Genomic DNA, 72,089 nt, shown 5'->3' with positions numbered 1-72,089 from the left:
GTAAAACTCTTCAGGCGAAGGAGATATGCTTTAAGTGCTCTATATAAGTTAAACAAAAGAAAATTAAGCATCAAAATTTGTCTTTAGTGTAATTTTAGAGCGAAAAAGAAGAGTGAAGGGCTTTTAAGTCTGTATCAATAAAAAACCAAATAAAGTAATCACTTTTATCGTTCCATTTTTTTTATCCAAGAAATGATATAGGTTTGCATGATTGGTACTGAAATTGAGTTACTACGTTTAAATAGTACATTCAGGTATTTCATTGTGTTAGAGGAGTTTCTGCTATTTGTTCTGCATAATTCTTATTAAAAATCACAATCAACCTGCACACGGGTTGCCGCATTTGTTGTTGAACTCGGTTGCAAGAGAAAATAAAAGTTGAGGAAGTGTTCAACCAAGTACAGATCACACACATAATTTCTAGATCTTAAGATTGAAATAAAAAATCTCGCTATCTTTGATATTTCTTACTAACATCCACTTCTTACCAAAAGGAAGTTCTATTAATTATTCCACAAAACAACCTACAGAAGATCCAAACGTGTTAAATGTCTCATTAAATCATCTTTATGAAGAACATGTACCCACTCTCTCTCTCTCTCTCTCTCTCTCTCTCTCTCTCTCTCTCTATATATATATATATATATATATATATATATATATATATATATATATATATATATATATATATATAAAATAAGGACGCAAAAAGATAACTATACTCACCGTATTGCAGCAATTTTTCTGGAAACATTTAGAAAATTTCTTTTTGAAGATTATTCTAAGATAAATATTTTGACTGGTGCAAAACTTTGGAGTTTGCCTTCAAGCAACAAATCGTGTAATCAAATAGTCAGGAACTTCGTATTTGACTTTGTTTTTATTTCATTTCTTCAATTCTTTTTCATTTTTAAATGCTGCCCATTTTTCAGGAGGAAAAATCAGAAAGTTATCGCTGATGTTTGCGATTCAGTTTAGAGTTTTATTTTGTTGCAAAAGTTGTTGCTTTTTCAAATAAAACAATTTATTTTACTTCGTGGAAACTCCGTGTTGTTGAAGTGTATAATTATTGAAAAGGAAAATGTTTTCAAACTATTTTTACGATGAATATTGTATTAGTTAAATTGTTTTATAACTAGTTTTTTAGGAAATCATATAATACAATTCTACTGCTGTAAAACCATTAAATTATAACTGTTCTTTTTTATGTTTAAAATAAATAACTACTTAATTTTCATTGAGAAATGTTTAAAAGAAAAATCAAGGAATAATATTTAAAACATACTTAAAGTTACTGCTACGCTGTTTTAAAATATTTTAACGTCTCGAAATTTCACGTGACTGATGTCAGAATCGTTGAAAAATCTTTTGCCGTATAAGATCATTTTCAATTTCCGTGTTCCGCATTTATTTTTTAACTTTTTTTCCCCCCTTTTTTGACTCTGTTAACTCCAAAAATATTAAATCTAATCTTTTTATCTGGAAAAATGTCCCATTTTATACATAATAATTAAGAGGACGAAGTCTGTAGTCAACACCGGTTTCATAATGTCATATTTGTTTGTTTTTTTCGTCGGTTCATTGTCATTCAATGTTTGACATTATTGCTTCTTAAGTTATCGTCTTTCAGCAAAATTACTACTTTCTTTTAACCAGTCATTCTATTTTTCCCCATAAACATTTTTCACTTCCATTTATGCTTTGGCATTTGGTACTGTAGTGTGGATTTTTATTAACGGGTTCATAAGAACTGATTTTAAAATCAAAAAGTTCCTCATCACTCCCCGTCATTTCTTCCTCTCTTAAAGTTGGCACTTTTATTAATTAGAAAGACAGAATGTCTTCAGGTTCTTGATACTAGAAACACCTTTTAAGAGACTAGCAAAGATTTATTTCTGTTTGACAAATTTATTAAAATGGAGGTTAAAAAAATATTTTCCGAATCTCCCGTTCATCAGCTTCTGGACTGATGTTAGTGAACTTTTTAGTTTAATTTTCATTCGCACATGATTCGCCAGTCCAGGTCAAAAAATAAAAATCAATTAAAAACTGGTGTCAAGTTTGCTTCATATTCGGAACATACTTGTGGCACATAACATTTATATATCTTCTTTAAAACTCTTCAGAATCCCTGGAGATGATCCCTTGTTATAAAAAGTATCAGAACTTAGTTTTCGATTTGTGAGCATAACAACGGGCCACATGGATCACATTTTTTTAGGACGCATATGGCTCGCGAGCCGTAGATTGCAAGCACCACTGGTATCGCATAGTAGGACAATGCAAACAGTTGTTGAAATATCCCCAGGAAATCAAAAACATTTTAACTTTGATGCAATCAGTAATGGGCAATTTCAAAGACTGCAGTGGAAAGTCATGCTTGAGCCAGGATCGCAGCCATGACAAAGACGTCAAACAAGATGTATCTCAACATCAATGATTTTTTCTTCCCCTAAGTGAATGCTTTGTTTTTAATCCCTTTCTTGACAAGATGGTAGAGGGAGAAAGGTAGGGGAAAAAAAGAGCACTTGAACAAAGTTCTTAAGAGCGACGTAATCCTATTTAGCTGGAAGAATTTTCGATCACAAATGTCAAGGATAAAAGAATTGCCCAAAAGCTGTATAAAAACGGATGTTAATACCTTGTTGTTTAAAAGTCTTAAAACGCTTATTTGAAAAGACTATCATTTTTTTTCTTCATTGGAATAACTGGCTGAAGAGGTTGTGTTTAGGAATTTTGTTTGATACTCCCAACTGGGGGGGGGGGGGGTTGGCGTTACTTTTCATCTTTCTGAAGAAACTTGTGATGATAGTTGTTGGCGTCTGAAATTTCGAAGATTTCCTTTTATTGTTACTCATATCAAATTGCTTTTGAAGTAGTTTACCTTCAAGTATTACGATTTGTAAGCTTCTTTGACAGTTACTTTTACTAGTATTCTTTATTATTTTGAAAGAAAAACATTTGTAATTTTCACGATTTTTTTTTTATTTAAACCGTTAATTGAAAAAGCCAAAATTCTAGTGTTCGAAATCTGTTTAAACCTTTTAGTAGCGTTGTACTTTTTTTTTGATTTCAGAAATAATGATTTCTCTATGCCAAATGAGTTTCATATAGCCACTTCGAGCTATTTTCGTGTTCAAGCAATGAAATTTGCGAATGATTCTGATAGGGCTCGACCGATGGCATTTTTTGGCCGATGGGCCGATGCCGATTGTTGGCCGATTGTTCAAAGATGGCCGATGGCCGATTGTTTTTCCCAAATGGCCGATGGCCGATGGCCGATACCGAAGGCCGATGGCAAAAAAGAAAAAATCAAACGGAAAAAAATTGCCAAGATTGTCAAGGATTTGAAGAATCCTTCCCCCTTTCTTTCTCACTCTTGCCATCATTTTCCTGATGTTAAAAAAGGGAAGTTTTTGTTTTATTAGGAGGTTTTCAAGAAAGTCTCTTATAATCAAGTGCTAACTTTTTCTAAAAACGAAATTTAGGAAAACTTCATTGTTTTCTTCCTCCTCGAGTTAACCTCTATAGTAGAAAAAAAAAATCCATGAATTTCCTCTGCCATCCCCTGACAGAAAAACAAGGAATTGTACTGATATGCTATCAAGAAAAACTCTCTTGTTTGGTATCTAAGTAATTTCATTCTGGTAGTGATACGAAAGACTTACATTTCTAAGAGATTTTCTTTTTGTCTGCAAACATATATTAAAAATATACTATCCTTTTTGGGAAAATACGCTTGTTTTTCCAAAATATTGAGGGTAAATTTGACGCCACTAAAAAAAGTGCCGCCCGGGGCGAACCACCCCCTCCGACCCACCCTAGCTACGCCACGGGTCTCACGCAGGGTTCGCACGCTCCTTCAAAACTCCTCCAATACTCCTTCATTTAAGACAATTTTTTTTGTAGGGCCCTTCAAACTCCTTCATTTTGGTTTCAACTCCTTCAAAATTCCTTCTTTTTTAGTTCAAGACTACTTAATCTTCCTCTATGACAGTAACTTATAATATTTTGATCGACAACTAACTTTGTCACAAAGGTGATTTTAATGTAGTAATTTCGTGCATTTATTTATTTTCATAAAGATGTGATTTACAAATCGTTGTTAAGTAATAAAAGTTGAAGGTGAAAATTTTATTAGAAGACTAAAACACTTGATAAGTGATGTAAAACATGCTTAAATGGTGCTTGGCTATTTTTTCAAGTTTTATGATTATTGTTTTTTCCTCTACCACACTCTCAGCAGCAAAAGGCAGGTTGTCTAATTATTATTTAAATATCTAAAACTACATAAGGAAATGTACTACATTAAGTGATTGTGCTGAAAAAACACTTGTTTAGTAAATCGCAGTTATGATATAATAAAAAGGGTCATCCACAAGTGATGCCATGCCTTGAGGAGGAGACGGGTTCATGAAAGTGTGACAAGGGGAAGAGAGAGAGAGTGGCAAAAAATGACATCACACAGTTATTGTAACAATATGTTTATAAAAAATTTGACATGTGACAAGAGGAGGAGTTACGTAAATTGTGACACTTTGCAATAAAGGGGGAAGGGGGTCAAATATGTTGAAAAAAAGGGCGACATCATTTAATGGCAGCCCATTAGTGCCCCTTCAAAATCTCATTTTACTCCTTCAAAACTCTTCCAAAACTCCTTCATTTTATTTCTGAAATTGAGTCAAGTATCCCCCCCCCCCTATTACCTCAAATGCAATGTATGTATGTATGTCCGGGGTAATCTGCAAAACTACTGGACCGATTTTAACCATTTTTTCACCGTAGATAGCTACATTACCAGGGAGCAACATAGGCTGTAATTTGTTTCTAAAAAACTTAGTTTAAAAAGGTTATGGTGGAAAACAGTAAATTTCATGTAATTTCTCCATTAAATTATTAAATATAAAACCCATTGTTACAAAAATTCGTTGCCTTACAACAGCAATATTAATAGTAATCATAATGAAAATTTTGAATCAAGGCTTCTCAGGAGCAAACATGTATTTAAAGTCATTTAAATGTTCGGAAACTCTACTTTTTCAACACTTAGGGAAACATAGTAGAGAGTTATTTCTTCTTTTTTGTGTGTGTGTTTGTGTGTACTATTTTTTTTAATAAATAAAGCGAACGGTTTTTTAGTGATCTTTGTTTTTGTTAGTTCATATTTTGGAAATTCTTCAAATTTTTATATGCTTAAATGTCGTGCTTTCGTTTCTGAGTACTATTTCGTTCTTTATACTTATTGCTATTTTACTTTTATGGGTAAGGAAGAAGCTCAATTTTTAATCACGTCAAAACGGTGTGTTTTGAGTTCTTTCAGTTAAAACAGAACCGGGGAGAAAGTAGCGATTGTTTCTCACAATTATTACTGACCCAGACAACGCCGGGTATTTTGCTAGTAACTTCATATTTGATTGGCAAATGTGCCAAATCACAATTAGTTAAGCTTACCCGCCTTTGAGCTCCCTGGTAGGGCAAAGCGGGTTTTTCCAATGTTTGGAAAAATTGATAATAAATAAAATATTGGGTTTGAAATAATACAAAAATCACTTTTTATTTTGAAGTTCAAGAGCCCTGCTAGGAAATAAAACCGAAATTGTTGCAATAAAAATCCAAAAACTACAACTTTCGAGCATTCTTCGAAAACTACCCGCTTTGGACCACCCTTTCCTGTTTGTTTCCAAGTTGGTCTTCAATTCGGCAATATATCACCAAATGATCAGTCTAAGACGCTATATTAGTTTTGCATTGAAATAAGTAATTGATAGCCAGAAAAAATGAGTAAATAGGCCTTTTAGAACACCCAATTGAAAACAAAAAGGGAAGTGCACCACTGGAACGTACTCAGACCCCACATACGAAATTTTAACCTTCTACAGCTTACTATATTTGAGTTATGACTTATGAGAGATACATACGTGTTTCCAGCTGCAGAAAACAACGCAATAATTAACTTGTTTATACCTGAATGCAGTATTAAAAATTCTTTCAGAGGTGACTAAAATAGAAATTCATAATGAAATTCAAGTAAAATTTGTATGAAAACAATAATTCCCTTTACTTTGTATTAAAAAGTAAAACAGCAAAGGTCATTTTTTTTCGAAAACATCGGCCAATTCCATCGGCTTTCGATGTTTTTTAAGGCCGATGGGCCGATGTTTAATCCAAGTTAGCATCGGCCGCCGATGCCGATGCCGATGGCTAAATTGCTGAACCATCGGCGCCGATGCATCGACCAGGCCGATGCATCGGTCGAGTCCTAGATTCTGATAAAAAATACTTCTGAATTTATTTTTCTGTACTTTTCTGGTAATTTAAACTTGGTATCGTACAATGAGGAACTCTGATTGGGTAATTTTAATATCGTAATCACTAAGTCGGGAACTCTGATGAGTAAGTACACTCTTAAATATAATTTAATTCCAAAAAATAATTGGTAGCGTCGCTAAAAGAAGTAGAATTGGTGAGGGACAGTAAAAACGTTTTTATTGGTATATGCAATTAATTAAAAAACAGATGACTTATGTAATTCTGATTCAGGTTTTTTGGGGGGTGCTTAGAAAAATATTGGTGCATTAACCCAGTAAATTTTTAACCAAGTAAAAAAAAATATTTTCGTCAACAAAACTGGATTTTTACTATGCAGGCTTCTTTATATTCGGTATTTTTTTTTTTTTGTATTAATTTTTATTTTATACTCCCGTGATACACCTCTTAAAAGAATATATTTTGAAATTTTCAATAAATTTCATTATTAAAAAAGATTAAATTTTCTGATTGAAATTTCTAATAATGAAATTCAAATATGCGATACTATAAACAAGAATATTGCTTCTGGCGCAAAATAACCCAAATAATTGTAATAACGCAGGTTAGAGCATCCCAACTGAAGGAATTTAACAGAGAAGAGACGGTTTTAAAGTGTGTGCAATTTTGTAGCCAAATCATTTTTTTTTCTTCCAGGGAACTATTAGTTTAATGTTCATATTTCTCCGTGTATTTTCATACTGGTAACTCATAGCATTACAGATAACGTCTGAAATAAGGTTAATTTCATATTTTTATTAAAATGTTGCACAATCTAAATGGTATTCTATGCAGCTAAAGACAAGTCTAGAAAAATCAAGAACATTTTATGAATGTCTTTTTTTACGTAACTTATTGGAAATAGCTCTTACGTGCACGCAAACTCAAATTTACCAGACAAAAATTGAGTAAGATCTTAGAAATTGTTCAGATGTGCCTGCGCCCCAAACTTAGTAAATAAGTAAATTAGAAGCAAAATGCATTTCCTAAATTTATTTATTTTTCACTTATTATTTTAATATATAGGATTCCTCAATTTTTACTATTAAAGTTGTTATTAAATAAATAGCAAGGGTAAAGCAAAGTAATAAATATTAGTAAATTGCTTCGTATGGTTTAAGTACTTCAATTTCTGAGTAATATTTCTGAAAGACCTTATCTTGCTTCCTTCTCAAGTTGATATTTTTGGGCGATCGAAACATGTATAGATATATATCCTCAAGATATCACTCTAATATATCTATAAAACTCGGCTAACGATCTGAGCCAGAAATGGAGGAAAACCGCACAGATTCAACTCTAACTATCGCAAAAAGTTAAAGAATAAAATAAACCGTATTTCTTAATCATTAGAGTTGCAATATTTTTCTACTGATGCCATTCTGAGTTATCAAATATATAGCAAAGGAAAATGATTTACAGCTCTAGAAAGTAAAGTAGGCTTCGAAAAAAGAAGATTAATAAAAAGAAAAGGAGAAAAAAGTGTCAGGGTTAATGATGTCCTTTGGGGTGGCGAAAGTTTTCCCGCAAGTTTTTCTTCCTTACCTCTTCTGATGTCGTGTTTGATAACGAGTTCCTAGCTAGCTGTCTTGTTTTTCCTGCGCCTGACGTTTTTAATGAGCGAGGCTCGCTCTACACCGTTAAAAGAAGTTTATTTCCAAGAAAAAATGAGTTTTGGTGTTTGAAATTATTTTTGATACTTTTTTATTTGCTTAATCAAGGATTCGGTTTCTTTACGAGTTCTTCTCTTAATGTTTGAAAACAAACTCTGGTGAATTGTTTTAATAATCTCGCTCTGTTTAATGATGCCTTCTTTTTATACTTATGTTTTACTTTTTGTTTGATAGTTATAAGATCGTGAATTACATAAGTTTATTAACAAAATCGCTGCATTTATTACTAATATTGAAGTATTTTTATGATTCAGGAAATTTGGAACTTTAGAAAATTTATATTGAAAGATTTTACTCTATATGGGTGTAATCAAACAGGGCGCCTGAAAAGTCCTTAACAACATTTTAAAAATTCTTAGAAAAGCAACAAATTGTCGTAGGAATATGCGGTTTGTGCCCAAATACTTAACAGGTTTAAGAATTCTTTGTGACGTCGTAAGAGAAAAAGACATTTAAGTTACATTTTACTTTCATTATAGGTTTCAATAAAAAATATTGGTTAAAGCTTGGTACGATGTCTTTGTGAAAGTAACAGCCTAAGTGACCTACAGTGTGTTTATAAAATATATTTCAAATCAGTTACATAAGAGAAAGTCAGTCTTTAACGTAAACATAAATTAAATACACTTTATGAGCACTGAGATATGGAAATTTCTGATACGAATGCTGATTAACTGCATTCTTCTATACGAAAGTATTTTCCAAATTTTCTCCTGATCCTTTTTTTTTTTTTTTTGCAGTTGTTTAATTATGGTTAATACACAATTATGACTGTTCACTTGTTGAACATGAGAGTCAATGTATAGCAGTAGCGGATTTACCTTGTTGCAAATGTCGGAATTGCAGGGGGCTCTCATGACATAGGGACCTGAAAAACATATTATGTAGTTTTGCGCATTACTAAGTGGCCCCCAAAAACTGTATCGCATACATGGGAAAATATTATTCTAAACTTTTATGAATTTAATTTTTCACCTCTTGATAAAAATCGTAATTCAAAAAAAGAAGTCGAGTTCTACTCATGGTGCAAAGAGAACAATAAACAATCTTTGTTGATTAACAAGAAAACGCACAAACTCAATTCGTTAAACATTGAGTGGTTTATTTAGTAAATATTATTGGCTAGTATATATAGATAATTGAAGATTTATTTGAATTTTTTGTTTAGCCGTTCCCGTGAAAAATATTAAGAAACCACACAATCAAATATCAGTGAATTATATAAGTTAATGGTCAACTGCATAGCAAAATGTGCGTAGACATTACAATAGCATAGTTGTTACAATTCCTTCAGGTTGTGCGGATAATTGGTGCCTTTGAACGAGGATGGAGTGGGTGGACTAAAGAACTCCCAAGTGGTTTCGCGATATTGGTGTAATTTTAAAGCTGGATTATTTAATCCCAGCCCTTCCTATCTGCACAACTCCGGTGTTTTCAAGTTGGGAAAACATTAATAGGTGTCCTGTAACTCCTCCAAGATACATAGATGATAGTGTCATGGCCTTTAAGGAAGTTATTGATTAAGATGGATGGCCATTTTATCACCGTTGGGAAGATGGGGAGATAGAAGTATCGTACTTCTCCAAATTATTAAACAGCAATTTCATATTTGTGGTGGAGATAAGGCTATCGGGCACCCAGCTTGTTTTGTTCGGTATTTTCTTTTGTTTTTATGGTGACTTGTATGAGTTTTTTTTTTTTTTATCTCCCTAGAAGTTAGTTCTTGTAATGAATGATCGGATTGAGGTAAGCAAGTAATTAGTAAAAGGCTTTGGAGTAATACGTATTGTTAAGTGGCATCAGATTACTACTTTGTAATCATTGTTTTTTATATTTATTAAGTTACTAAATCTTAATTCATCTTCATCGTATATCGATTACAACTTCGATTACAGAATCACTCTCCCCAACATCTGCCTTAAAGGAAAGCATATCCAAAAGATCATGAAAAATTTGAATTTTTCCTCATAACGTTTCAAAGTTTTGTGTCGGCGATAATATCCCCCCCCCCTCCGGATTTGTTTTTTTGTTTACTGATTTATTTTTTATTTATCTCCTCTTTTTATGTACTTTATAGAAAAAAGGTAATATTTAGTTTTGGTATAGAAGTTTAAAATTCGAGAAGAATTTTGGTAGTCCGTTGTTCAAATTTAAACCCGTTGATTTCTTCGTCAAAATCATTTTAAAGTGGTCATTTTAAATCGATTTTACCATCTGTTGTTTTGTCTGTGGTCACTAGTGCAATTTTTGTACAAAATCATGAAGGAAGAAATAAAGCAAAATAAATTTACTTGTTGTCAAGCTTGCATTTAATGTTTGTGCTTCCAGATAAATGTTTAAAAAGTTCACGGTTAATGACTGCTTTAAATAATTTCATCCTCACCTCATTAGCACGGTTCCTGGACTTAGGTTGCCCATGAGGTCTCTCCTTTGCCGAATTAAATAAAGATATTCATGAGAATTTGTCCTACCGATCCAACGTGCTAGATTATCCGAGAGGCGAATATTGCTTTTGTATGCAAATCAGTTCCTGGTAAGTTTTATGTCTAATTCATTTGTTTACGTCTAGGCCTAGGCGACGAATAATACTCTTCGAGGGTTTTAATGGCGCCCTGAGATTATGATTCGCTGAATCTCTGCGGAAGGTTTTCTTTATTGTGATTCCAAGTGAATCTGACGACGCCGAGTGAGAAATGATTTACACCGAATATGAGATTACTTTTCGAATTCATATTTTAAAAAAAAGGGGCTTGGCTTTGCTGAGGTGATTTGATGTCCTGAAGATGAGTTATGGGTTGAATTTTCGGGTGAGTTATTGTTCATTCTGTGTCATGACTTATTCATGTTCAGTTCCAGGTCCGCATTTTGTTTCCTTTTCAACGACTTCATTTTCTACTCAAAATTACGAGAATTTGAATAATAAAACTTCAGAGATCTTTCAAGTTTCTTTTTTTCGATTGTTTTTGTGTAAATAATGGAGAAAAGCTTTTTATTTTAAAAATTTGAGCCAGGCTAAGAGTTTTGTAGCTTGAGACATATCCGTAATCTTTCTAAAAAGCAATAAAATTCGAATTGAATTAAGGGGTCACAGTACCTTTCAAGCAATTTTTTTAAATTTAAGTAAATTCTATTTTTTGTTGAAACCAAAACATGCTTACTTACTTTGTAATCCATAATTTATTTTAAAAATTATAAAATATTGCTTACTTTTTTTAAAAATTCAAATCGTTTAGAAAATTTTCAATTTTTTAAAATCCCTAAGGCTTTTTTGTTTTTAAACTAATATAAAAAAAGCTTTTTGCTAAACGATCACAATCATCATCTCTAAAAATCTGTGCATTCATTTGCTTTTGTGTTTACTAGAAAATTTTCTGTGATCAATTACGTAAAAAATCGTAATTTTTTTCAAAAAAAATTGATTTTTAAAGGTAGATCATGCTCTAAATATTTGAATATATTATGAAATGCTTATCCAATGCACAGTTTTGTTAAATATATTATCCTAATTGCAAAAAGTATTACTTTAAAGCTGTATCTTTAATAGAAAAAAATCCTTAGGGATTCTTATGTCACGAAAACACAAAAAAAACGATCATCGAGAAAAATCAAATGAAAGTTTTCTTTTTGCATAAGAACACGTAGCAAGCATGACCTAAAACCATTCATAACTTTTTAAATATTTGAACTTAAGCAATAAATCTTTTCCCCTGTGTTTGGACTGGTGTTTAGTTTTGAAATAAGCAATAAAATTCCTTTTGATCGTTTGGTCATTTTTGAGGTACTGTAACCCCTTAAAATCAATAAAAAGTGTTTTTAAAATGTTGAGGTTGATTTCAGAAATGCTTTTTTTCCTTGCTAAAACTTACAATTCCTTAAAAGGAATGTTGTGTCTCTTCGGGATTGAAATAATCAAAAAGGGCAATGTTAGACTAGGTAATAAGTGGGAAAACAACGAGAAGTAAAGTTTTAAGAATCAAGTTCACTTTAGTTGGCAAAAAAAATACGAAATTAAATTACGAAAGTGACTTTTGAGCCGAGTATATTTCTAAAACAAAAATAAGAGAACAGAGAGTAGAAGTTACTTTTAAGCGTTTTGTACATTTTGACCAAAACAACAAATTTTATAAAGAGTAATGGTTCCAAATTTTTGTGGCATAAAAGAAAGTTTCCGCAGCATAATTTTTAAATGCACATGAATCTAAGAAACAAAATAAAATTTCTCTCTGTCTTGGAAAATTGTTTCAAAGTAAAAATTTTTAGTACACGATGTAAAATTAAGAAAAAGCAAGAAACGTACCAAACAGTTACTAGTGTACAAAAAAAAAAAAAAAAAAAAAAAAAACACTACGGATGATCTGGTGATCTCTCTGGTAACGTTTTCCTGCATGGTTATTTTTTAATAAATAAAACGTTTCTTATACACAAAACAGAAAAATTTTGCTTCTCGTAATTTTGAGTCTTTTGTATACAATAAACAAAGTACCTAATAACACTGTCAGATGTATCGATGTCTTTGTCATTAGAGCATGGCAATTTATTGAACACTTGAATCACTACAGTTGATGATTAACATACACAATGAACGTTATAAATGATTAGCTTATAAAAATGCTTAATATCAGTAAAAGTAAAAATAATAACATGGCAAGGGAAACATTAAAAAAAGCACAACTTTTAAGGATACTGCCAACTTAATTGAAGAGTTCTTCATCACATTTGTACTTCAGAGCCAGGAAACGTAAGTCAAAAAATTGCGATTTTCAAGGTATTTTCTTATTCCGGATTGAAAAATCTTATTATTGTATAACCTCATGTATAGTCTTATTTCGTATCGAAATATAACAACGGTATACTATTTTTACTTTAAAATTCACTATAATTATTTACCAGTGGAATAGGAGCTCGGGTGATAACCTTTGTAACCACCAGACAAACGTTTTTGCGCTCTCCTGTAAATTAGTGGTAATGTGACGTAGGTTAGTTTGGCTTTGCGGTACAGATAAAATGGGATATAACAGCTTTTTGTGGATATTTTCCTGCTAGAGGGACTATGAGCAAGTTCGAATACTTAGAAACATGACTAATTTAAATAAACACTTGAATAACATACCTCATAACAATATGAACGTGAAAGCATTGTCTAAATGTCAGTGGAAATAAACAAGAAATTCCGAGAAAGAAAAACTTGAGAAAAGTTTTTATCTTCATCGGCATGGGCAATCGCTAACAGCTCTCCGGAATATTTTTTTCTCCGGTTCGAGAGACCAAAAGCTAATTCGAAAAAACATGACCACTTTAAATAAATACTTGAATAACATACCTTGAACAATATGAACATGAAAAACTTGTCTAAACATCAATGGAAATAAGCAAGACAACAAAGAAAAATTTGAGAAAAGTTTTAATCTTCATGGACCATCACTAACGTTATTGAAACATTTTTCACCGTTTTATCTAACAGCTCACCAGAGTATTTTTTTTTTTTTTTTCGGTTCAAGAGACTACAAGCAGTTTGAATCCTTAAAAGAACAATGCCCTTCCTTCCAAAAGATCAGATTGATTGCCCGTAGAATGAAACCTTGCTTATGTGCTCACAGCTACTACTAAAACGTATGAAATCTTGTTCACGCTCTGTTATCATTAGAGCTCAGTTTACACTTTCGCTGCTCTCGCTTGACCTGTAGCAAGTTCACGATTTTCACGGCTAACGTTTCGCCCAACGGCTATTACTTACTCAGCTATCACCATTAGGTGGCTGCCTGTTCATTCTCGGGTAGTTACAGCTGTTCTTTTTTTAGAATAGGTGCACTGAATTCAATTCACTTGATATTTGCTCACGTGCTTACGTATGCCTTCGTAAGGTTTCTTCTCGAGCCAGCCAGGAAATCTTACTGACGCTTCAATCTAATTGAATTCGTGCTGGAGTCAATTATACCACAGAAGAAATTGAGCTAGATTATTCAGAAGAATGTAGATTATTTAGTCGCCTGAGATAGTTCTAAGGACATCATACTGTTACTGCAAATACTTCAGTACGTACTTCTTTTTTATTTGCTGAGGAACGATATCGAATGAGATAAATGAATACCTTTCTGCTGAACAGTAAAGTAAGAAATAACAACGTCAAAAAAGCACATATTGCAGATTACAGCAGGCACGTGTTTCGGCGTTCCAGGGAACGCCTTTTTCAATGCAAAATGCATATGGATGAAAAGACATCCGACAAAAGCCAAGAGCTAGATAAGCATACTGTATACTTATCTAGCTCATTACGTTTTGCATTGAAAAAGGCGTTCCCTGCAACGCCGAAACACATGTTTGCACTAATCTACAATTTGTGCTTTTTTGACGTTGTTATTTCTTACTTTATATATCGAATGAGTTCCAATAGTAAGGTTACAATCAGTGAATTTCGAATCAATATACAAAAATATACTTCGATGTACTTTCACGTTTGGGAAAAATTAATTAGCCACTTTCCTTTCATATTAAAGTTTACTAGCTGGCCCGTACGAAGCATTTCCGCTTAACGGAAGAAATTCCAGAAACCCAGGTTTTTAAGTAATTTTTGTCATAACAGAAAATAGTAAAGTTTATTTTTCGCTAAAAGCGGTGGAAAAAAATCTTCAAAAGGATGACTTTCCTTCGAAGTTTGATTAAAGCATTATGGAAAGTTGTGACGTACTCACAAAAGCACCTTTGAGAAAAAATATATGTGATACTGCGATGTACTGTGTTAAGTGTTTTTTTTTTTTTTTTTCCTGATTTCAATTCAACACAGCTAGGGTTTAAAATCCTGCCCCCAGCGAGTAAGATTACATATTCATGGGAATTTGAATCAGGATTGACCTGAGAAAAATCAGTCCTTCAAAAACAGCATTTTCCGACATATGGGAAGATCAATCCCATGACCTTCGCGTTATGAACATGACTTCATGCTGTACATCTGATACTGACCACAATGCTCAGTGACCGTTCGAATACGAAAATATTGAATGCTTCTTAAGCGTTGTTTATCTATGTGAAAACAGAAATCAGCATTGTTGCCCTTGGAATCTCCTACACGAAGCGAGAAGGATGCTCCAAGCTTAAAATCGGCTTTTAACTTTTGCGCACCTTTTTTTTTTGTTATCCATCATTTTTTTGAGCAATCACGATTGTTTATTTTTCTCGCTTGACCGTCCTTGGCGTTTATTTCCTTTTTCAGCTTGGACCAGGGGCCTCTGCAGCACCACCGCCAAACGACCTCTGGTCCTGAGCACTGTCCCCCGGGAATCCGCTGCTACTGGTCGGTGGTGTCCATGTCCAACACATACGCACGCTCACACACATGCACACTCACGCACAAACAAACTCACACTCACGCCTACGTGCATGCACACAGGTCTACGCTCACACACAAGCATTCACATGCATGCACGCGCGCCTACACACGTAACCGCCTGGGAGGTGGGGCAAGTTTGGGGGGACACAGGAGCCGTTTCTTGTAACAACAACTCCAATGAGTAGGGTCGTGTCGCAACTCGTGATTGCGAAAAGCATAATTTGAATTCAAAATTTCAAAATTCATATTATTATTTTTTTTTTCTGTTTTGTTCCTCAGTTTCAAAATGTATTATTCTCATTTCATTTCGTTTTATTTGCTTATTATTTTTATTTTAGGTAGTTATTTTTTGCGTGTATTTATGTTCAGTTTGTGCATATAATATTAGCAAATACATTTGTGTGTTTCGAATACATCTAAATATTGTTTTACATTTTTATTTACTTACTCCTACTGAGTTGTTCAGCAATTTTCAATCTCGACACTCATTTGATCGCATTTATCAATGGATCAGGACTTCACTAGATTAAATTCTTCTTAGAGCGTCGTACAATGAAAATTTAAAGGAACTAACTTTACATCCGTTATAAGTAGCACTGAATCATTTAATGTGTTGGTATCACCTCAAGTTCTCAAATATGACAGCACGTTCCTATATACGTTTTTTCCAAATGAACTTTAAAATATCAATTTGAAAATAAAGTAGAGAATTTGAGAAATATTCAACATTGTACCCATTTCAGCACTTTTAAACTATTAGATAGACATTTGCTTCTGTTATTATTTTTTCTTAGGGTTTAATTTCCCTTCAGAAATTTTTGTTTTGTTTTCTCAAAAAATGAATACAATAGCCATAAAACTGCAATTACTGGCCTTCGAATTTTCACCCATGCAAATAATTTCTCATTCAATGGCAGCATGTGGCTACATTTCCTGAAAGAGTCCTAGTTTCTTGCATAAACCCCTCATTTTTTCCATAGACTATGTATCTCATATAAGGCATTACTTTAAGCACTTTTGATACCCGAAGAAAAAAATACTCAGACCACAAATTCCGTGTTCTTAGACCCTAACAGAGCGATAAAAAAGAATCCTTCGTCCATCTTATGGCAATGCATTTGTTTTCTCCCTGGATCTTTTTATCTTTATTCTCCTTCCCTACTACTCTTCAGGGCCATAAAAGTTACAAGGGCTAGCTCAATCCTTTGATCTTTCCCTTCCACCGCCGAAAGGACAGCGAGAGTAGAAAACTCGTTTTTGACGTCATCGGGTACACTCCGCGGGTCTAGGGGCCTTATGCGGGACAATCCTCCAGTGTGTGTGTGCCCAAAGAACTGCTGTATGCCTTAGCTAAAATACAATTTAAAAATTTGTTCTCTGTACAAGGGTTGTTAAAGAAGCAGTTGAAGGGGCCCAGGCCAATTCCAGACAAGGTTAAAAATCACTTATTATGAATAAGGATATGAATATTGTTTTCAAGGTTTTTTAATTTGGAAATGTCTCATAACATTTGACTAGGGTTTTTTCAGAAATATGCTCCTGCGCTAGATCAGTTGCAGGTCATTTTTCCTCCACGTTATGCTAAAGTAGACATTAAAGGTCACATTTTTTAGAATCGAAAATATTTGTGTGTAATTATATTTGAAAGTATTGAAAATGCCTTCACGTGCTGATGGCCTAGTACTGAAAAAGTTCTGGAAACTTAAGCTTTCCTTCAAAATTTTCAAAGAGCTCAAAACACATCAAAAAATTGAGAATACAACCTTCTTTTCTGTTTTTAAATGCTTTTTTTTATGGAATACTAAATTTGAAGCTGCTTCAATAAATAATTGGAGGAAGAATTTTAAAAAGTTAAGATAAAGAGCTAGGCAAATTTCATAAAATGTGGTGTACGAAGTTATTTTTTAATGCAGGATTTGGTTCAACCCTGTCACATTGCAAGTTAATGATATTTAATAAGTTTATTAACGGCACTGTGAGACCGTAATAAGTTTCCTTCAACCGTAAAATTACAATATCTAGATGTAATGCATGAAATTTCTTTGTAAATATTATTCAATAGATTTAACTAAACAATTTCTTGAACACTGTATCCCCATGCTTAAAATAATTAATCATTCGCATGTAAAATGAGCACCGTATCGTGATTATTTCAATCGTGTATCTATTTTTGTAGGAGCTTTTCTTTTCTTTTTTTTTTTTTTTTTTTTGTGATCATTTAAAGCTTTTAAATCAGATACATTAGTGTTTTTGTGATTGTACAAAAGCTTGGCCATTTACCGTATTACCCCACATTATCCGGCATGCCGCAAAATTTGGGGGTTACCAGATTTTCAATAACACTTGCCTGGTCCTTTCTGGCATGCCGGAAAAATCAAGGTTAGGAAAAAAAAAATAATAATATAAAAAATATATGATCAGCTTAAAAATGAATATGAATTCTTTTCATATCTTATTGATATTAACAAACAGTTTAATTTTGTGAAAATATTTACTAACAATGCCATTTGTTATTTTAACAAGAAAAATATTGTTTGATAACAAATAATTTTATAAAAATTAAATTGAAACTATGTAAGCAAACATTTAAGCAGTAAGAGTTCGCCCCTAAACCAGTGCTAAATAATTTACCATAGCTCTTCAATAAATAAAAATTAAACTTACCTCTCTGAAAGGAACCTAAAATATTTTTATGTAAAAAAAATATGAATAAATCGCAGTAACGATGATTGTTTCTGAACTGATTACTTTATTGGCATGTAATCAAATCCATTAGTTATGTCCTATCATAAATAGCACGCACATGTTATATGAAATGCACATTTATTTTGAAAAAAGGTTACTTTCGCGATTTATTTATTTTTTTACTTACAGTGGTTTGACTTTTGATTGGACCGGAACGGGAAAATTTACTTTTGTTTTAATGCGAAATAAACCCCGAATTATCCGGCATGCCGGACAATTCGAATTTCTCGGCGTGCTGGTCAACCTCGCTTTTTTCCGGCATGCCGAATAATGCGGGGTAGTACGGTAATTGTTCTTCTGTATTGGAAGACTAATTTCCTGACCTATATAAAAAAGCTGTTGAACTTTTTTCTCGCGTAAGAACATTTGGAAGAATCCGATATTTGAACGATAAACTTTCTGATTACAAAAGGTACGCCGACATTTTTTTTTAAATGGACTTTATCACAGAAGAAAACTTTGTAGAATATTCCGAAAGATTTCAATTAATTACTGTAACGTAATGTTTTGTAGAATTCAGACATGAAGAAATTTTTCAGTCTACAAATAAGTTAGCTTTATAAATTTGGCGATAATCATTGAAACTTTAAACTTGGTTTACGTTGCTAAATTTCAATACGTTATTTATAAATTGAAGTGAATAAAATGTTGATTAATAATTTCAGTAAACATCCATTAATCTGGGAAAACCATTTAAATGTACATACGGTATAAATGAAGAACGCGTTAGTACAATAATGTATTCTTGTAAGGCTGTATTTTTATTTTTTTAATTTTCTGTAATGCAGCTTTATATTTCATTCTCTTGAATTCAAAATACAACTTTTACTGTGTTCAAGTATTTTACTTATGTACATTGATTGAATTTAAAGGTTGTTTTGTTTAAGTCGTTTTAAACAATCTAGATGACCTGGATCCTATATTAGTCCAGGTTAATGAGGTTCTACTTCAGTTTTCAAAAACAACGTTTGTTAAGATTCTTGTTCAGAGTTATAGTTACTTCGTAAAAAATAATTTTCTCTAAAACATATCGGCAGTATTTAGATTCAAATGGTATCGCGAAATTCAAATATGTTTTAATTATTCCTTATATCAATCTTATCTCTTTCATTTTATTTGAGACAAGATTGAAATAACAATGTTATTAATATTATTTAAAGCCTAAACTGACAAAATTATGTACACAAGAGAGGAAACTTGACAAGCACAGTAAATTATTTTCATTTCTTTATAAGCTCAATTTTATTGTGCGAAATTTCCGCTTTCTACCCCTTTAAATCAGGAATATTGGCTAAAGAATATCCAAAACTACACAAGAGAAACTAAAAATTTGTATTGTAGATTTTAATCAGGTTTACTGTTTTTCGTATCTCTTATTAACTTGTCGATGGGACTCAAAGCATTTACCCTTGTATTTCATTCCTTTTTGAAGCTTAACCCTCAAGAAATAACATAAAAACGGGAAAAGAGTGAGGAATTACGCACGCACGCACAACACAAATGTCCCAGATCGAGTGTACCTAGTGACGTCACTGGCACTTTCCCCCTCCGTTCCTACTTTCGAGGCGCTAAGACCTAGCCCTTCCTCTTCTATGGCTCTGACTACTCTTACGGCTGACGATTACCTTACGGCCATGGCAGTCTTATGTGTCATTAGTTCGCAAATAACAGCCTTCCGTAAAACCATGTTTCCAGCTTTTCTTCTTTTGCTTGTTCCCCCCTCTTTTTTTAATCTATCCTTCGTTTCTTTCTTGTTCTGTCTCTTTGACTCCTACTTGGCCTTTAGGTTTTTTTTTTTTTTTTTTGATAAATTTGTTTTTTTCTCCGCTGTGTCTCCGCATTTCCTATCGTTTTATCACATGTTGTCATTCTGTAGCGTCCAGATTGGGGAAACAAGTTTAGTGCAGGTGAGAAATTGTTTCAGTTATCTCTTTTTTTTTTCCTTCCTCAGTCGTAATAATTAGAGGAACTCAGAAATTCCTGACCATAGCGGAATGCTGATAACCGAGAATAAAATGCTGAGTTCAAATATTTTGCAGCAGATGGTTAAGAAAATCTTCTTAATTTGTGCTGCATACTGTTTGATTGAATAGTTCGTTCTAAATATTTTGAGGGATTGGTGTGCTTGGAATTTAAGAACTTGTGACACCCCATCTCCTGTCGTTAGAAAATATTGAAAGTCGGATCGTCCAAAATCAATAACAACCGACTTGGACTGCCCAAAAATCTTAAGCTAATTTTTCATGGGACCAAATTGCAATGACAATTACCATCAATGGAACAAAATTTTACGAGTGTGATTTTTAGATATTTGAATTTAGATCTTTTTTTGTTCTATGACTGATCAATTTTACGTTTCAAATGTTAAATTTCATCTAATTAGCTAAATTATGCAGATCTTATGAAAAAAAAATAAACAAATGTGACCAAAATGCTTCTTTGTTTATGTAGAATACGTTGGATGTCAATTGAACCGATTCCACTATCTACGGATATGTGCAATTTTATACGTATTGGTTCGAAATGTTTGTAATTTTCTCTTATTGTTTAGTACCAACGCTGAATTTCTTTTCAGGTAGCAGTTGCTTACTTAATGCATAAAGTTTTTTTTTAATTTTTTTTAATTATTATTATTTAGCAAAATTATTGTTCGTAAAAAATGCACTCTAACATTAAACACATAAGGTGACCAAACATTCCGTTTTGAACGAGACGGTCTCGTTTTCTGTTATCTTGTCCCGTTGTCCCCGCAGATACTGAAATGTCCCGTTTTCTGAAATGTCAGAACGGTTTTCTGAATGCTTCAACCAAAAGTTACTGCGTGGAGCTGTTTAAGCTTTTCTCCATAAAAATAAATCAATATATACACAATTATTCATAATATTTTATGTTTGTTCGGACATAATACATTTATAGAATGGGTATTTTGACATGTGACTAATTCGTGGATTAGCGAAGAAGCACAGTTTCAAAATTCTTAAAGCAACGTTAATTTTAAAAATAATCTCTATGAAATTATTTCAAGAATTTCATTTTTATTTAAAATTAGTTCAAATGTACTCGAGCAAATATGTTACTTTACATTATACCAGTTCTTCTTTTTTAAGTCTTCATTTCCGGTTATGTATTTCATTAATTTCCCCTCCCTTTTCTTAATATACACATACAGATAACCAAAGAAAGTGCGTGTCAAATAAATAAATGGTTACCCCACGCATGCAAGAGGAAATATTAATTTGTCTCAATCATATTTTACTTTAGAACCAGGCACCTGCCGTTTAGAAAGTTAAGTGAGTTAAAATACTGTCACTTTAAGAGTAAAGTAAAGTGTATTTGAAAACGTCTTGTAATCAGTAAGTAAATCAACTAAATGCAGTTTGTGGATGTTCCCAAAGAACTACAGGTAAATGGCATTATAACTAATCCACATGCTACATGGGTACAGTGAGAGACTTTCTACATAAGTACTCACTTTACGAAAGCAAACTCTCCTCTTAGCAAAACAAGAAGAGAAAAGTTCCAGATTCTATTATTTCACTGATACCGCACAGATAAGAGTCATCTTATCCAGCTTGTGTATTCAATATTTCAGTGTCCGCATCTTTTCGTATTTGTTGTGATAAGAAAGCTAACATTAATCTTAATGGAATGCTGCATACCTTGTTTGTGTTGCGCGGTAGTACCATATTTGGCTAGTGTTTGCGTTACCTTGCCTTTATTTTTTTCTTTCTTTCTCTCTTCTTGTAGCGGCATGTGGTGGCAAAGTGAAATAGTTAAGATAACTAACCTTTTTCAAACTGAGCAAACTCTAAATTTGTTCTGTGAATTACGGTAGATGGTGCAAGAATTATGTATTTTGGAAAAAAATGCATTGAAATAATGTTTTTCATTTCTAGCAGTAAATGTGTACCTTAAAAAAATCTTTAACTTAAAAATTACATTGGACAAAGTGAAAAATGAAATATTTTATCCTTTTGAAATATTTTCTATTTGTCTGTAAAAAATATTTTTCTTTGAATGAATGAATAATGACACTATAAACGACTAAATAAAATAATTAATTAACCAATTACAAAAAAAAAAAAATGTGAACGAACGAGAAAATAACTGAATGAATAAATGAAAAAGTGAAAAATAAAGGACGGAATGAAAATGAATTAACTAATAAATGAATAATTAAGTAATTTAATAAACGAGTAAATAAACGAAATGAAACTGTGAAAATATTTTATTTAATTTTACCTCGCTATTCAATTTTACCCAACTTTCCGCGACTAAATGTTGTTTTATGGCAAAGTTTTCAAACCAGAGAAGTTAATATAAAACAAAACCAATTCTGGCTAGGTTTTAGATGTAAATCTGTTCTTTAATTTCGCATTGTGAGACGACCGCCATCTATTTTTTTTAAGTTTTGATGAATTGAAAAGGGCGTACGATTTTTGGAAGCAAAATTTTTTTGAATTTATAATGATTAAACATTTTTATGTATCAAAAGTAATTTAAGAGTTTAGTAGGATCTGGTTGGATAACAATTGATTTACAGCTAATGTAACATTCTGGTATAATAAAAGACAAGAGTTTATAACACAGTAAATCGATACCATGGTAAATTAAAGAGCGAAAAATTAAACGCAACAAATAGACATTACGCTAGCAATTAACCCTTTGTATAGCGAATTCTCTCGTTTTACAAATAATCCTTTCTACTCTAGAACGAGAACTTTAATGAAGGTATTTTTTTTTTTTTTTTTTTACTTTCATCTCTCTATACCCTGTCTTTTCTTGGGGGTGGTTTCTGAATCCTTCAGAGATTCCTGGTTAATTTTAAGCAGAAAACTTTCTTGTTTTTGTCACATGAGTTATTGGCAAAAATTAGGCACACTAGCTGCCCATTATTTTCGAGGAACGCTCCTGATTTTTGAAACAAGGAGTTTCAAGGAATTTTTCTAAAAAAGGTAGATATAAAAAGTGAAACAAGTTCATTGAAAACTGGTGATAAGTTTTAAAGTAGGGTCTTAATATCCTACCTAAATCTTAAAGGCTAAATTTTGTCCGAAATGGAGGGATATTGGAAAACCGTTTTATTAACATTAATAAGAATAATTATCTTGAGAAGAGCACAATGTTTGAATGATACTGTTTTGATCTTAACCATAACATATATCTTTGAATGAAAATTTCAGATTAATACTGTATATAAAAAAAACTAGCTACTTAGCTTTTTACTAAGCCTTTTTTATTTTTTAAGCACATAAACATGTACTTAACATGATGCATAATGTTTTACGGGTAAAACAGTATACGTGAGAATAACATAAAAGATTTTTGTAGTAATCTTTTATTTTGTTTTTAAGTTGTGCGCAAATACATGTAGATTATGAATATTCATCTTCGTTAGGAAGCAACGTGAGAATTTTAATTTAAAAAGAAATGTCTTTTTGTGGTTTTTATTGGTTATTTCTACCGAAGGTTTAATTTTGTCAATCAGTGAGTAATGCTCAGGACTTGACTCAGAGTATTATCTAGTTCAAACTCTGGGCATAAAGCTGAATAGAGCACTGAACAACATATTCCTTAAAAACACACATATGCACAATGCTCAGCTATTTATAAAGGGTGTCCCAAAATTAACGCAAGATTTGAATTTGCCACAATTTTTGCTGTGAATTGTTGGCAGCCACGGAAAAAGAATAATTTGACAACTGGGAGTTTTGGGTTAGTAAAAATGGAGTGTTATTAGGGTTAGTAAAAATGGAGTGAGTATACAGCCAGCGAAACAATTCAATCACTGCATAAGGAATTTCCTGTTCGTGTACTCTCTCGTTTCGGTGATATGAATTGTACCCTAGATCGTGTGATTTTACATCATTAGACTTCTCCCTATGGGGTTATTTGAAGTCAAACGTCTATATCAGCAATCCCACAACCACCTGCGCATTACCTAATTACGATATCGAGCGCCAATAACAGTAAACTGCTTGACCCGCCCAAATTTTCATTATTTTTCAAATAATTGTTCGATAATGAAAACGCATTATAGAATCGAAAACGCTCCATTTGTAACAACCCTAGACCCTCAGCTGTTAAATTGTTCTTTTTTCAAGATTGCCCACAATTTATTGCAAAAATGGCGGCAAATTCAAATCTTGCGTTAATTTTGGGACACCTTTTATTTATCTACAATTGTCAAACTTTCATTCAATTTGCAACAACTACATTTGTTTCAACTGATATTAATGAATGTATTACCTAAATTAAGCAAGTTCAATTGACATGCTCTCATATACTAAAAAAAAGTAACAAATATATTGGCTACATCTAACAGAGCAACTTCTAATTAAGTTGAAAGTTTGAAATTATAGTTAGCATACAATTCCTTCGAACGAATTATGTTTCGAATACGTCTCATTTAACTTGCATAATCAGCTTAAATATTTAATCCAACATGACATAAAATGAATATTCTGAAGTTGATAGTTATTAGTAATATTAGGTACGTCGTTTAATGTTTCAAAAATACGTAGCATAAGTCTGAAATAATTTTCCTTTCATCATGCTTATCTGATTTTTAATGAAGAAATGACAGAGTATAACATCTCACTGCTACATTCTTTTCCTTCAACTCAGTATTCATGCTTGAAAACTAGTTAGCATTAATAAGTAAAAGGAAAAAAAAAAAAAAAAAAAACACGAAACTTAGTGTTGCCTTGCTTGGGAATTATTAAAATTAGGAACCTGGGTGAAAAAAAGGAGCATAATATAGTTTGTCATACAGCTCCATTTCTATGTTCCGACGAATGGGTTCCTTGTGACTGCAAAACCCTTTTGTGCAATTGTTAATGATTTTTGGACTTTCAATACATGTTCTCCCCAGTATTTGATATTTATTGCATATTTTATAACACTTGACACTTGTTTTTTTTTTTTTTTTTTTTTTTTTTTAAGAACTTTAAGATAGAATACTAGTTGCATTCTTTGTACTTCAGTACTTTTGATCATTCATTATTTTAAAAATAATTTTCAGGACACATTAAAAATGTGCCTATAAATAAAATAAATTTATGATTTGTTCCATAATTTTATCAACGATGTTAATGGAAGATCTGAATTGTATTAAATTAAAATTGTTTTATTTATATGATCTTACATTTGTATGTGGTAAATAATATTTAATTTGAATATATCCGTAATAGTTAGCGCTACAGAGTTGATTTGACTATTCATATCTCACTGGTATTTCAATTAATATCCTTAGAATTTGAATTGTCAAAAAAAAAAAAAAAAACGTATTTTGTCCATCGAAGAATTACAAACTGTGTATGGCTTAAAATGTTTGGCACAGAATGAAAACGATAACAGAAAGATGATAACATAGTAAACTTGCATGACATTTATAACCACACTTTCCAAGAAGTTTTTTTTTTTTTTTTTTTTTTTTTTTGTGGAATCCCAAAATAAATTTAAAAAAAAATAAAAAAAATAAAGTGGATTAATAATTTTAGAATTTAATGTTACCTATTTTGAGTGTGATTTACTTTTCGCTGTGATTGTAAATTAGATTTTGCTTTGAAAATAGTTTCAAAAATTATTTAAGGTTTTAAGGTTTTAATAAAATTTGTTATTGCTTCGTTGTTTCTCATCCCCGAGATTCACAGAATCCATTCAACCTGAGGAAGTCCAAGACCAGTAAAGGATCACCAAACAAGTCCCGTCTGGTGAGCCCCAAACGGGACAAAACGTGGGCAGGAGAAGCCGGTGCACATGAACATTTAGCATCAAGTTCGAAATGTTCAATACCCATTGAACAAAAGTCATTGTTTAGTCCCGCCTACAGTAGTCCCGTGTAAGAAAGTCACCAGGCTGCTTGCTTTGATACCTATCATGCACCGGCGCGGCTTTCCGAATGGCCATGTTCGCCACCTTTTGTTTAGAGAAAGACTCCATGAAAGTGAGAGAGGCAACAGGAACAATGGCTTCACCAGCACTAGCTCTTGCTAAAGCGTCAGCAATTTCGTAACCAGCGAAATCGACATAGGACGTCCATGAAAGTGAATCTGGTGAAAATGGGAAAGACGTTTTAGGATCTTGAGAATCTTTCCACTAGTGTCATCCCTTACATTATGCCAGTCGGCTAAGTACTGGATAGCACTTCTGCTGTCCGTAAAGATCCAGATGTCATCCCAGATCCAGATCAACTGTGGGAGCAACAAGAGGGTGTTCAGACCTTTCAAAATTGCTATAAGCTTGCTTTGGAAATCATAGCAAAAGTTTGGATTGATTCTCTGGATCTTAATTTCAAAATCTCGAAGACAAATGTATATGCCACTGCCAGTACCAGTCATAATCAAGTTTACTTATGTTTGTATACATGTGAACAGCCTCCCTGGGGGCGCTAGATATTCTCTCTAAGGTTAAATGTCTTAGGTAACATTCAGGCCTGCATTTACGTACAAGTTAAGCAAGCTATAGCTTAGGTCCCCCGCTTTGTTAGGTGCCCCAGCTCCTGGAAATTAGCATGATTCGTCCCCCCTCCCCCCAAAAAAAGTACTTGAAAAAATAAATTTCATTTTCTAATGCTTGAAAACCTTGAAAATTTGGAAAAGTGTGACTACAAATCACAAATGGGCAGGGGAAGAAATGCCAATATGGGTCAAATCAGCTCCTTGCTACATCCTGCACCAAAAATGTAAAATCCATGGTTCTTATATTTTTGAAACATATTACAAATTTTTGTGACTTACAAGTTTCATATCTTGTTATTTATATAATTCCAAATGCAGCATTTTAGATTTTTTTTTTTTTTTTGTTACTAGAAATATTGCCCTTAAAGGTATGACGGGTGAAAATTGCTTCTACATTTGAACGAAGCAATTGCCTGTTGGCTGATATTTTAATATTTGAAATTTTAATCCTAACTTCAGTGGATTAACACTGAGCGTTCATTGTTGACCACTTTTTGGTTTCTTCATTCTCCTAAAATGACAGTTTTACCAGTAAAACAGCTAAGGTATCGGATCCAGTTCAGTCACGTCAAAATAAAGCATTTCCCTGACCATGTCAAACATTACCGAAATTTTTTATCAAATTATCATGCCGTGGAGCGAGTTTCATTGCCGATGACGTCAGGAGCGTTACTCGATCATTCGCTATTACATTAAAAAAATTGCTTGGTTTTATCGTACTTCTACATATTGTCAATCTGTTTAGCACGGGTAAAAAAAAAAAAAAAAAAAAAAAAAAAAAAAACACTAGCTCAATTCCATTTCGATTTATGCCCCACTTGCAACTGTAGAAAAGTTGTTGCAATGAGAAATCCGTAGTTTCTTTTTTCTTTTAAACTTAAAATAGCTGTTTTTTTACAACGTTAGAACTGAAGTAAAAATTTACAATTAAGTACTATAATATCAGGACTGGAAAGTACAAATGAAGTGCGTTAAACAATTTTATTTATTCTAGAGTCCTTGAAAATAATTAGATAAGTCTTTGAAAATCCCAAGCAAAGTATATTCTCCAATTTTATTTCTTATCAAGTGGATAAATTATGAATTGTTTAAATGGGCAGTATGTTACTCTCTTGTTAGGGGAGACTGAGGATAATTGATCTCTACGTTAGTTTTCAATTTTATTCTCTGTTGCAAATTATCAGGGTTTTTTTTTTTTTTAAGTACGAAAACAAAGGTGATTTTTTCCTCTATCTGATAGTATTTTTTTAGTTGACATGAAACAGATAGTTTTGGTAAAATATTTTTTTTTTAAAATTTCATAAAGGGATCATGTATCAGATACATGATCCCTTCATGGGGGATACTTGATTCCACTGAGAAAATACATAGACTTTTCATTAGATCGGCAATTTATTTATGTACTTTAGTTTTCTACATAATTTTTCTAAAAAAATATTACTATTTCTAATTTCCTTTATTAGATTATAATAATGTGAACACAAAATAACATAGCTTCAATTTTCACTAGACATTTGTATAAAAATGTACCCAACTTTCATGAACTTATGATGCTTTTAAGAAGTCCATACCTGAAATAGCTTAGGGCCCCATTTAGTCTTGATCCGGCCCTGGTAATATGGTACATCCGTTTGCTTATTGACATGAAGAGAGAAGTTAGCACGAAAGAAGACCCCTCAAGACCCACTGAGGGGTCGATAAATTGACACAAACTATGATGCTCAATAGAGCTGTCGAAGAGATAACTAGACTCGGTCAGACTAAAGGGGCTATCACGCTTAAGTCTCTGGTTACTGCGCCAGGAACCTAGAAACTTTGAGGTGCGATTTTGTGTGGCAATACCAGAAAACTTATTATAGTACTTCACCAAACTTGCTTTTTTTTTCTAAGACTCAGAGGCTGCAAATTCGCCTCAAAGAGTACAATGTCATTTGGACAAGAATTGTACGTAGACCCGTAATGATCCTTGCAGCGTTCAGTTGAACACATTCTAATATCTGAAGGTTTGAATCGGAAGCACTATGATAGATGGGAAAAATATATTCTAAAATGGGTCGAAAAGGGGAGACATACATAGGTGTTTCTAAGGGTACTAGCGTCGGCACCGCAATCACGGCCTGAAATGTATTTAAGCTCTTCCTAGCTCTCAAAATATGGTGTTCCAAGTGACCATTACTCATCATCTCAGGATCCAATATATAGCCAAGTGCTCTGGGTGTTTCTCCACCACCAGGGGATGTTCGATCATAAAGATGCTTGGTTGAAAGTTACATAATTTTTTGTTGGTTGTGAAGATTCCCACGGTTGATTTAGAAGTGTTAATGTCTAGTTTGTGGTCCAGAGAAAAGTTCCATATCTCGGATAGAGCCAGATTCACTGTCTCTTCAACCTTTTGAACATCAGAGCCTGAACTCCATAGAACAATAACGTCTGCAAACAGACCTACTTTACAGTTCCCAATAGCCTTTTCAATTCCAGCAATGAAAAGTGTAAATAAAAAGGGACTCAAAACTGAACCCTGGGGAACGCCTTGACTTATTTTGAAATTATTTGAGGTCGCATTATTGAACTTTACTCTTATGTGCCTATTTCTTAAAAAATCATAAATCCAAGGCAGAGCCCTGCCACGAATGCCCTATCATGCAGTTTGGTAATCAGTTTCTGAGTCCAGACTCTGCCGAAGGCTTTAGAAAGGTCGAGAAAGGCAGCAATGGTGTGATTTGTGTGTCTGTTGTTTTGTGTGTCTCTAACGTTTTGACTAAAATGAAGCACTTGATCGATTGTGCTATATCCTTCTAAAAATCGAACAACAACAGACACACAATATACATTGAAAACCTATTCTAAATAGGTTTCCCTAAAAAGCTGAAAAATTAATCTCGCATTTTCAAAAGCAATTGAATGAAATGTCTGTTCTATCAGCTACTGAGTCGTAACCAAGAAATGTGTTTCTTATAAATATAATTTACATCGTAAATATTTCATACTTTTAAACAATTTAATAGCTCAGAATATATTATTTTTATTTACCTTAATTATTCTTGTATTTGGAATAATCTTAACGCATTTCCAAAACAAATACTTTGTCACCCTACGTGGAAGCATTTTATAAAACCTCAATTAAAATTCCTGAGACATCCTTAAGTACTTGCCGTTAAACAATAAAAGTGAAGGAAACTCTCACTGTAACCTTAATTAAGAACCAGAATTTTAATGCGATGCCTCCTAAAATGATATCCGAGAAACAGTTGACAGGTCACCGTACCACCCATTAATAATCTGAGAGCAACACAATTAAAATTCTCTGCTGTACTGCAATCAGGGTCTTTCCAAATAATTAAATGTCAATTGTGTCTCAAAACTGTTAATTGAATCTGGAGTTATCTTCGTTCTCTCTGCCCAGATGGTGTATTACGGTAGCAGTTCTTAGGATGAACTTTCTGTGCCAAAAATTAATATTTTTTTCCGTCTTGATGGTGATTTTTACTGTACTTAATTATGAATAGATTTTTATGAAGTTTTGATAATTTCGATTGATAATTTTTTACTTCATTTGGGAAAAACGAAGTTCTATTGTTGAAGTTAAACAGTAGATTTTATTCCAAGGTATCTAAAATGTCAATTGTGTCTCAAAATTGTTAATTGAATCTGGAGTTACCTTCGTTCTCTCTGGCCGGATGGTGTATTAAGGTCGTAGTTCTTACAATGAACCATCTGTGCTAAAAATGAATATTTTTTTGCCCCGTCTCGAAGGTGATTTTTACAGTATTTAATCATGAATAGGTTCTATGAAGTTTTTTGGGTAAATGATTAATTTTTTAATTCATTTTGGAAAAGCTGGAAATTCATAGGCTGATGTCATACAGTGTATTTTATTCCAAGTTATTTAAAAAAATGAGCACTTATGATAAGATAGTAGTAAGATAATATCGTTAAATTAGTTAGAAATAAAGTTTTTTTTAAGTCTACGTTTCGTTTGCATCAACTACGTTGTATAAATGAATGTTTTATGTCTTCAAATTAAAAACAAAATATTATTTTTGTACAGATCATCGCATTTTATGCAAAACAGCATTTGAAGAATGTCTTAAAATAAAAAAGGAACCATGCGTTGTTTTTTATTTCGAGATTTTTTTCTTTTGTCCTTTTTTTAAATCAGAATTTGCTTAACACCAGGGCCTGTCGTCATTCGGTGAACCCTAGTATCGGATATTATAAAGAAACCGCTCGTGAACCCCCCCCCCCTCCCTTCACTTATTAATTTTGACTCGACATTTTGACCTTTTAAATATCCCGCCACCCCCCCTTTCTTAATCCTAAAATTAGATTACTAGTGGGTTGGTAAGATAACTATATATCAAAAGTACTGAATAAACGATCAGAAAACTTCAACATATTTATTAATTGGAATACTAATTTGCATCAGAACTAAACATCCAAAATCTAAATATTTTAGTTAGTGGAAAAACCAAAAGATACTTTTCATTGTTTCGTACATATTATTTTTTTAGTTTATTTTTTTTTCTCGGCGGAGCTTAAAAACTGGACACGGAGTGGAACTTCTTCTCCTGTTATTTATACTCTTTTTTACTACTTTCTTAGCAGGTAAACCACAAATTAACGCTTAGAGATAAAAAACAGTCAATCAACTCTTCTAATAAATAAAACATTGCTTTAAAAATAAGTAACATGTATAGTTAATTCACCTATTTTTAATAAAACCATAAATCACCGGAAATCTAAAACAATTCAGGAAAAGCTCTTTAATGTTGAACAAACATTAAACGGTGACGATTCAGTCTTCCACAAGGCAAAAGACTTCATGTTGCCTTTTTCTTAGCAAGTAAAATCACACCTTTATGCTTAGAGAACATAAATTCTCCTTACATTATTTTTTGCGACCCAGTTAGGGATCATATTCTCGATCATAACCCTTTTAGTAAAAGCTTGAGTCATAAATCAAGGGACTGAAGTCCGGATTCTCATGTTCAGCAGCAGCCGCCCTGGGCTCTCTACTGTGATTGGCAGCAAAGTTCTTCGTTTATCTGGCAGAGGCCTAACAGTGGTGTCGTTTATCAAAAGGTAAAAGTTCCCGAAAACTGGAACACCTTAGCTTATCCTGGAAAATTTTATGACGTCATCCCAGCTCGAAGAAGCTGGTAATGAGCTTTAGACTCCATTAATATTCCCCCTGGTGTTTCAAATTTCATGAAATAGTTGCTTTTTTGTCGGAACTGAAGTGGGCGTTTGAGAGATATGATTTCGGTAGGACTTTAAGTTTGTTCGAAAGGCAATTTTAAACTCTTGATGAAACGTTTTTTTTTTTTCTTTTATTTTTACTTTATCGTAGAATTTCCGAAATTTGGAATAAAATTCTTTCGGGGTTAATTACGTCTCTTTTGTTGAGACACGGCACTTTGGTTAATAGTTCGGTTTTATGAAGTTCGATTTTAAATCTAAAATACTTTTTTTATTCCGAACTCACATTTGTTGGTTCACAATTATATTTTATCATTTTATCGAGTCATTTTACCGATAACTGCTTTTTATCGAAAAGCAAATTTTGAAACTAGAATTAAATGAACATTTTTCAACTCATAGTAGCGCTCAATATTTTACACTTCATTCAATTTCGTAGATATACCTCTTGATTCAAAACTTCTGGGAATCATCAGCAGTTAGTTGTTGAATATTCCAACAATTTCATTTCATCTTCATTTTCTTCATACTCAAATCCTGAAACCTGTCCTTTACGCGTGGGCTGCCATTTTTACTTTAAACACGGAAAATATGATGCAATCACAATTAAGGTTTTGCGAAATGAGATTTCTATGGAATGAAGTGTTAACGAAACCAATCATTTGCACAAGGATCTGTTGATTAAATGATATACCACCAAAGTAATTACCCAGGGCAGGGTATTGTTCAGAAAATTTGTAACCAATATATATGACATTGTGCCTGATCCTCAATCATACTATGCTTTCTTTCATTTTCTGCATTTTTTTTTATTGATTCTGAGATCTTGATTATTATTAAATCTTGAATGAGAAACTAAAAATAATAAACGAATAACAAACAATGAAATTTCAAATTAAATTTTATTGACACTTCTGTGTATTATTTTAGTACAAGAGGTATTTTTTCCCCTTTTTTCTTGAAAACTTGCTCTCTATCTCTTTCTTCCTCTTTTAGGAAGTAAGTTAAAACTATGTTCATAATTTTGTTTTAAATTGCGAAATAGATAAGATATTTTACCGGGTCAACTGTTTCGTTAGCTTAGCCTCTTGAAATTTCTCTTTAACTTAATGTAAAAATAACTTAACCATACGTTTAAATATTCTTATGTTTATGACACGATATCACAATTGGAATACTTTTGATCTGTAATTATTAAGTCGCAAATAATATCAAAAGACGTTCTTGCATAAACATTATTGCACTTATTGCTTCAGTATCTCATTAAGGGCAATCACAGTTGCATCGTAGAAAGCTTTTATTTATTAATTTTTGTATTTCGCTATCAGTTTTTACTACATCTGTAAGTAAGCGTACATTTTCTAATTGCATCTAAGATTGAAGAAGAAAAAATCCAGCTTTACAGTCTTGCGTGTTTTTAGTAGATGCGTAAAATGATGCTTTATTGATAAATTGAATTTTATTGTTATAAGTCTGGGGGGGAGGGGGAGAGTGTACCACCTTTCACTCCTGCCCGCACTCATGGACTCATATGTAATATTAATATTTTGGTGATGTTGCAGTTTTAATCATATTTTGTAGTTTGCGCTCGGTTTAAAAAGAATTAAATTTTATTTAATTAATATTAAGAATTTTTTTGCTTAAACAAATATATAATTAAATTAATATATTTAATAAATAATTATATTACTTATTCAAAAGCTATCCCCTGCTGGTGCTCATGAGTGTAGTGTTTCTTGCCTAACATGCATGTTATTTTGTGGTTGTGAAAAAAAAAGTATATTTCAGTACACATCTGCTACCAATATATATATTCTGCTTCACCAACCAGCACAAGTTTAGATTCTGAGAAGAAACAAAAGACGAAAAAAGGATGTGTAATCGTTTTTCTTTTCATCTTTGTGTGGTATGCATCACTTTTAAATCATTGATTTATCCCCAAAATTCTTACAAAGGCGATGTGTGATTTATGAAAGCAATTTATCCGCCAGTATTGTTTTTCCCCCCATTGAGAAGTCAGGCATGGTTTTGGCATTGCTTAACGTTTACTCTCTAGCCCCCCTCCTCTTGTAAATATATCTGCGTCGAAGATCGAAACTGGTAGTTTTTTTTTTCCTGCGCCCCTATTGTTATGTGTTTGTTGTCTTTGGGATTGAAATGTCGCTTTGTTGGATTTATGTCTCAAGCCAAGAAGATGTTTAGAGCGAAGAGCGCGTAAAAATGAAAGATGAGACATTTTAGGAGGTAACGGGTAAAGAAAAATGGATGTCTGATATTTCCGATTGTATTGTACCTATTTAGTTGAGCGTAAATGAGTCATGTTTATGTGCGTGGGTTTCATAAGCTAGTACATCAGAAATTTATGTTTTAAAATTTCTCCAATGTGTTTGTTACATCATGCGCATTCAAGTTTTGCTTAAAGACAAATTATTTTGAATTAAGTAATTTTATACATGCTTATCATTACACTTAAGGGCGGATCCATCTTCAGGTTTTGGGGGTATCATTATGGGAAAGAGGAGTCAAAGTACAATTTTTGGGCTGAATCTGGGGTGGTTTTTCGAAATGGAAGTTCAAAATAATAATAGTGGAATAAGTCGAAAAATGCAACCTTAGGCAATATTTAGTCGTTTTCCCTAAGAATAAACTCCTGATTTCGGTTTTTCTGTTATATAGACTTAGTGATGTAAAAGATGTATCGTAACAAAAAGGTATGACGAGTAGCAAAGTAATGAAAAGTAGAAAATGATATATCGTTCATAGATTTAAAAATATGAAGGTATAAGCAAAGACATTAGAATGATACTGGTAAGTAACTTGGTCTGAAATGTAAAAATAAAAGGTGTTAAGATTTTTTTTAAATACATTCCATTAAATTTTAAAAGTTTGAAAGAAATAATATTAATAATGCTTTGAACATAAAACGAGATTTTCCCGTTTTGCTGTCTGGGAATACAAAACATCCAACAATATTGCCTAAGTCTTCCACTTACTAACTATTTCATTGATATATTTTGATCCAGTTAATTTATTACTAACTCTTAAAACATAAAAACTATTTAAATATGAGTATGTATGTAATGTGCAGAAAAAATAAATCATTTGTTTCAACAACATTTTAAAACCCTGAACTTTATTTGAATAAAAAGATAAAATTACTTTTTTTTTTTCTTACGAAGTTTCATTTTATTTTGAGGCGAATAAATGCAACTTAGATTTTTGTCGTATTTCCTCCAGTTAATTTCAGGCATCGTTATAGTTTTATGCCCCGAAAAATTCGATGCATTTGAAAGCAGTCTCAAGTTTTATCGAAGTTTTGAATAGATTAAATTTCTTTTTAGTAATTCCATTATTTTAAGTGCATTAGATAGTTCTGTTATCTTCTTCTTTTTTTCTTTTGTAACTTCGAATTCTTTTTCATCGCCTGATAGCTATTCTTTTGAGATGAATTTTAAGCACTTCTTTCATTTATGGAAAAACTGTGCATTCTAGTTTAATAGTCATGGCTATGAGGAAAATTTTTCAATTAAGTTGAAAAAGTGCCAGTTTGAAAATTTCACTCCGTATATTTTTATTTCATTTTCTTCTTGTGTGTGTACTTCCTTATTCATATCTGTTTTGCATTGATGAAAAAAAATGATAACTTAGAAATCATTTTCTCAAGCACTTCTTCTTGGAAATGATGTTAAAAAGTACAATTCATTTTGATGGAACTGTCTGCAGTGAGCATGAAAACACAAATGAACTTTTTTAGTTCAACTTCCTCTCGAAAGGAACATGTATAATGCAGTGTTTCGTATATATTTCTTTGGCAACCGTTTGTCGTTATATGCGTAAAATCTGTTTCAGAGAAAAGTTGTTTTTGCTCTGATGACCTTACTTTTTTCGAAAGAAGTAAACTTTCTAAAAGCAGTTTTATATATATATATATATATATATATATATATATATATATATATATATATATATATATATATATATATATATATATATATATATAGTGTGGTGTGTGTGAATGTGCTTAAAGCTGTTTAGTTTACCATCCTTGTAAGTTAACCATTAAAGTAGTGCACCGCAAGCGGTCAATTTACACAGGTTTCACTGCATATACGCTAGGGTGGTCCATAGCAAGTAGGCTAAATATCATTTTAATGCTTTTATAAAACTCGACCCCTGTTTATTTTCCTTTTGGGTTAGTAAATTACTGGTAAAAAGTTACTTTGAAAAATGTTAATAACAATGCGTGTCGCTAAGGGGGAGTAAAATGAAATAAATTATCCAAACTCTGAAATTTTTGCAGTAATAATGTTTAACTTTTTAAATGTAAAACAAGTATCAGGTAATAAAAACAGTAAAATTGAAGACTAGAACTGCTTAATCACAAATTAAATTATTATAACGTTACTAGGGGGCTACTTCCCTGGTAGCTGCCGCTCAGCAGCCCCACGGAACGGCAAGCGGAACTACAGGCAATATACAGCATCTAGACACGGCAAGCGGAACGTCACGTACGCAGCACCTCCTACGTGCATTCCGTTAATTTAAATCTATACTATTTTAATGCATGTTTCATATTATTTAGTTTCTTGTAAAAGAGTACATTCTTTTTCTTTTAAATTTTAAAAGAATTGATTTAAAAAAAGGCTTTATTTAAAACTTTTACGGCACCATTGCAAGAATGACTAAATTTTTGTACTGTTAGTAAAAAAAAAAAAAAGCGAGTGAGACATTAGGAAAGACGAGGTTGAAAACAGAGGTGTTTGTGATCCGAAGTTTCTAAAAATTTCGGGTTGCCATTTCCGAAAATGTTGTTTCGGCAACATTCCAAAACGGAAAAATTAATTAAAAAAAGAAAAAAAAAAAACATTTGAAATGTTTTCCCCCTAATGACATAGGCGGATTTATGGGGGGGGCGGAGGGGGGCAATGCCCCCCCAGTCTTGGGAGGACTTTATACATAGTAACAATACACCTTCCAAAATCTTAAAAGAAAAAATTATGATTTTTTTCTTTTTTGAATAGTTCAGAAGCGAAAATGAAGAAAAATAGCGGCTGTCCATTTCTAAATGGTGGGGGGGGGGGGGGGGGGAGAAACCATACAATGTATTACAAGTAGTAAAGTGGTCACTGGGATGCTGAAATGTAATAAAAACAACTACTTCGAACAGAAAACCATTAGGGCAAGTATCTAAGGGTCATTCTCCAGAAAAGGTAACTTTTTAATTCAAATATTTTTCAATTTCAAAGCTTTTTCTTTTCTTATTTTTTATTCTTACATGAAAGTGTTACCTACTAGAAGTAACGACAAACAATGGCCTAGCAAGGTTCCTATAATTTTACTCATAAATAAAAAAAGTTAAAAAATGCTTTGTTCACGGAAAAAAAAGAAGAGAAACTTTGAATGTTTAAAAATTGTGACTAATTTAGTATCAAAGTAGTAATTTTGTTAATTGTGCAAACAATGAGCTACTTTAATGATTAGTGGGACTCTAATGTTAAACTCTCTTAATTAAAGTACAGCTTAATTAGTACGTTTCCTTTTAATTAAAATGTGTGTTAAAAAGTAGTATTTAGTAAATTTGAGAATATACTGGCAATTTAAAATTTTGGTAGAATACCTAAGATTGATGTATTTCGCCTCCATCATTTATTTTCACCTCAGAAATAATGACATTGATAAGGCCTGTCATAGAGGTGAGGAATTTTCCATTATTATTGGCCTAATATGGATACATTTTTCAGGGAAATATTTTTTTTTCTTTGTTGCTACAATCTGTACGTGTAAAGCATATGAAAACATGTTCACTTATTTTCTTACATTAATTTACATCCCTGAAATTCAAGTTCACGGAGGTGAGAAGTCACAGTAACCATACTTAGTTTTTAAAGCAAAATCTGTCTTCTTATTTTTCGACAAAAATCTCACAACTTCTTAATGGCTGAAAGTAAACAAGGGGGCCCCCTTGTATCATGGAAAATAAAATTTGATGTCAAGACTGCCACGTGTTAATGAGGAATGGCATTTTGTGCTTCAGTAACGGAGGTGAGAATTTATTGTGTGACACAACTCCTTATGCTACTAAAACGAACTAAAACACAATATTAAAAATTAAATATACTTAAACAATTGGTATTTAAGTCACTTGTGAAAGGAATAATAAATAAGTATATACTTTTAATTAAACAAGTTATAAAGCAACATAAACAGTCACACAAGGTGTGTAACATGCCACGGAGGTGAGAATTCACATGTTGTGAACCAAAAAAACAAAAAATACTAAAATAAAAATTATTATTAAAAAATTGTTGGCAGGTTTAAATAGATATATTTTTGATGAAATTAAAAAGCATTGTTATTGTTAGATGAATTGTTCCTTAAAATTTTTACTGTGAAAGGCGTGCGACTCAAAAGTTACACTTTTTAAAAAATGACCCATAAGTGAAAATATCAACTGAACGACCTATGTATTCAGCAGCAATACATGAAATAATCAACGACTATTTCAACAAATTAGAATCTCAAATAAAGATTTAAAATAAAAAAAAATTACTTGAAAAAATACATTTCATTTTAAAGTGCTTGAAAACTTTGGAAAAGTGTGGATACAAACCATAAATTTAAACATATATAACAAATGGTAGGGGTTAGAGGGATAGATGCCGAAGTATGTTAAATTTTGTTCCTTGCCTCATTCTGCATCAAAAATGCAAAAATCATGCTTCTCACGTTTCTGTAACATATTAATTGAGATAAATTGTTGTGACTCAAATGTTTCATATCTTGCTGTTTATTTAATCCCAAATGCAATGCATTACTTTGGAAATTCTAATATACTGCTTGCTTTTATCTTGCTTCGAATGCATATTGTTAATCTGTTCAGCACGAGAAAAAAAACACTCGTTTTCTGCACTGCTTGTAATTGAAGAAAAAAGTTGTTGAAATGAAAAATCAATATTTTTTTTCTTTTAAACTTAAAGTAATTGTATCTTACGAAGTTAGAACAATACTGTAAAACTGTAAAATCTAGTACTAAACTTCAGAGACTGAAAAGGGCAAATGAAGCCCAGAATAATTTTAATTGTTCTGGAGTCCTTGAAATGGATTAGACGAATTTTTGAAATTCCTAAGCAAAGAGTGCTTCAAATTTATTTCTTATCAAGTGTATAAATTATGAATTATTCAAATGAGCAGCATGTTACTCTCTTGTTACCTATTTTCCAAATCTGTATACCGTTTCTTTTAAAGCACTTTCTACTATTGATCATTTTGTATTTAATTCATTGTTGTATTTGCGGGTGGATTGAAGACGTGATCAAAAACTAATTGAATTGAACCGACGGCCGATGTAAGCAAATAACAATGTATAACCTTCTATTCTACCTTGCTTTTTCTCTCTGAGGACTGCTGTCACTCATTTTCCAACACGAAAACAATTTTTACTTTGTATTATCATAATTTGCATAAGATTATTTTGCTTTTTTTTCTGAGATTTTTGTGGTTCCAATTACCCCTTATAAGGCTTAAAAATGCAGAATTTCATATCTATTTTACAAAAATTCCTCCGGGAGGGAAACCCCCTGACCCTTTAAATTGAGGATATTCTATACACTACTTAAAAGGGACACTATTTCCCAGCATATACCAAATGTATAATGCATAATGGGGGGGGGGGGGGTTCGGGGCTTTAAAATATGGCCTTATATGGCCTTTTTTGCCACCGACAGAAAAGCTGTTTGGACTACAAAATAGACTCAAAACCTGAAATAGCTTAGGGTCACATGTAGTCTAAATCTAGCCTTGATTACAACTAATATTGCTCAAAAAAAAAAAAAAAAACCCTGCCCCCCCAGGAACTCAGTCCTAAATCCGCCTATGCCTAATGATTTTAGTATACATGTTTGAAAAGTTTTAACGGGGGATTGTCGAGTTTCCGAAAATTTAACTTTGTTTTCAGAAAATGTTACTCAAGGCCACTTGAACTCCTGGTTGAAAAATAAGAGCCTGACAAAAATTGGTAAGTTTGATCCAAGGAGTCAGGAAAATACATTTTTTCAGAGTTAGAGAAAATTTAACGTAGGAAGAAGAGTGATGAAAAAACCACCATTTGGCTATATGTGTCAAAACTAAGAGCCTAGAGGGGGGGGGGGGGTCTTTCCTTTTTTTTCTTCCGCCCTGTATCTGTTTCATGCTTTTGCTCTTTATATGAGTATCTTTTAGCGTTATTTCTGCTGTGAGATGCGAATCCATATTATTTTAACCTCGTTTCGGTCTCCCTCTTTTTCTGCTTCAAAAAGAGTTCTTATATATTGAATGTTTTTTTTTTTTTCAAATTTCTATTAGAACTTTTCTTTGTGTTCTTGTTGTTTTAGGGAAGGATTATATTCAAATGGTTAGCCCTCCCACTTTAGAACTCTTACTTTCCGATTTTCTTTTCAACAGCTTCTAAATCTGACACCACTTCTATTACGGTTATATATTTTTTATATAATAGTTCTCTACTTGCGATGAAGCTTCACGTGGTGTTGCAGCTAATACATAACAAATAGCAACCGACATTATCCTGAATTTGAAATTGAAAATATTCTGCTTTTGAATCCGTACTTGAAAGTATTCTGTAAAAATAGAGAAAAAAATCTATTATTCAGTGCTACGTCACATTTTGTTACACCGTCACTCAAAATAATTTCATAGTTGATTAATTAACAAGGCAAAAATTCGAAAATTAATCTTATTCTATTATAATCTTATCTTATATGGTTGAACAAGACAACCAAGCATTCTTGCGCTAAATGCAAAAAAAGGGCAATTAATTTATTACAACCTTGCTTGTTCTAGATAAAAATAATACTTTAAATTTGAGTTAAAAATGATAATAATGATTGAGGAAAGTTAAGTTTTTCTTCAAAGATAGTTATGCTCATTATGAAGCAAAATGTTATTCAATAGAAACTGAAAGATTATAATAAATTTTAAAAACAGATTAAATCTTACCTTGTATTTTTCGATTAATTTTCTCCACTTGTGCACATTTGCATGACTTCGTGGATTTTTTATATGGGATCAAATTTTTATCTAAGCTCTAGTAAGTCAGGGGTGCCCCCTAAAATCAATGCTACCCCTCTTAGGTACTGCGGAGAACCCTCCCAAGAACCGGACCCTTCCGCCAAGTAGAGAAGACCTCAAAAATCAACCCCTTCGAAAAGTTTAAACTCCACAGCTTGCTTAATACCCCCCTCTCCTTATTAAACACCCCTGAATTAGTTTAATACGAAAAAGACTGGCAACGCGTCCCCGAAAGCAACCGCGTTGAAATCAAAACTTGACTTAGACCGCTATAGTAGCTAAGGTGTAGAATCTATACCATGCGCATGCGTGGGGCTCCTGATGCGCTGAAAACAGCAGTGACGATGTGCGAATCGGCTCTCGTAGAAACCAGGGCTTTTGGGTTTCCCAAAATCAAGGTAGGTTTGCTTCTTCTTTTAAGAGAGAGGGAGGGGGTCGATTTCAGACTTGTCGATGGGCGATGTTTGACCTATCGTCCGAAAATAGTGAAAATTCGCAGATAGAGTGCCGAGAGCGGGGGCTGCTCTGCAGGTAAATTCCTTCCATGTTGGAATGCCGACGTAACAAGCAGAGATCGCAAAAGTCAAACCGATACGGAGGATATCTGCTTGTTGGTCGTCGTGTCCCAAACTTAAATGGTCAGTCAGGTGTGAATGTAGATCTCTGAACAAATCTTCCTTTCGGTTGCTTTCAACTGGTTGCTTTCTCATTTTTGCAGAAAAAAAAAATGTGAGGGAGTAACAAGTGTCTATCTATTGTTGGATACAAAATGCCGAACGTAATGAATTGATTTATGTTTGAATTGGTAGCTCTATTGCAGAGTTTCAAGAGAGCATAATGTATTGCAAGTAAAACAAAATAGGTGCCAAAGAGCTGCATATTCTTTGATTGATTATAAACTGAGCATTAAAGTGATTAAGGATTTTTAAATGTGTTTTTTAAATTCAAACTAATTATTTTATTTATTTCATCTAAATTCATAAAATACTCTATATTTGCAAATTATTCAATGAAGGCACAAAAGTCTAAGAAAAAAATAACCTTAAAATTAATTAATTAGATTGAAAATTGAAAACTACCAATTTTCAATTTTCTTAAACCAAAATCAAGTCACATGGAATATTTTAGAGATAATTTGATCGGTAAGATCAGGTTAGGGAAATTATTGCTTAAAAATTACAACAATTTTTATTTTGAAAAAAATCGTAAAAGTGGCATTCAGCTAAATAAACATGTCGATGTTCATGAAGAATTGATCTATTATTAAAAGCGTAAGAAATGTCTTTTTTGGGGTCAATTTTTTGAAATTCCACATCCACCTGTGCCTTTGAATAAGCTACTTAATTATTAACACTTTAGGCACTGATCATCAAGTAGTGGGAAAATGTAATGTGTTACCTATTTTGTCGTGTTCTTCGAAGTAAAATTCTATGAAATAAGCTAATTGACATTGGAAATTTGAGCTAATTGACATTAGAAATTTCAGTCTACACATGTTGCTTGCGGTATAAGTGTTTTATATTTTATCAAGTTATTTTTTTTAAATCAACTTTTGATAATAGAGTAAAAATCCTGTGATGCAGCCCAACTTTTCAAAAAAAAGTCAGGTTTTGGATCTTCCCCTTTCTTTTGTAAAATAAAAAAATAAGTAAGTGTAAGTAAGGTAAAAATTGGTGAAGATTGACTGCATTGATCCATAACATCGTGCGTTGGTCGACATTTGAATTAGGGTCACCCGGCGGAATTATGGGTCACTCTCTTTCTGGGGTAGATAATAGTCACCAATTTTTTCCTGTTAAAAATTGTTTTTACAAAAAAAAAAAAAAAAAAACTAAATTATGCTAAGTCATCCTTATACATTCAGTTTTCCTATATCAAAGCCAAAAACAATGCAACAGTTAAGTAAATAGTTACGTTAATAGTAAGTTAAATAAAATATATAATAATGCAATTTTAGGTAAAATGTTTATTCAAATAATTTCCAAGTTGTTTGAGCTTACTTCATGCCATTTTAATTCATTTATTTTTTACACGTAAGAAAATATTAAGATGTTATGGTTTTTCGACCCATCCCTTCATCCCCGTTTGACCTTAGTTTATTCCTGTTTTACCTACTCTAGTCCCAATATTTCCCGTAAAAAAAGCATATGCTTTAAGTTGGTATCAGAATTTCAATTTTCACGGTGGCCATCTACGCGTTGATGTCGTTGATGTAGGGGAATGTAAGGCAAATGGAAAAAAAAAAAAAAAAAAAAAACCATGTGTCTCACTTTGCCGCACCACCTTATCTGGCAATATTTAAGCTGTGCCATTTAACACGCCAAGCAGAAAACGATTATCTCCGAACAAAATAGTAGATCAAAATTTTAACATGTTACGGTTCCACGCTATGATAACTTGGTAATTTACTCGTCCATCTTATGATAATTTTGCTCGGGAAAATGTTCTTAAAATTGGAATAGAAAAAGAACAAAATCGAATTTTCGAAAAATCGCTTCGAGGTGCACACCCCCAAGCTACAAACTAACTTCGTGCTGCTAAATTTCATGAAAATTGGCCGAACGGTCAAGGCGCTATGCGCGTCACAGAGATCCAGACATCCTACAGACATCCAGACATCCCGATAGACAGAGAGACTTTCAGCTTTATTATTAGTAAAGATAAAAATAATTAAAAACTGAGCGCGTATGTTCCTATCTGTCCAAGTTTCTTCTTCCGAACGACAGTGAACTGACCATCGAACCAGGTATCGATGGATTCGTAATCTTCCCGTCTTTACGTTTGGCTACTTAACATAATCCTCCGTTAATAATTAGCGGATACATCAATTAAAAACTATATTAACTATGACACTTAGATTCCGACATAAAATCCCTATTTTTCGAAGGCTTTCCTTCATTCAAATTATTATTCATTGCTTCATCTCAACTTTCCGCCACAATGCTTTTATTAAAATTTATAGCATGAAGAAAATCAGTGAGACGAAAGATCTGTTGTCATTTTTTTTCTCGAATATGAACAAGTAAAAATTTTGCTTTGTTTTAAAGGCTTTTCCTGTAATCGGGGGATTTAAAATGTTTCCTTTTTGGTTATTTTTCTGAAATCTGCCGCAAAATTTTACTGATTTTTTTTTTCAAGTCGGATTGTTGAACACGTGTCACTTGACATAACTTTTATTTTCGAGTGGACCGTGCACGCAACTAGTAATGCTAATAAAAGCTGGTGATCTCTCTTCCTATGAGCGTTGTAAATTTAATAAATAACGACCGTAGGATTTTAAAAATACAATAAAAATGAACTGTTAATTCATCTTACTTATTATATTCCTAAAGTTAACTTGTTAGGACAGGATGTGGCTAGAGCTAACTAAATATTGCAATTGAACTGTATAATAAAGTTATGTTTATGTTTAAATTTCAACTACATGCATTGATAGAGAGATAAAGAGAAGGGCTGCTCTGCCTCTAAAATAGTTAAATGACAAAATTATTCACAAATTTAATTAAGTATCGCTCTTCTTGCGTAGAGATGGCAACTACACGAGATTACTTTGAGCAGTTTCAACCAGACTAATCTTCCGGCATTAGATTTAGGTAATTAAAACTTATCAAATCATTACTAAATACCAGTTTAAAACCCCGGCGTGCCTCGAAATAGAAGAATAAAGCAGCAAACACAGCAGAGGAACTGGAGTTACTTAATTATCCGAAACAATACATCAGGCTATTACGGAACAAATATAAACCTTATCCTCAAACAAGCGTTGTATCTTAGCAACTGCGCTAAATTCTCCGCACTATTTTGATTAACAGCATTTTGAAGCGATAGTTGCATTAAGTTGGACAAGGCTCAACTCTTCCGTCCTCTCACCCGATTTACCAATAAGCGTTGCACAGTTTCGTCAGGCGGAAGAGTGACGTCAAAATAATTAAAACATCGCCCTCTTTCCCTAATTAATAGAAGTATTGGCACTTGGGAATTCCAATAGGAGAGCATTGGATAAATAGTAATTCTTTTCCGATACAGAACTCGGAATTGGTTTATTAAGAGAACTGTCGTGTATTGCGTTGGTTTATTATGTTTTTATCTGGGTATTTAATTATCCATAGTTGAATTTCTTTTGTGTTGCATTTGGAGCGAAATGCAACCTCCTTCTGTAAGTTTAGTGTCTAGAATCGAAGCGGTGTTGATTCATTTGATTGCTGCTTGCTGTTTTTGAACGAATCTATGTTTCCTCACCAGCAATGCAAACTGTAAGGCCAAGGTTAGTCCTTTTTTATAACTCAAAATAGGACTAACCTTGTTAACCTAATTAACTCAAAAGTTAACCAAAGCATTAATTTATTAAATGCTGTAACGGTTGGGTTGGGGAACTACAGTGTAGTTAATAGTATAATTTCTCGGATCGTGGTGGCCTGATAGGAAAGGCATTGAACTTATAACTGGAGAGCCGTGCTTTCGAGGCCTACTGGTTGAATATTTTCTGTGTCCGCTAATGGTGACTGGGGCGCGTTAAATCGGACTCTCCATTCCTAATCAGTAGGTCTGGGGGCCAGGGATGGCTCAGCTCCTAATCAGAATTAAAAAAAAAAATAAACCTAGTTTTTAGCGTTTTATCCAACCGAATAAACCACGTATAGTGATTAACACGGGAAAACCTGGAGTGTAAAATGTAATTTAACGTACTGTATGTTTCCGGAGAAAAGAATCGCGAAAATCCATAAAGGTGACAATATTAAAACCCTAAAAAAATTACTTTTATTTATTTTTTTTTCAAGTTTGAGAGAGATTGGACAAAGTTGCTATATTATACAGATTTCACTTTGAGAATTAACATTTGGTATTTATATTTTCAATAATATCGATGTTCACAAGCACCAATTTATGGTTTTTTTCAAGGACGAAAGGGGAGAGAGGGAGCGATTGGTGTCAGTTGATCTCTAGAGGGGGCGATTGGTCCAAAATAGCTGTAAACCCCTGTTCTAGGCGCTTTTTATCTTGAACCATTGCTCACGGCATGTCGGAGGGAAGCATTTATTTATTTATTTATTTTTTTGACTTAAAAATGTACACGCTAAGAAACAACTTTAATCTACAATGTTTGGAATATTAAAAAAAAGAAGGATTTTGAAAATTACACTTAATATTCAAATCCAGCCCTCATAAATAAATACATAAGATATATTGCCTGGTTGTTACTGCTGGTTTAGGATTTTACGCCCATTTTCCTCACAAAACCATCAAGTTCAGAACCCACTTTAGAAGTTCCGGGTGCTTAATGCTTTTAGCACCCCCCCTTTACTGATCATATTCATAACTCTTTCAGTAAAAGCTTAGTCATAAATCAAGAAATTTGTGCCCTACTTCTCATCAGTCGCCCAGGGCCCTCTGCAGTGATTGGTTAAAAAGTTCTTGGTTTATCTGAAAAGAACGGAACGGTGCTGTCGTTTATCAAAAGTACATATTCCTTGTAAACTGGAGCGGCGAGCCTTATCCTGAAAAATTTTTATGGCGTTAAATCTGAGCTTCAAGAACGTGGTAATGAGTGTTATGCTCCATTAATATTCCCTTTAGTGTTTCAAATTTCGAAAAGTGCTTTTTGAAACCGAAGATAAGTTTGAGTTTTACTGTTTTAAGTTTAGATCGTTCAGGAACCGACCTGCAGAAATTGTTTTCCTTTTTGGATTATTGATTAGGCGAGTTTGAAATCACAGACCGGAACTTTGTCAAAGGCAATTAATTTTTAACGAACTTGCTCTGTGACGCGTCGGATTAAAGTTCTCTTTATGATGGTTGTGGAAGGTTTCTGTGATCAGAGTTAAAACGCTGTTTCCTCTTTTAAAAATAGACAATATACTTTGAACCATGAGTTGAAATATTCACATGCCAACAAAATTCACTTAATTGCACAGAAGTTATGCTATTTAGTCCTTTTGAAAGTATTGCCTTATTCAACGCAATTATTTATTTTATTTTTGAAATAGCTATATAACAAGTAACAATATGAACTATAAAAAATGTGGAGAATTAAACAAAAAGGCATTTTTGCGGGGATTTTTACCCATTATGTTTTAACTTATTTAGTTTGAGAGTTATAAGTTATTTCATATTTTTTTTCATAGCCTTCTAACATTCTTAAATCGCATTTTAACGCCTAGTTTGAAACTGGGGCATTTAATATTCACCTATTTATTCCAAAACAGAATATTTTTAAGCCCTTCATAAATAACTTATTTAAAAACCATTCATATTTGAATATACATAGTTTAATGGGAAAAACAGGGAAAATATATACTATTAATTGGAGTAAATATTAAAATTGATTAAAAATTCAATAAATAGTACGGGACATAAATTGTACTGTTTTCGTGAGTATGATCAAAACACATTGTGCTTGAGGCGCGAGAAACAAGTTCATGTTTAAAAATGGTAAATATAAATAAATAAATGGAAAAATTGTTTGGGAAGGATGAATGGCTCTAGCTGTGATGGCAGAGTTGGGTTTTTGACGGGACAGGTCAAAAAATAGTCTAAAATTCTCAAAAACCTGTCGAAAACTGTCAAGTACTGACATTATTGTCAAATGCAATCATTATTGACATTTTTCATAAGCACATAAGATTTTCTCATTCAGGAAAATTATTCACTATTTATACATCATATCAATCAAGTTAATTAAAAATTAAATTACTTGATTCATTTAAAATAAGTTTTCCTTTAAATAATTTGTTATGCTGTAAAAATAGTTATTTATGCTGAAACTTAAAAATCCAATTTGGAAAGTAGTTATGTTTTAATATTTTAATAACCAAAACTACTCTTTGCAAGCATTTTATCAATCTAAAAATCCTTCTATGTAAGGATTTAACTTTACCTTTACTTTAATTCAGTACTTTGTTTCGATTTATTTTACTACCAACGGTACCCGCGCGGCTTTGCCCGTAGTAGAAAATAAAAAGTTCATTTGGTTCGCCTTTATATTTACAAATAACGAATGATGAATTCCTCGCCAATTTGCTATGTTAATTTGCTCCCCCATGTAACGTTCCACGTTATGATAACTTGGTAATTTACTCTTCCATGTTATGAGAATTTGCTCGATAAAATATTTTTAAAAGTGGAATAGAAAACGAATAAAATCGAATTTTCGAAAAATCGCATCTAGTTGCACGCCCCCATGCTACGAACTATTTCTTTGCCAAATTTCATGAAAATCGACCGAACGGTCTAGGCGCTATGCGTGTCACAGAAATTTATATATCCAGACAGATATCTGGACAGAGGTCCTGACATTCATTTTTATTATTAGTAAATATTATCTCTAAATAGCTTTTTTCCCCCTCCACCATTGCATTAAACTATTTCGGATAGTAATCCAAAGAAGCCAATTTTATTCGTATACATTAAATTTGTCTCAGTAGAAAGCAATCATAAGATCGAAGCATCTATTGACAATATTTTACAATGTTGAAAAAAATGTTTCACTGAGAAAAAAAAACCGTTTTGGGGAAAAAAAAAATGAACCGCACTTTCACGTAGACATCCCATACGTCGCTTTTAAACCATTGATTTATTTCTAGCAGGCCAACAAAGACTGCGTAATTTATGAAAGCAATTTATCCACCATTATTGTTTTCCTTTCACCGGCACACAAGCAGGCGTGGTTCCAACTTTTCTAATGCTGCTTTTCGCTCAGTTGCCTCTTTCTTGTAAATATGCCGAGAACTGAAAGTATTGGAATTTCGAGCTGCACTGTCGAGCTAGTTATATTTTTTGACGTGAAATCTTGTTGTTCTGGATGAAAACTTGGGTGGTATCTGGATTTGAGAATTGGTTATAAAAACAAATATCCTGTTTTATGGAAGTGGAAAGGTTACAGTCTATGTGAGGGGGGAGGAGGGTGTTCATTAGCTCACCAAATAATAGACATGAAAGTTGTTGCTGTTTTTCCTTTTTTCTTCTTCTTTTCTTTTTTTTTTTTTTTTTTTGCAAAAGGAAAAAAAAAAACTTTTTTTTTTTAAACACATTTTCCTTTTTTTCTTTTCAAAGTTTTCTATTGATTAGAGATGTCATCAAATTAGAAATTCTGGTGCTTGAAGCTTCGATAATGATGGTATTATTATTAAAAATCTTTAAATGTACCTTTATTTGTCTAAGCCTAAAATTCCCTTGCGAAATGACTTCTGCTCCGTTTTAATCTGTATATTCCTTCAATTGTTTGAAGGTTAAATATTCGAAAATGCATTTTTGATGAATAGTTTTAGATACTACCGACTTTCTGATTTTTAATGTTGAATATTATCACTTTATCGTAGAATGCTATCCAAGGAAATTAATTACGACTTAAATAAAATAAATAAACATTATCTTGGTATCATTTTGAATAAGAATTTTTAGAATTGATTTAGAACAGACCTTAATGACAAAAAAGAAAATTTGAATTTTGAAATGGAAAAAAAAACTGTAATTTTCATTTTAGCATTTCCTAAAATTTACACTAATTTACTGAAAACTTTTTAAAAATTAATCCTGTATTATTCTTTGAAAACCCTTTAAACTAAACATTCTAAAGATTTCTTGACATAACATTATTGATTTAAATTTATAGACTAATCAATAGTTGCACAAAGTTTTTAAAAGTGTCTTCTAAAATAAAGTAAATTTTCTCCAAATTAATTTTACATGCTCTATGATGGCGGTTTTTATTTCATATTAAGTTTAAAATTTATACAGCATAGCGTGTGGATTTGTTTTTTGTTTTTTCTACGAACAATTTTACCACTTTCAGGATCCGGGATTTAAGGCAACAATTTTTATTTTTAAACATTTAAGTAAGTCAAACATTGCCCAACTCTATTGTGATTGTTCGTTTGAACTGTCATAAAATTAATCAAAAATGTCCTAATTCATCAGATCTTGATTTTTGGGATTTTTTTCAAAGTACCATCTAAAGTACCATTTTTTCCAGGTACTTTCTTAAACTTAGTCGACGATCTTAAAGCTATTCTGAATAGTTCTATAGTTTGAATTCGTTTTTTTTTTTTCGTAATTTTATTCTTTGCAATTTTATTTATATTTTTTGTTAATATCCTTCTTGTGCATCAATTTTTACACCTTTTGCAGATTGGGTTGATAATATTTCGTTTTTTTTTTTTTTTTTTTTGCATTGCAGCTGGTACTTTTTCACCCTCATTCTAATTTTGATTGCTTCTGAATATTTGTGTTTCGTTTTCTTCCCGAAGTTTTTTCTTTCATTCTGAATTTTTCTTCAATTATCTACGGTTCACAACAATTAAATTTTTTTTTACATGTTTCAGCTTTTTCTTTTCTCCAATCTAATTATTTCATGCGTCTGTTTTTCACTTGTCAGAAAGTTCTCGAACATTATTATTTGCATGGTTTTTTAATGATATATAACCGCAATTTTCATACATTAACTCCTTATTGTTCAGCCTCTCTATTTTTTATAGGTTTTAAAATCCATATGCGCCCTTTTTTAGCATTGAACAAGAAGTTCTGTCTAGAACTAAACGAGCCTACTTTCCCATATACCTATACAACTTTCTAGTATCTCATCAATATTCTCAAAAATAGCTAAAATCGCAAATTGTTATAAAAATATTTTTTAAATATTTTAAGCTGATTTCTAGAAATAAAATATTCCTCACTCATCTTTAAAAAAAAAATAGCAGCACCTTTTAAACAAAGCAGCTTATACACTTTTCCATTAAAAAAAATCTTTAACAGCTTTGAAAACGAAAAAACAATAATTAAAATTAATAAGTTTATAAAAATAAATACACCATATCAAAAAAAAAAAAAAAATCGTTTCTTTTTCCCCTGGTGCCAAAATTTTTTTTTTTTAAATGAATTAATGCAATTACCAAAATAAGTAAAAACAATAAAATGTCAACTTAAAGAAATAATTTTCATTGTCAAAAAAAAAAAAAAAAAAAAAAAAAAAAAAATCGTCTGCGCATATCTTTATGTAGAAACATGAATGACTTCGAGTTTATTCGCCGAAAACTGAATGCCTAAATTAAAACTTTAGCGTCAAAATAAAAACAAGTCATATCAACAATAATTATTTCATAGTTGAAAACGTAGCGTCGGAGTAGGAGTCAATCTCATTTAGGGATAAAGGAGTAGGAGTCGAATGTCCAAGAATCGGAGTCAGTCATCTGTCCTCCGTGTATAAATTTTTGCCAAAGCTAAGAAGTCAGAGTCGAAGTCGGGGAGTCGGAGTCCGATTAATTATCGGGCACAGGAGTCGGAGTCGGACTTAGGTGCCCCTAAATACTCGGAATCGGAGTCTGGAGTTTGGCGTCAAGAGCTATTTATAACAAAATTTGTTTGAAGTAAATCCGCCTTCAAGTACAGAAGCTACATTGACTTTCAGTTTCCCCGTAGGCGCTAATGTTAAGGGATTTGAACTGTTCAAAATTGAACGGAAAATGGTTGAAATCAAAAAGATATTTTATATACAAATTTTTCATCAAAAGGTTTTCCTACAAAGTTTGTTTGAAGCAAATTCGCCTCACAGTTCAGAATTGCCTTGAATTTCCCCGTAGGCGCTAATGTTAAGTTTTTTTGAACCGTTCAAAATTGAACAAAAAATAGTTCAAATCAAAAAGTGAAATATGGGAATGAGGTGTCCTTGCCGAGATCTTTCGAACAAAAAAAAAGTTTGTTCGAATCGGACTATTCATTCAAAAGTTATTATGGGGTGGGGGGGGGGGGGGAGACAAACAGACCGACAGACAGACTGACAGACATTTTTCCCCATCTCAATACCCTACTTTCCGATTTTTAATTTTTCAATATTTATCCAACTATTTTATTTATTTTTGACTTTTTTTTTTTGTTTTTCGGGATATTTTTAAGATGCATCAAGCCTTCTTTCATGCTTTTTTCTTCTTTCTTTGACTTTTACTGGGAAAGTAGGCTAAAAAGGGGTTCCTTATAACCCTGACCCAAGTGTCTGCAGTTTTCATAAATTTTTGATCGCATTAAAGTTGTACCACTATCTTTTACTTTTCGGCATAAATGCTTAAAAAAAAAAAAAAAACTATTTGTGTTCTTGTCCCATACCGAAAAAGAAATCCCAGTTTTTACTTATTTATTTAAATGCTTAGACGAGAGATTCCTGTAGAGTAGTAGGGAATAAGTAAAAAAGTTTTTGCTAGAAGGTAAAAACAATGAATATTTGTCGGAAATCTTTACACCAATAACTCCACATTTTTTTGCTTAGAATGTTGCTTTCATAACCCCGAAACATATGTCTGCATTGTTATTTACTTTTTTGAAAGTTTGTGGCTTTGTATCTTTTTTGATTCATTTACCCTGAAGAACAGTCCAAGTCAGATTCTTCCTTATTTTTTCTTTTAAACATTTGAAAACAAATTGCACACGCACACACACACACAAGTCACTAGCAAGGAAATCAATCTTTAAGATACTCGGACGTTCTTTATTACAGATTTGCTAAAAGCTGAAAATTCTGGGATAATTTGTGGTAACAGGACGCAAGACAGGACGATAGAGTAAACTATACATCAGTGACATAATCTTCTGCGAGTTCTGAAAAGAAACACAGCTGGATGAAATATTTCTTACCAATCAATTTTGTCTGTGCCATTACTGCTACATTCTGCCAGCACTACTTAGCACCTGGTCTAGATAGAATGCAGTTAGTTGAGCAAACTAATATTAATCCGGCTACTGTTGGACAATGTACAAGTAAAAACTATTTGCTAAAATGTATCTGGAAACATTTGCGAGCAGTTGTTTAATTGAAAGCCAAATTCAGTTAGTGTTTCCATTTAAGTAAACAATAGCAAAGTAAAAAGTTTTGTTTTTGTTCTAGACGTCTATGGTTTTAATTTTTGTCAACGATGAAAAAAGAAAACCCGAGATTCCCTTTGTTGATGTTTTAATGACAGTAAACAATTTTTTTAGTAAAATGTTTTTGTTTTGATGTGTTTTTAAAGTTGTACTTCTTTTTTTTTTTTTTTCTGAAAACGACCTTTTTTTGCGGAAAAATGTATATTAGCTACATTGTTTAAAATGTACTACAACTTTATTTGTTCGTTTTTTTATATTTTATGTATATATTTCATCACTTGAGACAGGCACATTATGTTTTTAAAAATCAACTGTAAATGTTTAATGTCCTCTTTTTTTTCTTGACTATATTTTTCCCTAAGTAAAATAAAATAATAAATTATTTCAAATAAGAAAAGAACCGACTTCAAAAAACAAAGAGGAACTAAAAAGTAAATAATAATTGGTCATACTTACGATTTCCTACCCAAACGTATAAATCAAATTTACTTTACAATTCCAGTACAAAAGTCAACTAAACTAAACACCCAATTATAAAATGAACACTGATTTTAATTATTATACGATGAATTATTTTAATACCTAACTAATTATATACGATCTCTTAATTTTTTGTAACCATTTGAAGTCGGGGTCTCCTATAAACTACTACCTAACGTAACTGAGTTGGTTTAGTTTTAAAGACTTTCGCATTTTGTTAAATTAGTGTAACTCAGGATTTGGTAGGTCGTCAGTTACCCCAGCTACGGTTTATTTGTTAAGGAACATAAATTTAATCGTCCGCGGAGGGGGGGAGGTTGTCATCAGTTTCCCTTGAATTGAACACTAAATGTATTTCAAAACTGAAACATTAAAAAAAAAATTAATAACTAAATTAAGTTATTTATAACAAATTTTTTTATGTTAAATTAATTAATCAGCTATTGCCATAGCAAAATACATTTAATTTACTGATTTGCTACATGAGAAAGACTATAAGGAAAATTAACAGGCGGCCCCGTGAAAATCAAACATCCCGATGCGTGTGAATTAAATATTGTTCAAAAAAAAAAAAATCCTTCGTCGAAAAAATGTACCGTTCACGCCAAAATCACGTGACCTGTGACGTTTCGCGCAGCTGAAAAAAGCTGGTTTACGTAGCCAAAACTCGTATGAAATTTAAAGTTTCTTAGATTTCTCCGAGACCCCTCATCAGATCCAGACAAAATTAACATGGGATCATCTGGAAAGTATACCCTTCCAAAGAAAAATCAGGGTCTAGATTCAAATCAGGTAGTATTCTTGAAGAAATACGAAAACATACATATAAAACCGCAAGACAAAATCATAACCTGCGTTCTAAGAATTAAACGGTTCATGAAATGATAAACAATAGAAAACAAATTAAAGTGTGACCATAGATGCTGTATGATCATTGAATGTGTTTATTTCCATCTGTTTGTCGACCTAACCATATTAATGATGTTTGAGTGAAAGGTTCGATTCGAACTAAAGATTTTTTGTTCGAAGGATCTCGACCTAGGCATATTTAATTCTTTACTTGATTCTTTAAAACGTCTTGAATAAGCAGTTTTAAAACCTTTCAGTTGGATTTAAAGTGAAATTGAGGTCCTCTAAAAATTCAAATATAATAGGTGGATTTACTTCTTACAAACTTCAAAGGTTGGATATTATGACGAAGGGTATAAAAGAAATTAAGTCGAACTTCAAAAATGTAATGTTTTTTGAGCAGTAAAAGACTTTAAATACGTACCTACAGGATAAATGTAAATGTTTTGGTCTAAAAATAATTTTTTATCGCCGCAAAATCAAGACAAATGCAGAAACTCTGAACAATGTTTATGTTTTAACTCCTTGCTTCAAAAAATATAACAAAGTTTATTGATAAAACTCGAAGTGCATTTCTCCGTAGGAAACATTGGCGAAGTTAAGGGCTTAGTTAATTAATTCTTTCTTTGAATCAGAAGTACTTTGTTTTCCACTTTAAAGAGTTGCAAATGAATTGTTTTCTTATAAATGATCTATTAAAATGGTTTTTCTTCTCTTCATTCTAAATGTTAAATAACTCAAGTCCATTTTTTTTATTGTATAGAAAGAAGTAACTGTTGCCAATTTATTCGAGACAATTTTTTTAAAAACCTTATTTATAAATAAGAGATAAATAAATAAATATTGAATAAAACAGAAAAATAATCCTAAGGGTTCATTCTTCGGGGCGGGGCGCTTCCAATCACTTTTCGCACAATCCTAAAATTAGCTGTCTTAACACTTAATTCCATTCATAGACTTAGGTTATATTACGATATTTTTTTCCCCAGACACTTTCGGGCAACTCTGAAGTTAGCTGTGCTAACATTTGATTCCAGTCATAGACTTTGGTAAAAAAATATTTTTTTTATTATTTCCACCTTCTGTATTTACTTGTTAATTTCTGATATGAATTACAGAAAGCACTCCGATAGTTTGCGTTGATGATCACAATCTTTTTTTTTTTTTAATTTTAAGACATCCTTCAAACAGAGATAGTACCATCAAAGGTTTAATAGTATGCTGTGGAAAATATTTTTTCAAAAATAAATGATTGAATACAATATGACGGAAAGATTTCTCAGCGGGCGAAATTGAAAAAAAAAAAAAAATAAAATAAAATAAAAAAATGGTTTGGGAATATTTTTTGGACACAATTTATTTGGTATTTTTTGGAAATCAACATACATAGAATAAGAATCAAATAAATAATTTATTCATGAAGCGTTCTTTCACAAAAACAAGGAGGATATTTAAAAAAATAAAAATCATCCTCTTTTAGTTTGACATTAATTTTATTCATCATTTTTCAAAAGTGTATTTTATTCCGTAACCGCTGCGGTAAGAGTTATCAATAATTTACAATTTCCATGTCATTTTTTCTGGACTAAAACGCGCACGTGCATTTTTTTTCTTTTCTTCTTTTTCTCTCCCTTTCCCTTTTAACATTAAAGCGATAAAAAATGAATAAAAATGAATAATGAAACAAAACTTTAGTGTCTATGGCTATCAGAAGCCGTTTTAAGAAGTTTAATGGTCATTAGAATAAAAGCACAGAAGCATTTGAAGAGGGGAGGGGACACTTTCGGGAGGAATTTAGGGAATTTCCGTGCTCTACGAGTTTTGACTTTCAGTTTCCTTGAAAAAAAAAAAAAAAAAAAAAAAAAAACCCACGGCATTTTTTTCTTCTCATTTTTAAAGACATGTTTTTAATGCACGAAAAATTCTATGCATTTAAAAACAGTGGCAAACTTTGCGTTAGTTTAGCAGAAAGTAAATTTTCCTATCTGAAAGTCCATCATTTTAAGTGCATTAGCTAGTTCTGCTATTGTTGTTATATTTTTTGCTCATTTTTTTCTTAAAGTTTTTGCGACCATTTTTATTTTTTTTTTTCTGAAATATCTAAATATTTTACTTGCAGTATTTCCAGAATCTTTAGATGGAATATTTATTCTTTCCCAAATTATAATGTAATCTTTTTTTGCTAGCGGTGAAATAATAGACTTTAGTTTTTGCAAAGTAGTTAAATTTTCATGAAAATGAATCGCACAAATATATTTTTTAAATCTGTTCATACATATTATCATACTTATGATACATATTATCAATCAGTATAAAATCTTCATGGGGTTATTACTTGTAATAGTAATGTAATAGTAATAGTAATGGCTAATAAAGCAACACCATAAGTGGTTAAGGAGACATATTTCACCTTCCTTTATTGGTAAACCGATATGTCCAACAATATCCAGGAGGAAAATTGATTTATTAAATAAAAAAGGAAACTCTACTTTTAGAGAAAGTTAGTGCTGGTGCTATTTGCCCAAAAGTGAACACATTATTTTGCATACCTACAAAGTGAAAATAAATGTGTTTTATATACATACTAGCAAAAATACCCGGCGTTGCCTAAGTCAGTAATAATTATGAGAAACAATCGTTACTTGCCCTTGTTTTCTGTTTTAAGCGAAAGAAGTTAAAACAAACCTTTTTGACGTGATTAAAAATCGAGCTTCTTCCTTACTCATTAAACTAAAATAGCAATAAGTATAAAGAACAAAATAGTATTCAATTAGAAACGAAAGCACGACATTTAAGCATATACAAATTTGAAGAATTTCCGAAATATGAAATTAAACTTTACATGTTTAAAAAGATTTATCTGTTAGTACTTTTTTTTTAATATAAAACCTTCTCTGTATGGCTATTGATGTACGAACTGTTTTTAAAAATGTAGCCGCCCGTGTTCCCCTTACACTTGCTTTAGTTATTTTGGGAAATTTCAATTTCTGTGGGCACTTGGTGCGGTTTAAAATCTTACAAAATTTGCGAGAATGATTTCGGGACACTTTCGATAGTACTCCCCCTCCATACTAATTTTTATTATAGAACTATTGTTGCCAGATGCTGAGATACTTTTGGTTAAAATAAAATGGCGCTAAACGGTTTCATCCGAAATGTTTCTAAAATAAGTAGTAAAATTTGGCGATTGTTTGAAATCGTGCAAAAAGAAAAATTAATGGAAGTTTTTGTGCGGTTTATGGATTTGCCTAATTTAGTTGTTGAATTATTTTGCACAGTATTTTTTTTTTAAGTATCTTTGATTGGCGATATTTTGTTTATATGGTGAAAGCTGAGAAACATTATTACGTAATCTTTGGGCTCAAAAACAGCGACAGTGGAAAAAACTGCCAAATGCATCAGCTACTGAAATCTTTCTGAAAAAATTCTGGCGATATTTCTGCTGGTTGGTTGGATATAGTGAGCAAGTGTCCAATCAGCATAAATAATATTAATAAACCATTAATTACATAAGTTCCGTTTAAAAGTAAAATGATCAGCCAAATCCATTTATTTTTAGCCAATCTTGTGGAAAAACGTTACTTTAAGATTTGACTTGAGAAAAGCCTCAAAAAGTCGGACGAAACGCAAAAATATTCAACAATACAACAATTCTTGGGAGTTGAGATGACACACTAAATAATGACTTGGGTTGAGGAACGCCTTCGAACAAGGAACAAAAAAGCTCATAACTCGTTTTTTATACAACTTAGAAACTTCGAACAGATGCTATCTTCAGCAGAAAAATTGGCGCTTTCGATGGACATATAATGTTAATATGTGCACGTTTTTTTCCACCCCCATATTGGGACATTTATGCGAAAATTGGGACTAAAATTGGAATAAAAAGGAACTATCAATCGGATTTTTTTCGAACTGGTCTATAAACCTTCCCAGTATCAAACTGAAAAAACGGTGAAAGTTTCAGCCAAATCTGCCGGGTAGTTTCTGAGATCTTAGGGAACAAATTTACCAAACTCCATTTTTATATATATAGATTACTATTGTCGAGTATTTATAAAATATTTATTTAGAACTTAATTTGGTGCAAAGTACAGTGCTGGTAAAAAAAAATTGCGTCACCTTCGCATTTTCACAACAATGGGATTATGTGAGAAGTTTTCATCGACCGATTAACGATGAATGTATGTGAAATTCTGCAAAACTTATGAAACAAACATTTAACAGCAGGAATCCGATAATTATTTACGTAGATCGGGGCTGTTTCCGGGCCCAGGCAAACTGCTGACCCCATGCTCATTTTTCCATTTCTGAACTTGCGTGTGAGTTTAGAGAGAAAAAATTACCTAACCCCATGTCAGTTTAAGTCTAATGGCAGGATAAAGATTTTTAAATTGTTACTTACCAGTTTTTCCCTATGGCACGGAGAAAATCATCCTGGAAATGACGTTTGGAACTGAAGTAAAGTGATCCCCGATAGTAGGATGCAATTTCTCCTCCAAAATGCCAATATACATCTGAGCGTTTACTGTTCCTTGCACAAAGTGAAGCCTACCAACTTTTTGATCAGAAATACATCCAGAAATCATCTGGGATACGGGATGCTTGACTGTGTGTTGAATGCAGTCGGGATGATATTCTTCTCCTTTGCGGCGCGAGTGATGCAATTTTTTTTTACCACCACTGTACACCCAAACCTGTTTTTGTGCGGTGGATAGAGATCACATTAAAAAAAAAAAAAAAAAACCCTTCACGAGTAACTATGAAAAGTCTTTTTCGCAACACAGTTTAAAAATATTTTTTTCATGCGGTGGATCGCATAAAAAAAAAATAAAGTAGAAAAACCCCCGAAAATCTATGAAATTACTAGGAATTGTTTCTTTCAACGAAATCAAAACAAACATGGTGATGATAATTTTGCCGAATAGTGAAGACAAATTTTCCAAATAAAGAAATTTTGGGAGGCCACAGTGACCTCAGAACGTTTGTACTCCTGTCGTCTCTTGAAGATACTACCTCGTGCTCATTTTTTAATAATTTCGTCAATTGAGCCCCAATCTGATTGAAATTTTCATATACCACAAAAAAAAAAAAAAAAAGTTTGAATGTACAATATTTTATGCATTTCAAATGATAATTATATTGTCTCATCTTTATAATAGAGGCCGTTTTTTAAATTAAAAAAAAATTTAAACCAAGTTTCGGGCCTATTTTTAGGTGTCCATTATGTTTCCAAAAGTGAACTTAGATGTCTGAGAAAATTAAGTTCCATCGAAAATTCGCATACATTTCGAGATATTGTCATCTGTTAGCTTCACTGTATAAGAAAAGATCTATCAAGAGTAGTCTATCAAAATATTCAATAAAATGGTTTTATTAACAACAACAAACTGATACATTTTTTAATCTTTTAATTTTTGTGTGAAAGGGAAGTCCTTTTTATACAAAGAGTCTCATTGTTTTGGGAAAATGTCATTCTTCATTTAGTTTAATTGCTTCATAGCAATATGCTGAGGATAAAGCATAAAACATACATTCTTTTCAGAGAAAGTCAAAAATGAAAATAAAAAGCATTTTTTTTTTAATTTAAAATAATTTAATTTTTATTTAAATTTATCAAAATATTAAATAAACTTATCAAATTATTTTATCTTATTAAATTTTTCGTAAATTTGAAAATAATAATCAAAATATTTAATAAAAAGTTAAAAAATTCGATTTTAAATAACATTTTAACGTTAATGCGAAAACAAAACCAAGTTCTTTTTGTGCAAAACGTCTCATTGTTTTGGAAAAATGCCCTTTTACGTTTGTTTTAACAGTTTTAATGCTATCATCTAAAGAGAAAACATAAGACATACATTTACAGGAAGTCACAGTTGAGAAGGAAACACAGCATGGAAAAGTAAGGGAGAAAAAGATGACTCTTGTGCATTTTTCTCCTTTATTTTTCTCTTTGAGAATTAATAACCATCAGAAAATGCACAAGTTATCATTCCAGTAATATCTTTGTTGAAAGTAAGATGCGTCCTTCAACGAGAAAATGGCGAAAAACCATGCGTTTTTTCGTTCGTAAAATCTGTCAGGCTGTCATCCACTGATATCCATCTGTCGTTGGATCTTATTTCACCTGTCGTCTGAGACTCGTTAGAGATTATGCCAGAGTTATCTCTACTTTCTCTCAAAATTGTTATGAACCATTGAATATCTTTCTTCATAGTTCTCACTAGATCATGTTAATGAGAAATGTAGTGTGTTTTTTTTTTCCTACTGAATAGCGGTTTTCTTGAAATATCTAGCTACAGTTGTTAAAGGTATATTTTTCAAGATAAATGCTATTTGTAATACTATACTGGTTTGAGTAGTTGTGACGACTGCTTTGTGTATTTCAATTACAATGCATAAAGCTTCTCAAAAAGTATAGCAACTTGTCCTTTATGTATTCAGGAAGTTACCGCCCTATTGCCAGGGCTAAGGCAATGCATCACCAGCTCAGTCAATTCCAGCGAAGGACTGCAGTTTCGTGCTTATTAGCACTCATCAGCTCGGCACAGGAGTGACTGAGCTGGAGGTTGAAAACCTCTTAAGGAAGCCAAGAGAGCAAAACAAACTGGTAGCTAATGCAGAATTAGCACTGACCAGACGAGTGACCGAAGCAGTGGTTCGGTTCAACTCGAATATTGAAGGCAAGGCAGATATATTCAGTAAGTTACCGCCCTATGCAGGTAACTTACATGGGGTGGGGGGGGGGGCTTTATATAGAGTAACTTTATAGGGCGGTAACTTACTGAATATACCTGCCTTGCCTTCAATATTCGAGTTGAACCGAACCACTGCTTCGGTCACTCGTCTGGTCAGTGCTAACTCTGCATTAGCTACCAGTTTGTTTTTCTCTCTTGGCTTCCTTAAGAGGTTTTCCAGTTCCTGCTCAGTCACTCCTTGATAAGTGCTAATCAGCACGAAACTGCAGTCCTCGGCTGGAATTGACTGAGCTGATGGTGTATTTCATGTAGTCCTTTATGTGTATAATATGGGGCGATGCACTTCATGATATGCGCACCAACTCTAGTTATATTACTATTGATTGTGAATAAATTTTGCATTTAAAATGCACAAGGAAAAAACATTCTTTTTTTTTTTAATGTGCATTATATCGCACACCTAGTACAACACTGCCAAATCTACAGAAACTACTTTTCGAGATAAGACCAATTTAAATGTTCTGCACCATAACATAAATTCTTATGGTAACACACTGACGCATCTCAAAAATAGGGTTAAAAATTTTTGTTTCGTTTGTTGCTGTCTTGCATTTAAATAGAACTAATAGAGATGCACCAGGGCATGTATAAAACTCTAAATCGAGTTTTCGACTTGTGGTGGCGTTGTATAAGGTGTGAGATGTATTAAAGGGGAATAAATCCTTATTTACAGCTTATTATCTATTCAAAGCAACATCGTAAGATTTTCAAACCGTCAAGTAGCTCCAGAGTATGACAAATATCTCAAATCAAACAATAGCTAAAACAGAGATGAAGCTTTCCCCAATACATCGTTTTGCTCATTCCGTACCTAAACAAACACCAAAGTTGTGATTTATCTTTACAGTCACTTTCATACGAACCCAAAATTGCATTGCCAAAAGCGTGAGACGACACAATGATTTTTTAAAGAATAACTTGAAGAAAAGCTTAAGCAAACAGGAAGGGAAGTCACATGTGTACGAGGGATCTATTGTGTCAATTAATACCGCCCAGTATGTTCTTTTTCCTTTTTGCAGTTGTTTCATCTCTCATAGTTTCTCTGAGTCTCCAGATAGGCCAAGTACAGTAATAGGAACGGGTAACCAAAGTTGAAAAAGTTCAAGTTTTTTTTTGCGGGGGGAGGGGGAGTTCTTTTTAACTTTCCCATTTTTGGTACAGAGAAGTATTTTAACTGGGAAAAATGATAAAATTCAAAGTTTTAATTAAAAGTTATAGCTTTAACTCTTTAAATTGCATAGCATATTCTTACATGGTACGAAATAAGTAACACCGTAGGAAACACGCTCGCAAAAAAGGTCATATTCTGCAAGGCATGAAGAAGTATTAATATATTTTAGCAAATAAAATGCTCTATTATCCGGATACATACATTGAGTCACTGTGGCCAACAGCAAAAAAGCTAATGTTAGCGATGAATAACAGCAAATGCGGAAAAAGAAAAGTAAGTATGGATTGTCATGCAGAAGATTTGGTTGATGTGCACACAAATATAAACCAATATTATTTTCCAAGCAGACGCACGCACGCACGCTCAAATTTAATGGATGACTGGACAATAGATAGTTAATAAAGGAACGAAAAGATGAGCGAAAAACCTTAACCTAAACCACATAATAACTCAAGAAGAAATTCTAAATCTATCTCTTCATGGTTGCATGTGCTAGTGTGTCCATTTGAAACCCATTTTTCACCAGGGAAGTTTCCGAAAACCGTCAATTTGAGGGCAAACTGGCTACTATCCAAGTGAGATAACGGCTTTTTATCAAGACATATTGAGTTCAGCACTGTTGAACACAGTATGATTTGTCGCTGCTATATGTCAAGCTTACATCAAATGACCACCAATAACACGCATTGAATGTGAAGACATATGAAAAAATAGTAAACGCATGTTTTTAATTTTTTGTTTCCAAAATAAAAAGATTCCACTAGGCTTTTTTTTTTTTTAATGTTTCTAAAAGGATAACTGTACTGTGTCATTTGCCTTGAACACATAAAACTTGCTCCGTAAGGTTTTGTTTAGCCTTTGTATAATATTTCTATGCGAAGTAATTTCTTTCCTATTACTATGCCATTGGAGTTTTCTTCATACATACGTTTTTATATCTATGTAAAGGGTGTTTTTTTAGAGGTATAGAACTTTAAGTTTTCAACAGTGTTTGATATGTGTGCCATTTTGATAGCTGTCACGTGTTTTGTATTCAGTTCGGTTTGCCATTTCATCATGAATAGACAACAAGGCGGTGAAACATGCCACACAGCGCGTGTCACAATTGAGTTATTGAAAGAAACGTTCAGTGAACGAATAATTTCGCGTAATGGACCCGTGAATTGGCCTGCAAGATCATGCAATTTAACACCGCTGGACTACATTTTTGTGGGGCTATGTGGAGTCTCTGGTCTGCACCGATAAGCCACAGACGATTGACGCCTTGGAAGAGAACATTCGCCACCTTATTACTGACGTACGTAGAAAATTGGACTTTTTAATTGGACTTTCTCCGAGCCAGCCGAGTTGGCAATATGCCAGAAATCATATTTAAATAAAAATGGCAAAGAATAATCTTTCGAATAAAGCAATATTGACAATTAACAACATTTAACTATGTTTTATTTGAACCTAAAGTTCTCTACTTCTAAAAGAAAACATCCTTTATCAGGTCTGTAAGCAGCGTCATGTTTCGGGTAGAGTTTTAACTAACATATTTCTCGTAAAATGTATAAATCAATTAAATTTGTTTTTATTCATATATTCTTCTTCTTTCTTACAATTGGTTATCTAAATGAGGGGATACTGCTTCAAGAGCATTAACATAAGCAATTGTAATACATGACGCATCTAGTATTAAACGAAGAATGCAAATTACATAACTCAAAGGAATAGATGCGTATACTCATGCACGGGCATTCGAAACTGTGCTTCGTAACTTCATGCTTTGTTGACACTTACACAATATGGTAAACATAAGGCATAGAATTTTCAAATTTAAAGAATTTCGATGCTTTTGGTAGAATCATTTACTCAAAAGTTGAAGGAAAATGCAGTGCAGTTTTGTAGGAAATGATGATCGCAATAACTACAACAAAAATAAATATTGCGAGCAAAGCAAAAATTTTGTACAAACTAAGAAATAATTTTATATTTCTAACTAAATTTAAAAATGAATAAATAAATTAATTAAAATTAATAGTAATAATATTTTTTCATCCTAAAAAGAAAGGAAAAAATGCGATAAAAAGTACAGGAATAGTTTTGAAAATTTTCGGAGGGGGTTCGAACCCTAAAATCCCACTCCTAACATTTATTTTCGAGCCGGGCAAAGCAGCTAGTCTATATAAATTCAACAAAGAATATATATGAATATATATATATATATATATATATATATATATATATATATATATATATATATATATATATGTGTGTGTGTGTGTCCTCTACACAAATCCCCAGTTTTCGTCAGATCTCGACCAAATTTGGCACGGTGGTACTTGGGCACCCGAGAAGGAACGTAGGGATGGTTCTCGACCGCCAAAAAAGAACCGAACCGTTCGAATTTTAATTTTACGGCCCGAAAATGGCATTAAGTATATCTTTCTACCCGAAATAATTATTCGATCAGTTTGATTAGGGAAAATAATTAGAAGCACTTTTAAGCCTAATTCATAACGGAAAACTATCGTTTGCGCACTTTTTTTTTGCACGGCTGTGACTAAATAAAATTTTATTTTAATTGTCTTGAGGTATAAATTTTCCCTTTTGACTATAATTTGGCGATTTTTCTTTTATCTTTTTTTTTTTAGGATTTTAGTTGTGTTTGTGGAGGGTTTCGTTTAATTTATTCGGGAAATTTTGATTTGCTGTTTTCTTTCTTTAAGAATGACTATTTTGAGGGGAAATTTTTACAGTATTATTTTTTTTCTCTAATTGAAGCCCGATTGTTGAACATGCGTCATTTGACATAACGTTTATTTTCGAGGTAGACCGTGCTAAGCCGGGCAATGCAGCTAGTAAATAAATAAAAGAAATAAATAAAAGGAAGGAAGAAACTTCAAGGCTATTGTTCTAAACATATTGTTCTAAATATTTGCTCATGGTTAAGTGAACATTTTATGAAAACATTTCTGCAATTTCTTTTTATTCTATTCAATTTATTTATAACATAACGTCGGATAAATGCTTACGTTAGAAATTCTTGCATAATATAGGTTGAAAACTAAAATGTTATAGAATCACAAGATTTTTTTCTCTCTTCAAGCTCAAAAATTTAAACCAATTGTTCCTTGTATGTGTGACCATCTGTTATGTATATTTGGTTGAAATATTTCGAACGGAATTCTCTTTACAATGTGAACTTTTATTCATCTGACATACGTATTCCAGAAACGCAGCCGTCGATTGTCAGAAAAGGGAATTTTTTTATGATCTTTTTGAGGAATATTGGCGGAGAAAAATGGGTTCAGGGTATCAGAGCGCAGCCTACAGACTTTTGCAGAAAAATTGTTTCTATGGTGCATGGCGATTTTTCAGATGAACATGTTGTTGCGCCAAATCCTAGCTGCGAATTCTTTTCAAAATACTGAGTCGTTGATATGCTACGATAGCGAAAGGAATGTCTTTTTTTCCGTGTTCGGAGTATGTATTTTATTTTATTTGCGGTTCTTAAGTTTCCTCTGCACACACTTTTTTTTATATCTCTACATCTGCGTTTCTAAGTGAATTGAAAAGAGAAATGATCCGAATCTATGTCTTTTCCCCTTCGCATGTCTATTTGTATCGTATTGCGAGTCAAATTCAGGATTCAAACTTTGCCATTTTTGATTCTCTTTGGCGGTTTACAACAGAGTGGTTTTGAATTTTTTTGAGGCATTATATTTCATTATTGTTTTCCTATGTCTATTGCAGGAAAATATACTATAAATTATATAAATATATATTATTACATAAATATAAAAAATATAATATTGCCACAGTTGATCCATATTATGGGAGAAAACTCATGATATGCGTTTTATCAGAAATCTTGATTTTTAATTTTCTCAGAGATGGTCTTTAGTTCAAAAATATACATTCATACACTTGAGTATGGCTGAATGTCCGTGATAAAAACTCAAAACTCAAAGTCATAAATGCTTCAGCAAGTTTTTTTATTAACCCTTTCTGAATCACTAAGTCTGCCGTCAAATGGGCAGCATATTTGGGAGTAAATTACAATATTCTACAATTGCAGTGATGAATAATTTCAGGACTTCTTCTCTGAAGTGTATTTTTTTATCTGTACTATGTAACATACTATACATTAGGTAAATGAAAAAGAGGATAAAACAAAAATTTACACAATGCACGTTTTTTTTCATTTATAGTTCATTTATTTTATTATTTTAAACTTTAATGGTTAAAAGGAAATTTTAAGTTGAAAAAATAGTGTTTGCTTTCAAAGCAAAATTTCGATTAAGAAATATTAAGCAGTTCAATATTATAGAAAACTTATTATTCTCGAAACATTTATTTATGTACAGTAAGTTGTATGACTGTCTGAATAAGATTTTTCCTGCCGTCTACCAGAATCGATACTACCAGTATTCATTAATTAAATATATGCTTAGCCATCTTCTTAGTGCAGTTAATTCAAAACGTTCTTAAATGTACTTAAAACGGAATCAATTTGGAAAAAAAAAAGCAGTTTTTGTAATTATTTGGTCGATGCAAAAGTTCAAAAGCTGTTCAGTACTTCTTGATACTACTTGAAATTTATTATATGATCATTAAATTGCGAATAAAAGTGTATCAGCTTATAAAAGTGTATAAACAAAAGCATTTCAAAATTTGTATCGGTTTTTTTTCAGTCATATTTTAAATTAAATGATAAAATTAATAATAAGAATTTTTCTTCGCTCCAGTGCAAAAGAACAAAACCTTGACAGCATGTTTTTGTTCCATGATTGTTTGATCTACCGGTTTTTGACATAATGTTTGAAACAACGTTCAAGAACAGCACACAAGACAAACTCATTTATTAAGTAATTACTGCCGACTCTTAGTTTTTAACTCTGATGCCTTTTTTACAACATTGCGTGGAATACAACCAAATCTCCAAGAGCAGTAATTTACCATGACTTTTTATTACTCCTGCCGTTAATATTTCATCCCCAAAGTGGCGAGTTCGGATGTGAATCAGCAGGTGCTTGCACCCAGGTCCTAACTATTCATTACTTAATGGTTTGAAGATCCGCCTGTAAAGCTCATAAAGTACCGTTGATCTTAAACTTGCTCCCTCAGAAATGGCTCTCCTAAACATTAATTTCTGTTTACGATCTGCCACTAATAAAACAAATCCTTCCCGCCAAAAATTTGCGGGGGCAAGAACATCGCCACTACACACTTCATTTTCACCCTAGTTTAATAGTGAGATAATTACAGCCTGGAAATTTACACTTTCTATCAAACCCTGGATTCTTACAGCCGCTGAAATTGCTTTTGTAATGCGATAGGTTCTGGCCGCTTAGGGATGATTCTCTGTATAATGGCTGCACTGTCCCTAGCAGGACAATAAAGCGAGTGTTGCTTTATTCCATTTATTCTCCTGTTATTCTTCCTCGGCTTTTAAACAAAACGTTTTGGGCATGTGTTCTGTTACCAGACCTGTTTTTATTACTGACTAGTACACTTTTATTAGGGTTACTTTTCAAGTGGCGTTGCTAGTTTTTACGACAACATCCACACGGAGCCCTTAGTCGTTAGTGAAGAAGAAAAAAAAGTAGTTTTAGCAACAGGGGGTTCTGTTAGCGTTGAGCAGCTATTAACATTACGTTTCGTTTACGAGCGCTTCTGTTTTGCGGAAGGATATTGTGGAGATTTTTGTATCGGAAATAAGTTCGAAGTCCATCGCTCAACGCCAAAAAGTTTTTTCTTTTTCTTGAAAAACTACGACTTTTTAGAGAAACCCCGCAAATATTTTTTTAGGTATCAAACAAAATTCTTATATAACAAAACTGTTAATAGATATTGTGTGTACTTAATTATGCTACACTCTGTAAAAATAATCTGTACAAACTTGGTGTGTGTGGGGGGGGGGGGGGTGGAGTGGAACGATCTAACATGTAGCTTTTTTTACTTTTCTTTACATTTTTTTCTGTGTGTAGGTTATTGTGAATTACCTATGTTTGTATATAATTTCGAAATACTATGAGCTTCTTTTTATCTACTTTTTTTGTATTTGTTTAATTAATAAAAATGTTGATATGAACACATTTTTATGTAATTCAGCAAGAGTACATAACTATTATTATACTAGTACTATTTTAATGAATGTCCTTTGAGATATCTAATGATTTTTTTTTTCTTTCTAGGTAAGTAGTGTTTTTATGCAGCCATTTTGGTGAGTTAAACGTTGTCAAAACTTTCAAAATTAAATAATAGTTATAATAAATAAATAACTTTGCTACATAAATTACATTTAACGATAATTTTTTAAAGTTTAAAAAATAAAGTAACGAAAGAAAAAAAAAAGGAAATGGGCAAGTTTCACTTAGCTGAAATAATTTTGGAACATTTCTAGTCGCCGTGAGCTTATGCATTGCACTTCAAGTTTAAATCCTCTACATCTTCTTAGCACAGTTTCGATAATTTATCTCTTAAGAATCACCTTTCTATTTCTATACCTATCAGGGCTGACTTGATGACTTAGAGTGATAATACATAATTCAAACAATTCATTAAAGTGTAGTTATTCAGAATACACAGCTGAAATGGAACTATAGTTCTCAAAGGCATGCTTAGTTACCAAATCACAATCCACATTAGATTTCTATACAGCATCCATCGAAATTCAGAATAGTAAATTCGAAGTTTTCGATGTTTGAATGTTTAATGAATCATTTTAAAACACTCTCATTTGAAATTTAAAATGAATAGATTTGGCGTAACTCAAATTGCTGTCTTGCATATCGAATTGTCGAAGCGAGGGTGGGTGATAAATTTCATTCGAATAGAGAAATATGGATTGATGATTATTGAGTAATTCATAGAAGTTTCATTATTGGGACACGATTTGTTATGTAGGTTATTATGTTGTTAATGAAGAATATATTTAGATAAAATTTTCTTTTGACGCGTTCATTATCAATTCCATTTCAAACGTTTGGTACCGACAATATCTTGTGCTGATTTTGTATATTTAGCAGGGCTGCAGAGTCGGAGGTAAAATGACGGATTCCGACTCCTTTACGCAAAAATTAGTCCAATTCCGACTCCGTAAGCACTATCAGAGTTGCGAACTTTTAGGGAAAATGATTGACTCCGACTCTTGAAATTTTAAACCTTCGACTCTGACTTTGAATCCTTTACCTTTACCCTAAAATCAGTCCAACTTCGACTCTTTTATTCCGTCTCCGACTCCGCAGCCCTGTTATTTAACATCCTGAAGTAATACATTGTTAAACGTTTTCCCAGAAACGTGGTTTTGTTAGAAAAACTGTCTAATTAGTCAAATACTCATTGAAGTTTCAAATTCATTTTTAAGAACACTAATTAAGACCATAATGCAAGAAATGGGATTGCTCACTTTTAGAAAGTTTTCCAGAATCAAATACAGAGGGTGTCCAAAAGCCAAACTAACTTTTCTGTACTTTTATTGCTTTAAATGTTACTAGTTTTATTACTTGAACAGATTTTAAAGTTTATTTAAAACATGAATTAAACATATTAAACGTTAAGTACCTTCTGATCGATACTATAAATAGGTAAAACAATAATTGTTTAATATTTAGTAACTCCGCTTTTTGCTGCTGTCACAGCTTCGATGCGGGATGGCATGCTTTCAATATATGGCTACATTAGTTACCTAGTGTAGCCCAACTTGAAATTTTAACGACACCAACACTGACATCTATCACATTTAAAATACTTAAAAAAGAAAAAAAACTAAAAGTAATGTGTTACCAGAATAAACTTTAAACTTTTAAATAAAGTGTAAAATGGGTTGAAATAATAAAACTATGTAACAACAATAAAAAACAACAAAAATACCGAAAAGTTTGAGAATAATAATCTGGCTACTTTCTGTAATAAATAAATAAATATTCTTTAATTTTTAAAGATGCTGTCTTTTTGTTTAACGTTTCACATTATCTGTTAGAATTAGCTTCTCCGAATCTAATCTCAATAAAATTTTAATAAAATATCTACTTATAAGCAATTATTTATTACATATTCGAGCATTCCCGTTGTTGCATATATCTGTAAATTTGGGGGGAAATTTTATGTTTTACTCTTGATGGAAATTTTCGTTCGAAAGATGACACAAATAGTTCTAAAAAATTAAAATTTATAAGTGACAGTTTACAACATACAACTCAAGTCTCCGAAAATTATGAAAAAACATTAATGTGTCGAGTTTTTCTCAAAGCAGTATTAAAAAAAAGTACTCAGTAACATTCACTCCACAAGTGCTTAACGTTTGAATACAAAAAGGCCAATTGTTATGAAGTGTAGAATAACCAGGTTATAGTGAACGAACTTGCAAATTAATTACTGAAACGTGTTTTGTCGTTGCAAGGAACGGATTTTTCAATGGAAGAGAAGTGAACTTATTGTAAAAGATAGTGGCACGAAAATACAGCTGTGAGTGTTTTGCCAGCTAAAAATAGCTTTGTAAACCCACCACCCGCATGTATGTAAATATTTCGCCTGTCAGGTTTTCTTTGTGAAATGTATTACAGTATAGTATATCTTCTAAGAAAATCGCTCACCTTTCATGATACACAATCCTTTTAAACCCTGAGATGTCGGCCACGTTAGAATATATAACGCATGTCGTAATTTGTCATTACAAATCGGCAAATATTTGATATTACCGCGCCACATTATTTTACAAGATGAACACACGCACACATTCACACAGAGAGAAAGGCGAAGATACTTCAAGCAGTTGGCCGCCCCTCAGCCCCTGTGCTTTTCACAGAGGATTATTCTTTCAAGGGCGACGTCTTCTTTGCTGGCAAATGCTTTTTACATACGTCAAGATCGTTGTATTTATTCTGACAAGTGTCACTTCGTGTGAAAAAGCTTGTCATGAACGTTAAAATGAATTGCTTGAACTCGGATATGCTGAAACTTTGCGTAAGTGCTACATTTGTTACTTTGCTACAATACTGTAGTTGGCGAATGCTGGAGTGGCAGGGATTTTTTGAAACTATAAAAAACATGTACATGATGAAACTATTAATGTGTCTAATTTTACTAAATGTGACTGATAGTTTCAATATCTTAACCCTGAACCTGATTTTGAACATTTTTGCAATTGGAAGTATACATCTAGGACTAACGGTTGCGAAAATAAAGGTATTGCAGGTTAAAACGGAACACCCTGTGTGTATTATATGTATAAAAAACGTGTGAATGATGAAACTATTAATGTGTCTAATTTTACTAAATGTGACTGATAGTTTAACCTAGCCTTCGCTATGTGGTGAGCTTCTCGTAATACTGTTTTTTTTTTGCTCAATGGCTCGGGAAGGAAGTGGGACGTATAAAAGTCCCTTCATTTATGCCTTTGTTAAACTTACTGTGGGTGGCTTTATGTCTTAATTCACTCCTAGATTGCGCTTCTGTCAGGACTCAGCTGTTTAATATTGGCATGCCGATTCTGGAAAATTTTCGAAAATACACTGCTGACGTATGTAAATATATATATATATTTATGTATACACGCAGTGCTGCAGTTGTAAAAAAAATATCTGCAAAAATGTTTAAAATCAGATGCAGAGTTAAGACATTGAAAGTTTGAAGCAAAGATAAAAATGAGTCAAAAATACGAAATTTAACTTTTCATACAGGCCCTAAGTCCCCTAACTAATATTTAGGGAAATAATCTCCATTGAAAACTATTACTAACACAAAAATCTTGACATTTGGGCGACCGAAACTCAATTAGAAATTCCAGTTTAAAGTTTTGAGGGACCATACAGAATGTGATTGGAATTTATAGCTCTTTGAGAAGAGTGACTGGTCGTCCAAGTAAGAAAAACAAGGTATTTATATTTTTCATTGCTATTTTAAAAAGATATGCAAATGTTATACCGTGATATGCAAAAATATACAACAAAGCCTCGAACAATTTGAAAAACCACACTCTATGCAAACATATAATTTTAAACACTTGTTAACAGCTATATTTTCCCCCAATTATTATTGACAGCGAGTCAAAAGTGGTGAAGTCAAAATGCACACGTAAGTCACAAATGCGTTTCATATCTCGGTGAATATTGGTCGTACTAAATTCAAATTTTTTGTGTTAGAATTATTTTTTAATGGAGATTATTTCTCTAAATATAAGTTAGGGGACTAAGGCCCGTATAAAAAATTAAATTTTGAATTTTT

The sequence above is a fragment of the Uloborus diversus genome, chromosome 1 (assembly GCF_026930045.1).
Source record: "Uloborus diversus isolate 005 chromosome 1, Udiv.v.3.1, whole genome shotgun sequence".
Lineage (NCBI taxonomy): Eukaryota > Metazoa > Arthropoda > Arachnida > Araneae > Uloboridae > Uloborus > Uloborus diversus.
The sequence above is the reverse complement of the archived record's forward strand: the minus strand, read 5'-3'. Positions refer to the sequence as shown.